A 72089-nucleotide genomic window follows, 5' to 3' on the forward strand; every position below is an offset into this window, starting at 1 on the left:
AAAAAGAATCACAAATTTGGTAACATGAAAAATATTTCATATAGACTAGAATCTCTAAATTCTTTATAAAATTTTTAAAGGATTAATTATTTTCCATGGAATTATTATTTTAGAATTATAAAAATTAAAAAAATAAAATCATGTTTAAGTAAGTCAAGAATTGATTTTATGCAAATTCATTGCATTTAAAATAAAAATCCAATTTGACAATCCAGCAATACATATCATTAGCAAAAATAATTGGCAAGATACTGTGATCCAGTGGAGGCTCTTCATTCCCATTCGAGATTATGCTCCCTCCTGGTGACCCTAGTTTTCCCAGGAGGTCACATAACGGTTTCTAAACTTTCTCATGGCTGCTTTAACATCTTCATTCCTCAGAGAGTAGACGATGGGATTCAACAAAGGTGTAAAAATAGTGTAGAACACAGAAATGAACTTATCCAGAGAAATTCTGCTAAAAGGCCATATATAGAAATAAATGCAAGGCCCAAAGAAAAGAATCACCACTGTGATGTGAGCAGTTAGTGTCGACAGTGCCTTAGATGATCCACTGGAGGACCTGCGCCTGACAGTGATCAGAATGATGACATAGGAAATTACTAAAGCCAGAAAACAGCTTGATGCTATCAGGCCACTGTTAGTTAGGGTTAAAATATCCATCTCATACGTACCCATGCAAGCCAGCTCTATCACCAGGGGAAGGTCACAAAAGAAGCTATTTACCACATTGGGACCACAGAATGGCAGCTGCACTGTAAAAATTATGTGGCTTGCAGAGTGAATAATACCCACAGCCCATGCAGCAATCACAAAAATTTTACAGAGTCTCCGAGTCATAATTGTGCTGTAGTGCAGAGGCTTACAGATGGCTATAAATCTGTCACATGCCATTGATACTAACATCACCATCTCACTCCCAACAAAAGTGTGAAGAAAGAATATCTGGGTCATGCAGCCTGCAAAGGAAATAGTCTTGCGTTCAACAAAAAAGTCTACGAGCATCTTGGGGGTGGCAAAGTTCGATTGGCAGATGTCAATGAAAGAAAGGTTGCTGAGCAGGAAGTACATAGGGGAGTTCAAATGGGAGTCAGAGGAAATGATGATAATAATCATGATGTTACCCAGCACTGATGTCACATACACTATAGAGAAGATGGCAAACAAGAACATCTGAAATTCCCAAGAATTAGAGAGTCCCAGAAGCACAAACTCAGATACCACTGATTCATTTGCGTGAGCCATGCGTCCAGCCCACAGCCACCTGAACATAAGAAAGTCAGGAAAATATCACAATGATTGGCACAGTATCTGCTATATATGCAAAAGAAGTACGATAAACTTTCAATTAAAAGTCAATTTAATTTAATGAATCTACATAAACAATCAATAGACTTATATTTAACAACTCTGACTGCCTGGGAAGTGGCAAAAGTTTGAATAAGAGAGGATTAGTTATGGAACCTATTGTAATTAGGAAGATATACATATTAAAAATAGAAATCTAAGGTAAATATCAAAGACTAGGAAATATAAAGTGCTACATTCATGTATTAAATATTTCCAAGATAACAGAAATTATGATAACCTGTTATGGAATAGGTACTATTTAAAGTAAAATTTTAAATGTTTGGTATTTGCTAGCAAAATTTAATAAAAGGGCTATTTCATGAATACAGCAATAAAGATTTCGATTTCAAAGGCAAAAATATGAAAGTCATATTCAGAAAGGCATGAGTTGCTTGACTTGGTTAGCAGAGAGGGCAAGCTAAAGAGCACTAAAATTAAGTTGGGAATGCAAACACAAGCAACTTGTGCAAGCTATTAGCATTGAGTAGAGGGCTAAGTGGTCTAGATTAATGTTCCTGAAATTGCACAATATAAAGAGCTTCACAGTGTTTTAAGCAGCTCAGTAGAAACTGTTTGCCAAATTATGGATAGAAGAGGCATTAGTGACACTCTCAGTTTCTGTGAAGCTTAAGAACATTTCTTTCATCCTTATAAAAACATTGAGTCGGGCCTCCCCGGTGGCGCAGCGGTAGAGCGCTGGGTTGCGAAGCTGCCCGCGGCCTCTGCGGCGCCGGTTCAATCCCCGGCTGCTCCCCGGCCACCGGAGGAGGGTCCCACATGGTGCGCAGACCTCTCCTGCTGCCCGCTGCTCCCCTCAACAGTGTACTTCGGTCCTTCTGCCTGCTCTGCTCCCCGCTCTGGCTCTGGTGAATTCTCTCACCCTCCCGCGCCTCTGACTGTACCCAGTGCATGGATAAACAAAAACAAAAACAAACAAGCAAAACAAATAAAGAAAAACATGCCTCTATTAAAAAAAAAATCTTTAAAAAAAAAAAATTGAGTCAAAATTGCCTTCTATCACAGAAAGACCATTTATAAATATATTACAAATGTATTCCAGTCTCTTCTGATTCTGCTTTTTTTCCCTCTACCTAAACACCTGATACACCTGGACTTATCAAAATCCACAACACCTTCAGAAATGGCTATATTGGAAATACTCCACATCACTTAAGACAGTGCATTTTGAAGACATATTTCCCTTAAAAAATAAGTAATGTTGAAATTTCCTCTTGAATGATTTTTCACTTATTGCTGAACATATTGGGCACCATATGACTACTTGGTCCCAGAAGAACACACTATACAACCTCCAGTGGTTCAGGAAACATTAGTGCTAGGTACCCAAAAATACATAATAGGTATTAATCTTGTACATCTTTTAATCTTTTACATATTGTGTATCATCTTATCTTTTAAAAAATGATTTTTGAAAAATTTAGTTTCATACAAATTTCATTTTTGCAATATCTAGAAAATAGTAAGGCATGTCAAACTTCATTTTTCAAAATAAAGGAAACAACTTGAAAATCCTCTCCACACTAATTTCCTATGATTTCTTAATTCAAGTAAAACAGACCAAGTTCAATCATATCTCATTTTTTTAATAATGAATTTTAATACTCAATTGTAAATATAATAAAATTTGCCACTTACTAGCTCTGTGTCTGACCTTAGAAGAGAGAACTAGATTATCTCCAGGGATATTTTTATCATTGAAATTCTTAGTGGAGATATAAGACATAAAATTCTTTTGTGTGTGTGTGTGTGGGACCCTCGCCGGCGGCCGGGGAACAAACTGGCGCTGCAGAGGCTGCGGGCAGCCTCGCAGCCCAGCGCTCAACCGCTGTGCCACCAGGGGGGGCCCAAGACATAAAATTCTTAGGTTACAAAGACATAAGAAGTTCATAAACATCACTCAGGATTCCTTGAACTATGCACAGATCATCCAGAAGCTTCTTCATCAATGAATCTTTCCCTTTTTCATTGGCTGTGCACTGCAAAGTTTAAGTGCTTTCAGCTCACATTTTAACTAGAAGAGAATTTCCCTATCTTTTCTGTAAGATCAAGTTTGATGGAGAAAAGTTATGTTACATTAATATCCATCTGAAATATGTCAATAGAACTTCAAAGCCATAAATATGAATAATGTTTTTCATTATTTTGTCATAATAGTTGACTACTTACATTCCTATCAGCAAAAATCAAGAAAGGATAACCTCATTGACCCATGTTCCTTTTATATCTTCACTCCTTCATTGCAGGCAAATTTTGATAGTTGATAATTAATTGTTTAACAAATGACTATTCTCAAATAGAAAACATAAACAGGACAGAGAAGGAAGATGTAGTAGTTATAGCACACATCATTTGTTAATCAAATACTGACCCTGTTATCTCAAGGCTGCTCTCTGTCAATGCAGTGAGAGTCATAAACAGAGAAGTGAAGAACAGGAATCTGCCTCTTCCAGATGGAGCTTCCACTTTGACTTTGATAAGAATGAATTCCCCTCTGCTATCTTCTAGCTGCTGATTTTGTACCTAGAAGATAATTTGCCAATTATATGTCAAGTCCAAGTAATATGTTCAAAGTACTTACCCTTTCAATAATTTCTCTCAATTCCTACACCTTTTTCCAAATTTGGTGTCCCACTGTTTGTTTCTAAGCTTCACACTTTCTGCTGTGAATCTTCATATTAAAAAATATTTATAATCTACTTGAACCATTGCTAACCTGTGCAGTAGCAAGCATTCAGATCCCGCCCTAATGTAGTGAGGGCTCTGTTCTCCTTGCCCTCATCATGAAAATACAAAGTCCTAAGACATAGCAATATAAGGACTCCCATCCTCATTCCTGAAAATTGCTTTAATTGGGGAAGTGAGAAATCTCCCTTTAGAGGTCTGAGGTCACTCTACACTGGGAATAATTATGTTTTACAAAATAATTTTTCCTAGAATGGAAGAGAAAAAAAAATTTTACCAACATGTTGGTATATAAAAAGCAAAAACTATTGATGGTTACTGACTTCCAGTCAGTAAAGTAATTTTTGAACCCTAATTTTCCCTTACTAAAACACACAATCATATAAATGATCATAGCCTCTGGGTAGGTTTTTTTTGTCTTAGAATCACAATGTTCAATAGGTTTAATCATCTATATAATGTGTAATAAACCACATCTGTTCTCACTTCATTATGAAAGTTCTTCACATATTTGAATGCGGTCTCCTTTCTTCTGCATGACTAATGTTCTATTTCTTCCCCAGAATATTTCAACTATTTTTATAAGCTAAAAATCTCCGTAAGTTGTATGGTAGATCTAATTTTAAATAATTATCCTTCAAGAAGGAAATTAAAGAATTCTCTCTCACACACAATTAGTGATAGTTTGCTAATATATGGTTTCCAAAATATAGGAAACAATTAGAAAATCCTTTCCACCAAAATTTCCCATGTTCTTAATCCAGGCAGAATAGACCAAGTTTAATGTTATCTCTTTTATTCTTAATAATTAAGATGGGTACCCATTAATAAAGATAACATTTGCCATTACTTGCTCTGTGACTGACCTTATAAATAGAACTATATTATCACCAAGGGTATTTTTTCCAAAGATTGAAAAATTACTGTGTGTATCTCATTGTAAAATGTTCACATGTCTAAGCATGCATGCATACATGCAACACTGATTGAAAGAGAAAGACACTGGGAAAAAATAAGTATATAAATTTGAGAGAGAAAGAATAAAATTTTTTAGTGTAATAAAGTACCTATAACAATTATGTTACCAAGCAATCAAGGGTTCATTTGCTCAATGTGAATAAATGCCAATAATATGCCCCAGGGGCCTGGGAAAATAAATGGCTTTAAAGCAAAGCTGTTACCAAGGTGGACAAATGGGCTTACAACATATTTTTGGAAGTGAGTCTGGTAAAATTAAGAGTTGAATTCATTTTCTGGGGAATGCTTTTGGCACAGAAATGTGGGTTTGGCAGGAAACCATTGAAGCAGATAGAAGGGCAGATAAATGCAGAGTTGGTCTAAAATCTGGTGATGGTGGGCTCTTGTCCATATTGGTGGTCAGATCCTTCAGCTAGCTCATGGAGAAGGACTAGATGCAGGTTGCTAGATTTTTCTATTCTGGAGAAGCAGCATTGCCTGGGAAAAAAATTATTCCTGATAGTATTTTTAAATTAATTATTGATTGAGGTAATATTTAGATACCCACATCAGTATTTTCACTCTGTGCACCCACCACCAAATTACCCATAGTCCAGCACCATAGTCCATTATGCTTCCCTCCATCTTTGTTCTTTCCTTCCACCCCATCCCCTCCCCACTATGGATATTTCAGTTCTGTAGTCAGGTGTCAAGGGTTAGTTTTTAAGCTAGTCTTTATCTGTCTGATAGTCTAGTTACTTTATATTCCACATATTAGTGACACCATCCAGTATTTATCTTTCTCCTTCAGACTTATTTCACTTAGCAAAATACCTTCTAGCTCCATTTACATTGCTGCTAATGGCATGAGTTTATCTTTTTCCTGATATTATAAGAAAGAGTCACAAGTCATCTAGTTTGACTGGTCTGTCTGAAAAACAAGAAGTGGCTAAAATGATAAATTGCTAAGCCACAGACTGAAAGACTACAGAGCTTGCTTTGAGTGGATTTCAGCTTTCAGGCACCAATGTTGATTACAATTAATAAATTATATTTTATTTCTGAAATATATATTATATATATACATACCCACATATATATAAGATTTGAAGCATAATATCAAAAATCAAAGATTGTAAAATCATTATGTGCATATTTTTATGAACCAAAAATATAAATATACTTATGGGAACAAATTTTAAAATTTCCAGATTAATATGAAATCTAAGTGGTATGAAAAGTAAATGCAAGGGAACTTGTCAATATATGTATTAGAGAATCTTAATCTGAATCAATAATATTGCAAATATTGATAAGATATAAAATATCATTTACTAAGTATAAAATGGAAAATTTAGGAAAGGTTATTTGCAAATGAATTGTGCATACTTTTGTCTCTTGAGTAGTTGGCAGTAAAAGTAACCTTCAAAAAAAATGTGTTAATTAATTCAAGTACTTCTTTACATAGCGATTGAACCAGTCTACATTCCCAGCAACAGTACACTTATAAGAAGGTTCCTTTTTTCTACATGCTCATCAACATATTGTTTCTCATTTTTCATAATAGGGCCCTTTCTCACAGGTGTGAGGTGGTATCTCACTGTTGTTTTGATTTGCATGTCCTTCATGATAAATAATGATGAACATTTTTTCATATGCCTGTTGGCTATCTGTATTTCTTCTTTGGAGAAGTACATAGTTAGCTCTTTTGCCCATTTTTTTATTGGGTTGTTTGAGTTCTTTGTAGGTCTTCAGTATCAGTCCCTTGTGAGATGTATGGTGTGGAAATATTTTCTCCCATTCTGTGGAGTATCTCTTTATTTTGGTTACTGCCTTTTTGGTGTACAGAAGCATCTTGTTTTGATGCGGTCCTAGATGTTTATAGTCTCCTTTGTTTTCCTTGTTGCTAGGGACAAATCTGCAAAGATACTTCTAAAGTTTATGTCATAGAATGTTTTTCTTATGTATTTTATAGTTTCAGGTCTTGCATCCAAGTCTTTTATCCATTTTGAATTTATTTTCTTATATGGTGTAAGACAGTGGATAGTTTCATATTTTTACACATGCCAAAACAATTTTACACCACCATTTGCTGAAGAGGCTTCCCTTGTTCTAGTGTATATTCTTCACTCCTTTCTTGTAGATTAGTTAGTTGTCCATATATATGTAGTTTTATTTTTGATCTCTCAATTTTATTCCATTGGTCTGTATATCTGCTTTTGTTTCAATACCATGCTGTTTTAATTATTGCTGTATTATAGTATAGTTTGAAATCTGAACATGTAATACCACCGTTTTTCTACTTTTTAGTTAGGAGAGCTTTGGCTATTCAGGGTCTTTGTGTTTCCATATGAATTTCAGCAATATTTGTTTCCTTTTTTGTTTTGTTCTATTTTTTGAAGAATGTAATTTGAGATAATTATTTCTTCTTAGGATGAAGAGATAGATATCTTTTATGATTAGAAAGACTCATATTTGAAATTAGCTTAAATTTCTGTAGATGAAATTTTTTTAGTTTTTGTTTTTGTTTTTTGCATAGACTAACTGGAATGTAGACTAGAGGTGCAGGGGGTGAGAGGATTCACCACAGAACAGGGAGCACAACGGTGTAGATAAAATTTTAAATATAAATATAATGCAACTTCATTCAAAAAATAGTATTACTTTTAAAAATTAACAACATTATTCATTGGTGTATATATATCTATAGCTATAGTTATAGATATTTGGTAATATAGATACTTTTTCTATTTGAAGTAGGAATCTCCATTCTCCATTGTGGAGTCTGTGGTGAAATATGTTTTTCCTTTGTTGAAACAAATGTAGCTGAATGTTCCCTATATACCCCTAGCCCTGAATAAGCATGTGAACATATATAGACAACTGGATGGTACTTTGAATCTTAAGGAAATGTACAATGACAAAGAAACAGTTGTGAAACTATCACAGTAGTAACATAATGTTGGATATCAGCAGCAGTGAAAGTAACTTACTCTCAAAGTCTTACTGTTCAAGTAAGACTTACTGTCAATATTAAACTTGCCTCTTCCACACAAACATGATCTTGGATATATTTCAGGCTCCCTGGAATCTAATGTTTTCTTGCTCGCTTTCATAGGCTTCTTTTCCAAATTACCATGAACAATATGTTCAATTCTTCTAATACTTTCTGCTTAAGATGGTTAGAATTAGTACTTTTGCTCGATGAAAAGAATCATTATTAGTCTGTACAGATCATTTGTGGGAGGAATTATGTGAAAATATAAAAGAAATATTTGTAACAGAAAAATAGATGTAGCTCTACCAAACAAAATATATTAGAAAATTGAAAACGGAAATATTTTTATATTAAAAACGTGAAGAGAGAACAATAAATGTAGCAGAATAATATCCAGAAATAGAACCAAACATATATGAGATAAAGTTTGTAGTTATAGAGGTATAATAACAATTAAGGAAATACAGTTTAATAAATTAATGCATTGGTGGGAAAAAATGAATTGTTATCTGTATGCCAGTTCTGATAGTACAATGAATTTCAGATAGATCAAATATTAAAATAAGAGAAGCAGAAAAAAACAAGCATGATATTGGTGCCATTGTGGATAGGACTGAGAGATTTGCTGCATGATTGTTTTTAGAGTTGGTATATGAAAGAAAAACCACAATGAATTCTAAACTCAAAATGGTAACCTGGAAAGTATGTGCAACACATAAGACAAATGAGAGAGTAATTCCTTGCTCTAAGAAATAAAATAAAGAAATAACAATAAACCAAGTAGAAAAGCAAAGGCATAATTAAACAGTTCAAAGGAACTGACATAATCTTCAGTGTCTCAGCAACAGTGATGATAACTCTTTACCATTTAGATTTGAAAAGCTTCAGAATAATTGGACAGGATGTGGAAGACACATTTGTTTATTTATTGTCAATCAAAGACTATTTATAAATATACATATCATATTTTAAAAATAGAAAATAGAAAGACACAATAGTCTTAATTCAAAAAGGAAAACAGATGTAAAATGCTGAAGTTTAAATTTGTGTGTTATTGTTTAAAGAAATGCAAACAAGCATAAAGACATTTTTACAACAAGTTTTTTATTGTAAGTTAAATGGGTAGAGATGGCAAAGAAAAGCAAGTCATGAATTTGAGACATGAACACAATGAAGAGGTTAATAAATATATATTAAGACTCAGAGTAAAAAGAGAGCAAAATTAAAACAATAGTTTAAGGGAATCTGGCTGAGAAATTCCAAAACTGAACTGTATCTCAAGCCACAGAATCAAGAAATTCTGTATGCCACCAATAGAATAAATGTAAGATCGCAGGACAGCCTAGAATTCCTGGGGCAGTGAGCACAAAACTCACAAATGTGCCAATGGGAATTATATAGCAAGGGGCCAGTCTTCTATTCCTTCTCCACTGGATATAGTATTTGTTATTAATAACACAGAATTACAAATTCACTGTTGGTTCAATTGGTATTTTGCATCTTAGAGTTCTCCAACTCAAGCAAGTTGGGTTTAATCCTAATGCTCACTTCTTATCTGAATTATAACTGGTAAAGAGAATTAATTACTAAGAGGAGATAAAAACTAAAACTCTAAATAATACCATAGAACTGATGGAAAGAAGCCAAGAAAGGAATAAACTTGAAAAATGGATTCCCTCCCCAAGTTTCAGACTCTTAGGAGAGAGTATGAATGAGGACCCATGGATGAGAAGTTCTCTAGGTTGCATTGGGTTAGGGGCGGGCCACAAATGGAGGACTGAGAAAGGGGAACAATGAATTTATGCCCAGACTGGCAGTGGACTTGCTGGCAGGTGAGTCCACTGAGTGGCCTCATCAGAACTTCCTGGAAGCTATACTTTCAGAGCAAGAAAAGCACATTGTAAGCAGAAAGAGAAGCCTTTCCTTCTGTAATGTTCATCCAGCATCCTTTCAGGACAAAAGAGAAAAGTTTGAGTCTGGTATCACAAAGCCAGCCAACAAAGGGTAGATCTGATATGAAAAATCAACAAATTAATGACTGATATAGCTTCTTTGTCAAGGGGGGAAATATGATTCTCTTTATTAAAGGAATTACTTTATTTTCTGCAATATCTTCTCTTTCTACTCTTGTGATGAAAGGAAACTCCACAATCATTGTGATCATTGCTCTTTTTTGTGGCGTGCTTTGGTTAGAAATTCTAACAGCTCTGAAACTGTATCTGCTGCTAAGAATGTAAACCAACTTTGTCAGCATTTAAATGTAGAAACTTGAATGCCCAGCTTGTTCAGAGATTATGTATTATTGAGAATAAAGTATGTTTTTCTCTACTAGAAAAACACCTGCTGGCTCTCCAGACCTTCTTTGGATGAATATAATTAAAATATAAATAGCACTTTATCTTTTTCATGAAACCTTGTAAGGATAATTTGTTTGAAAGCTATGTGATATCATGTAAAAAATTCAAAGAATTTGGAGTTCTTTCACCCAAACATTTCTTCTTTTGTAACTATTAACTTAGTTCAGACAGTTATTTCTTATCTTTCATGTATTATAGCGATATAAAAAATTAAGATTAATTCAATATGATAGCATGTATGTTTCCATGTCAAAGATGATTCTAAAATGTCATTGTTTTCAAACTAAAAAACCAGCCACTGTCCTATTAAAATGTACAATGAACAAAATTTCAATTACTTGCACAATGTTTGCTCATATTGTTTTTATGTAAATTTTTAAGTAAAAAGGACAATTTTTAAATTGTGTATATAATTTGATTTATCTGAATGAAATAAATGTCTGTAGTAATCAATATAACAAGATATTCACAAATATTTTCAAAACAAAATGAATCTAAGAATCAAATTATGTAATTTCTGACTTTCTTAGCACATTGATTCTCACTGCTTACTAGATTTAGTGGAATCTTTTTAGAAAGCACCTAGAATGAAGGCTAGATCTCATATTAGAGTAATTAAATCTTACCATTGAAAAAAAGATGAAATTAATAAGCTTTTTAATGAAACCCTACCTGCCTAGTATTTTGGTAATCTAGGCTGACAAGAGAAAATAATGTAGTACAGAGTACTTTAGTCAAGAAGAAAAATCATATGCCCAGACCTCATTCTATGAAGAAGTAGCAGCTTGCATGGTATGAAGTCAGAGGGTGTTGGTAAGATCTCTTCTTCCTAAATATTTGCACACCATACATCTGACAAGGGACTGATACTGAAGATCTACGAATAGTTCATGCAACTCAACAAAAAGAAAACAGCCCAATTAAAAAATGGACAGAAGAGCTTGATAGAGATACTTCTCCAAAGAAGACATGCACATGGCCAACAGGCATATGGAAAAATGTTCATCATCACTTATCATCAGGGACCTGGAAATCAAAACCATGATTAAAAAAATAAAACCAAGTCCTGGCTAGGATGTGGAGAAAAAGGAACTCTTTTACACTGTAGGTAGAAATGTATACTGGTCCAACCCCTATGGAAAGAAGTGGAGGTTCCTCAAAAGACTAAAAATGGACTTACCACGTGACTCAGCAATTCTACTCCTAGGTATCTACCCAAAGAACACAAAAACACTAATTTGAAAGGAAAACTGCACTCCCATGTTTATAGCAGCACTATTCACAATAGCCAACATATGGAAACAACCTAAATGCCCCAGGACAGCTGAGTGAATTAAGATGTGGTGTATATATATATATATATATATATATATATATATATATACATAAACACATACACACACACACACACACACACACACAAAATGGCATACTACCCAGCACATCAAAAAATGATAAACTCATGCTATTTGCAGCAACATAGATGGAACTAGAAGGGATTATGCTAAGTGAAACAGTCAGAGGAGATAGATAAATATCTGATGGTTTCACTTATGTGTAGAATATAGAGAAATCAAACAAAGGATCAGATAAGACACACTTTAAAACCAACCCTTGAAAGCTACCACAGATCTGAAGCATCCAGGATGGGAGGTGGAGGGAGAGGTGGAAGGGAGGAGATAGTAGTGGGGTGAGTATGACAGACTAAGGTTGAGGATTATGGGTGATCTGGTGGTAGGAGAACTATGTGACCACACCTGAGGGAAGAAATTCTTTATTGTGAAAAAAATAGACAAGAATATAAAATAACAGTAATTCAATAAAAAAATATTTTTTTAAAAAAATCTGTTGATGTTCTAGAGCTAGTCTGCTAACACTGCACTCTTGACACTGATGGAATTGTATTCTAAAACCAGAAAAAAATAAACATGCACATTTCTGGAAGAGGTAAATGACAGTTTAGGCTTATACTGAAGTGTAAGCTACTTTTATGCTACCCTTGATAGGAAGGTAGATTTTGAGAGCAGAAAAGAGCCAAAAACATCAGGTTTCAGAAGTACAAAAATGCTATGGAGAGAGCAAAAATTGGTGGGATGAGAGAAAAGAGGAAATTCCCAAGGTTTTTTTTTAAAAAAAAAATCTTTTTATTGATGTTGGCTCTATTCGGATGCATTCAGAAAAGATGGACTAGATAAGAGGGCACATGAAGTGCAAAACTAGTGTTTTCATTCTTGGCCTAGAGGAGAGACTAATGTTTACATTAGCCTCATTTAATACCTCTTATGAATTGAGGGATTTGGGAAAATAAACTTAAAAACTCTAATAAGCATTAATAAATCCCCTAATGGTCCCTGGAGTCTAAGGTAGAGATCCTGGGGTCCTGTGGGGTCCAGGTTGCCAGTTGGGATGTATGTTTAACATTGATTCATTATCCCTAAGAACTCTATGCTTGGTCCAAATGCAAGGAGTAAAATGTCAGTGTTGAAATAGTTCAGTTTAAAAAATTTTCCTCCCTCTTCTACAATTTGTAATTTAAAGGAAACAGCAATTATGTTAACTAATCAGAGAAAATCCATTAAATGAAAGCTCTGAAATGCAAGCTCCTGAGTATATGTAATTTCATATTTTAAAACATTGTTATTGGAAAATAATAGGGGATAGGCAAAAATGGTTTGGGGGGAGGAATTTCAAAATTAGGAATCTTTACTGTACTCAATGCAATTATCTTAAATCAGTAAAGCAGAAAGTTCAAAGTCATATTCCTAAATACTATTCATCTCTTTATATATTTTCAGACATGTAAATTAGGAACTAATAAGATAAAAAAAAAGGTCTAAATTTATTCACCCTAATCAATCGGCACTCCTCTTTTTCCATAATATTTGTATTTACCTGTAGCTAAAACAGTGAATGCATCATTGCTATCCATATACAGTCCTTCCATATTTTATTTTCTGAATCAGTAATAATGATACATTTTTTTCACATCTCCTGTTTAGGCATTATCTGGAGAATAATTTATTAATCTCCCTTAAATACTCTCTATATCATCTTCTTTATTACTTTCACTGCAGTTGAGATGTACCATAAAAACAAAATTTTTATAGACAATTGATTTGAGGAATTTGAAGAAACTGTGTTTTACTAATGGGAATTCCTCATTACTAGTGGCATTTCAGAAATTTTCTTGGGCCGCAGGTAATGGGTCAAAATTTTTCTCATTGCAACTTTCATATCCCTGTTCCTTAGTGTATAGATCATGGGGTTTAGAATAGGGGTGAAAACGGTATAAAATATGGCAAGAACTTTGTCCACAGGGTATGTGGTAAAAGGCCACACATAGATGAAGATGCAAGGTCCAAAGAATAATATCACCACAGCGATATGGGCAGCCAGCGTTGAAAATGCCTTGGCCATTGCAGCAGAGGATTTAAACCAAACGGTGATAAGAATGATGATGTAAGAGGCCACCAAGACAGAGAAAGTGCTTAGAGAAAGAATCCCACTGTTGATGACAATCAGTATTTCAATGATGTAAGAATCCAAGCAAGCAAGTTTGGTTACTCGAGGGAGGTCACAAAAAAAGCTGTCTACGACATTGGGGCCACAAAAAGGTAGATTCACAGTAAATGATAACTGACTTAATGTGTGCACCAAGCCCACAGCCCAGGAGATCAGTACTAGGATAGTGCACGTCCTTCGGCTCATGATGACCACATAGTGCAGGGGTTTGCAGATGGCCACGTATCTGTCGTAGGCCATGGAGACAAGTAGCACCATCTCCCCACCGGTAAAAAGGTGAATGAAAAAAATCTGGGCAATGCAGCCAGTAAAGGAGATTGTTTTATGCTCACTCAGAAAATCTGCAATCATCTTAGGTGTGGCAAAGGAAGCCTGACAGATGTCCACAAAGGAGAGGTTTCCCAGCAGGAAGTACATGGGGGAGTGCAGGCTGTTATCAGAAGACACTGTGATGATAATGAGAAGGTTTCCCAGGACAATGACCACATATAACACAGAGAAGAAAACAAAATAGAAAAGCTGGAGTTCCTGAGAACTAGAGAGTCCCAGCAACACAAACTCAGACACCACTGAAGAATTGACCTTATCCATGGAGCCAGACTGCACTCTTGCTCTGAAACAGTCCTGAGAGAGGGAAAAGAGGAAGGTTCAGAATGATGGACTAAGAACACTTTCATTATTCAGTTAAAATAAATAAATTCTTTGAAAAGAAGGAAAATAGATGTGTGAATCAATCAAAGCAATGAATGCATCAGATAGTTTCACTTATAGGTGGACTATAGGGAAACTGAACAAAGGATCAAATAAAAGACAAAACTTGCAGGCAAATTATAGATCTGAGGCATCCAGCAGGGGAGGGGGGGTGTGAGGGGTCAAAACAGAGGAGGGAAGAGCACATGGATCTGTGGTGATGGTTCACAGGTGCTGAGGTGGTGGGATATTTATGGGGACTACCCCTGAGGGAAGAAATCAAATATTGTACAAAAATGAACAACAATGTAAGAAAATAAAAGTGTTTTTAAAAAGTAATGAATGTCAAAAAAAAGAACACCTTTAGTGTAAAGGATTATTGAGATCCCAGATATAATGTCTATTTGCTAAGAAAAACAAATTTTGAAGAGACCATAGTACTATATCTGGAGAGTAAGAAGTGTACAAGAAAGTCTAATTTATCAGTCTCATTTAAAGCCCTTGAGTTTTGGATAGTCCTAAGAAAAATCTGTTATACAGCATTCAGCAAGCTCACACATGAGTTGAATTGTTATGATCACAAGACTAGCAGACTATCAGGCTCCACAGACTTTGTTGGTTGGCAAAAATATTTTGGATCTCTTGGTCTTGTGTTTATTTTCCATCATTAATTTTAAGAAATCTCTTAAGTACAACATTTTCTCTAACTCCAGATATTTTCATAGCTTGATATTTATCACATGATATAAAGTTACTATTTTTTCTGAGTTTTACAAATTCTATAATAACTATAAGAAAGTGAAAATCAATATCAACAAAAAACTATGAACCAGAGACACTTTTAGGGGGGCCGGAGGGGAGGGATTGGGGTCAGAATGGGGGGGCTGCAATTGTATGGGGAATATAACAATAAAATTTATAAAAAAAAAAAAAACAAATTCTATAGCTCAAAAAAGATAGGTAGTGGTTAAAAAAAACCTACTTTGCAGGAGGTTTTAAAGTTCAAATATGACAATTCATGACATTCTTCCATCAGAGTAATTATAATACAATAAATGTCCTTAATATAGTAAATATTCCCATATTGACAAAGCCTTGTTGCTTTTACAGGAATCATACACAACTTACTCAGTTTCTACCAAGGAGCTACTGTTGAATGTATATTACCCAGACCTGTAGTAGCAGTTTACCAATTATTCATCTGTATAATTATTTTAAATTACATTATAGCTTTATGTTAATTATCTGAAACTCATTTGTGATTATTAAGAGCAGTACCTAAATTTTCCATTTTTATTGACTATCAAAATTAGATTTAGGTCAACTTTTGTTTTCCCAGTTTAATGTTCTCCATGAACTTATATAATAAGCTAATAATAACATCTTAATAATCATTCAAAGAATAGAAGAGTTAATTGTCAGAAATAACAAGATTTCCTAAAATAGTACTTTCTGAAACTTTTTCTAGTTGTGTGGAATTAGATTTATATACTAGAGCTGTATCTTTGCAAGAAAAAAATGAGATCATAAGGAACCTGTGTTCTAATCCCACATAAGAGCATAAACATCTTCCACTGTCTATTTCATACAATAAGCCAGATTTCTATGTCCCTAAGATATAACCCTACCCTCTCATTTCCTTCCTCAGCTTTTTTGAGGTATAATTGTCTAGTAAAAAATGTACATATTTAAGGCGAGCAATGTAACATTTTGATATATAAATATTGCGAAATGATTGCCACAGTTAATATATCCATCACTGCTAATGGTTACCTTTTTTTTTTAGTGAAAACAATTACAATCTACTCTCTCAACAAATTCCAAGTATACATTATTATTAAGAGTAGTCACCAAGCTGTCCATGAGATCTCCAGAACTTATTCATCCTGCAAATGGGAAACTTTATATCCTTTAGCCAACACAACCTCTCCTTTAGATGGATGCAATTGCAATCAACACAGGGAAGCCCTCAGCAGAGCACTGTTTTGTGCACTCTTGCAGGGAGGCATTTTACTGGCTCACACTTTGAACATACATTATTGTTGTCTTTGAAGCTAGAGCAAAAAATTAAGACGATCCATAACAAAGAAGTGAATGCCTTAGCAATATGAATCAATGAGTGAATCACCAATGAATATATAGTATATGTAACAAAATGAACAGCACAATAATTGAGAGGATTCTGAAATATTCCGTAAATTATTTTATTACCTTGTCCAGTAGGTGGTTCACTTTTTTTGAGTGTCCCCATTTCTAAAATCATTATCCTTGCTCAAGTTTAGGAATTTATTATGTAACCAGATGAACACTACTTAATGAAAATGTTTGTAGCACGAATAATGTATATAAGCTAAAAGAATGAGGTAAATTTCTAATAAATACTGAATAATAATTTAAAATCTGAAAAAGTATGGAAAAGAAAGCGTGTATTGTTAAGACACTGCAAGTTAGTTTCCATTGAGTTAACTGTTTGTGTATGCATTGTAGCAGTGATCCTTACAGGAAATTTATGGGAAAGTGTTATTATTCCTGACCTGCAGAAAAGTCAGAATCAGACAAGTTTAGTAATCTCCAGATAAACAGCTATTAAGGGTAAGGAAATCTTTGTAGAGGTTTAAAATCAGATAATAAAAATAATACTTTTTATTAGGGACCAGCAAAGTTCCAAACACCATTTAAACTCTATATATAATAATTTTTATCTTCCCAAAATACTGTGTGACAAACACTTATTAATTCTATTTCACAAGAAAAAATCAGAGTTACAGAGACGATAAGTAACTTCCCAAGTAGCTAGAATCAATGAGCTAGAATATGAACTGAGACCTTACACTCCAGGGGAAGCTGTCTCAAGCTACATGATACTGCCTTTTAAAAATTAAAGTAACATTGCTTTATACAAGGTTATGTAATATAAAATTCAGTTTGCATCATTCAAAAATCAACATGCATAGATATTACATCATACTTTTTAGATCTGAATAATATGAAACCCAAAACCCATGTAGATCTTCCACATGGTCAGTAGTTGGGGGCAAAATTACCTCAATCCTTAGAAGGCATCTTTGGCTTACATGTAAGTCTCTCCTTCTTTCATGTAGCATTTTCACTTATTGACTAAGTGGTTTCATTTACTGACAAAGTGATGGGGTCTGGCTCATCCAAGCAAAAGGCAAAAACAATAAAAAGTCCTAAATTCTTCTACCCTCTTTTCTTTCCTCAATTTCTCCTCCTTTATTACAAGAAATTTCCTGAAGGATATCTACATTTTCCCCTCTATTACTTTTCCACCTACTAAGACCTTCACACCACACTCAATTATGCCTTTTGCTGCCACTGTCAGAGAAGCTTGTTATCAAATATCTTCAAAGTCCTCTTATGAAAACTAATATAGTAATACTCTTAAGAAGCAAATCTATGCACTGGCCCTTACAAGTAGGTTTTCGTTAAGGACCTGGTCTTTAGGTTTTTTCTTCCTTCTCCATATCCACATTTTGTATCTTTCTTTTATCTCGTACTTCATATCCTATTAATCTCTCTTCCTCTCCCGCCATGTTCCCTTTCTTCCTTGGGCATTCCATTCATCTCTGTGGTATCCATTACCACTTGAGAGATGACCTCTAATTTCTCACGACACTCCAGTATTGCAAACATGTTTCTAATCATTTTAGGGATGTGCATATTATAAAGTCACTTCAGATCTCAGTTTATAATTTCTTACCTCAATTCAGTCCTTTTTCCTTTAAATGTTTATTTTTAGCTGTGACTATTATTCTTCTAGGCTGTAGACCTCACTTTTTCCTGGACGTTACCCTCCCACTTGCAAAATCTCATGTTTACTTTAACTCAAAGTAAAATAAATTTAAGTTCTCAGCATGACCACCAAGCACATATGATCTGGTTTTACCCACACCATATACAACTCCTTAGAAGAAAGCAGACTATTTAGCATGTATTAAGCAGTGAAACACTTCCAATTCATTTTCTTCTGGCCTGCACAGAGAAGGCACTACAAGTGCCTTCTCTAAGAGCTTTCTTCCCAAAGGCATAAATTGAAATTTCTCTTTTTCATAGTTTTCTGTACCACTTTGCTTGCACATATACTCTCCCAAGGCAAACTTTGTGTAGTTGTCGTTTCCCTCCCACACTGAAAGATCCTTAAATTCTCATGCTTCTTATGTGTCATCAACGGATTTGGCATAAAGATGTACATCAAATAGATTCTCCATAAATACACTTCAGTGCAAGTTGAAATATAGTTCAACTTATAGCTGTCATTTACTCAGCATTTCTACCTTCCAAACTTTCTGTGCATTTCCAGTGAATGACCTTAAATTTTGTGACTATGAATCACCTCATACATTTCATAAACTTCATCTCACATGGAACAAAATGTTTCATTTCATTGGTAATACAATATTATACTAAATTAATTAAAACTAGTGCCAATAATAAAACCAGTAAAAGGACATACAATAATCCTTCTGAATTTCAACAGAAAATTATTTTGTTTACCTAATTTTTAAAAAGTGGTATTTTGTTGACCAAGTTTTTAAAAAGTGACAGAAATAATGAGATTCTTAATACAGAAGAAATTTTCACTCTTCTCTAGCATTAAGTAAGTCCTGTCTGATCCGCTTAAAGTGAAAGCAAGTAAAATAGATCATTAATGCAAAGATACTACAGTTAAAAACTTACAACCTAAGTATGGTTTTTAATAGTCCCATGATTTCTGAAAAATAGCTTTACTAAATAGGACTGTATCTATAAAGAAAGATATAGCCTTAAGGCCTATGTTTATTTAATTTCTTTAGGTGGTAGATGAAAGTGTCATATGGAATTTTCTAACTATGATTAGAGGTTTTTTATAATCTCCCTATGAATACTTTGCCCTCCCAATCATTCTAAGACACACAAACATCTTCAACTTAACATTGTCTCTTCTAATATGGCTTGCTTTCATTTATGGGTCCTCTGTAATGTACAATGTAATAATTGAATATGTAACTGGAAATAATCATTTTTAATGTATATCTTTGTCAGATATTACCTACCTGATACAATGCATAGCAGATGTAAATTGAATTATTCAGTTTTTCTATCGTGGAATTAATCTCATCCATGTAGTGATATTTATAGATGCATTTTTCCTCTTGTCAACTTGGAGTAATATCACGGTTTTATGTATGTGACCAATTGAAACTTAGAGATTTAGAATAGCTAGCCAAGGTTCATCTTCCAAAGGGGATTATTAATACCCTCCACTACACATTCCCATTAGAACAAAGTAAATGTCATCCCATATTGCTGACGATTACAATGAGGACCTTTGGACTCATAGGAGAAAAAGGGAGGGTCATTCAACCCTTGGACAGTATGTGGAGTAAACTATCTGTTGTGAATTCTACACAGTTGAGCCTACCACTCTAGGGAAAAGTTGTGGAGAAGTTCATTCTTTTTTCCTAAAAGAGAAATGCTTTGACTTAGGAATGGAAGGACATGCAGTGTCCTTGCTACTGGAGCACATTGTGGTATAGAGGAAAAGGTAACTAATTATAGCTTAAAAGGCATGGGTTATCTTTCTCAATTCTACCAACAACTAAGAAAATACTACTGAACAAATGATTCATCTCTCTAGGCATCAGTTTACCCTTGTGTAAAATGATTTTAATACTTCAAGTACCCTAAAAATAAAAACAATTACATAAATATCTTTGCATACAAGGTTTAACTTAATAAATGTTAATGTTTGCCATATTTCCTTTATTAGAAATACAACATGAAATGTAGCAGATACAAAAAAAAAAAAAACAAAAAACAAAACCCTCTGCCCTCCCTCCATTTGCTTAAAAGTAGAACAAAATTTTGTAAATATGTTCCTGGTCCCTCTGTACCAGGAAGAAAAAAAGTTAATCACCTAAGGCTATTCTAAATCCTTATCAGCCCAGCAAGGGCAACAAAAGAATATATGCAATAAACTGCTTAAAAGACTAGTATCTTTATCTTTCATTAGTTTCCTTGAATAATTGCATTTGCATAATTTGCTGCCCTGGAAACACAAAATCCTAATCCATTGTTTTATCACTCATTTAAGATGCTACATAAGCCCAAGTCCTAACCATCCCTTTGAATTACATATTTCTGAGTGCCCCCATCCATGTGTACATGCAATGTACATGTTAATAAATTTCTGTTTGTTTTTCTCTTGTTATTCTGTCTTGTTAGTTGTATTTAATTTAATTAATTAAATTAAATTAATAAAATAATTTACAGGGACCTGTCAAAAAACCTCAGATGGATTGAGGGCAAAAAGATTTTTTTTTCCTTGCCCATAATATTATAGTTGTAAGATCTTATTTAATAGAACAAACTACCCACTGATAAAGGATTGGATCAAGAAGATGTGGTATATCTATAGTATGGAATACTATTCAGTCATAAAGAAAGACAAAATATTGCCACATGCAGAAAATGGAAGGAGCTTAGGGAATTATGTGTACTAAGCCAAATCAGAAGGGCAAAGACAGATATTAGGATGACTCAAGAAAGCAAAATAATTATAAATGAAGTGTTATTTCTGAGGTTAAGAGGAATGTCAAGGAAAAAAGTGTCAAGGTAGTATAAGAAATGGTGGTGGGGGAAATACAAAAGGAAAAATATGCAGAATGGCAAATAGGGTCATAAATCACTACATTAAGAACGCTGCCAAATATAATTTTAAATAGTATTAACCAAAAAAAGCCAGCAAAAACCAGTTTTCTGGAATTAACTTATAACCTGCATTTGTATTTAACATTTTCATGATTTTCAATATAGTTGTATGACAATGGGGTATATCCACAAAAAATGTGTAGTTTGCACCTGCGTTTTCATACTTATATTAATTCCTTTACAACTTGCTATTTTTTGTACTGAATAATTTGGTTGGGACAGTTATTAATAGTGATGCACATAGCGGCTTCACTGACCTCCACCTTGGGTCCGTGAAGAACCCCCCGGCAGCAATAAATTTTCCCATCCTTTGAAAAAAAAGAAATAGCGATGTACATACTTTTTGTTCATTTATTTTAATGCAATACTTTTTCCATTATATAAATTGCTCATTTGCCCAATTTTCATGAAAGACACCTAAAAGTTTGTTTCCAACCCTTCATACTGTGAGCAGCATTAGAATAAACATCTATGAATAAATATGTGCTAGAGATTCTAGCAGATAGTCTGAGGAAATGTATATCTAGGAGAGTAATTGCTAAGATGTAAACAATACAAATCTTCAACACACCAGGTATATCCAAATTATCCAACAAAATGGTTTAATACATTTGCACTCATTTTCAGTTTTCAATTTGCTTCTCAGTGCTGATCGTACCCTTTTATATGCTTTGCATGATTAACAAAGTATTTTTCCTTTAAATATTTCTGGTTGAAATGAGAATGTTACTAAGCTATCTCAGAGGAAGGAACTGCAGATATATTGCAGAAAGAAGAGGCTCTCACAAGTTCAGGCATGGCTTGGGGTCAACTGTATATGTGTGAGGACATCCAGGGGCACCTGCCCCAGATATATTAAATATTATTTAATAATATATTGTAAAAATTATTTTAATATAAAATAAATTATATAGAAAACATTATATAATTTAATAATCATTAAGTATTGAATAATATGTTATTAATATATAATTTAATATATTATTAAATATTAAATAATACATTGTTAATATAATTTAACGCATTATTATAATTTAATATTATATTTATATAATAAATATATCATGATATTATATATTATATAACATTATAATTTATAATATATTACATAACATTACAATATATAATTATTATATTATATTTAGTACATTATTATTAATTTAAAATATTATTAAATAGTATTTCATATATTAAATATTAAATATATCTGCGCAGGTACCCCTGGAAGTCCTCACACACATACAGTTGACCCCAAACCATGCTTCAACTTGTGAGAGCCTCTTCTTTCTGCAATATGCCTGCAGTTCCTTACTCTGATATAGGTTAGCAACATTTTCATTTCAAAGGAGAAATATTTAAAGGAAAAATACTTTGTTCATCATGCAAAGCACATAAAATAACCCCAAGAAACAGTGCCTCTGAGATCTTTCAGTCACAGTTTAGTGATACCCTGTCCACACAGTCCTTTCCAAACAGAAACCTGGGTATCCTCTCTGAAAGATCCCTGCCCTTGACAGCATCTAGATTCCCTCTGAACACACACCCACCAGTTGTTCATCACTGACTCCCCTACCGGCACAATTGGTGGTTTACTGCTTATCAACTAAGTACATTGTCAAAGGTATACAATTATGGTTATTATTGGTCTTTCCCTGGCTATTAGGGAAATCTAATTCATCTCAAAAGTTTATTATACATTTATGTTTCTTCTGTGAAATGCCTGTTTTTAGCAGTGGCAAAAAAAACTATTGATAGTTTTTCTAGTACATAAAACTCAGATTAACTGTTTAATCAGAAGTATACCCATTTATGGGAATTAAACTGTAAAATATCTAAGATAATTATGCAACAGCTTTCCCCACATGTTCATTAGATCCAGCTTATTGTATCTGATTCCATAAAATTAGCAAATTTTACTGTGTGATACTTTATTGAAACTTCTGATATGGTTGTGGGATTTCCCAATTTCTTCCCTTATAAATTCTTCACTTTATACATTTCGAATATGCTATTAGGTTTATACAAGTTTCATTATAGGGCATTACTTTTTACAAGGGAGAAGTGGGTGATCATCAGGAACTCACTTGTCGACTCCTTAGTTTTTGCATCGCTGATATTACCTCCTTATTTCTCAAGGTGTAGATCATGGGGTTTAACAGAGGGGTGAATACAGTATAAAATATTGAGAGAACTTTATCCGCTGGGAAGTCACTAAATGGCCAGGCATAAATGAAGATGCAAGGTCCAAAGAACAGGGTCACCACAGTGATGTGGGCTGTCAGCGTGGCCCTGGCCTTGGCCATGCCCGCGGAGGACTGCCGTCGCACAGTGACTAGGATGACTGTGTAGGAAATCAGCAGGAGCACAAAGGAGCTCATGGCCATTAGACCACTGTCTGAAAGCATCATTACCTCAAGAGTGAAGGTATCCGTGCAGGCGAGCTTGATAACCAGGGGAAGGTCGCAGAAAAAACTATCCACTTTATTAGGGCCACAGAATGGAAGGTTTACTGTGAATGCCAATTGGCTGACTGAGTGCAGAATTCCAATGACCCAGGAGCCAAGTACCAGGCTTGCACACTTGCGCACATTCATGATGGCTGCATAGTGCAAGGGTCGGCATATGGCTACATATCTATCATAGGCCATGGCCACAAGGAGCATCATTTCACCACCAGCAAAGACATGCAGAAAGAATATCTGGGCCATGCATCCCTCAAAAGAGATGGTCTTGTGTTCCATAAGGAAATCAACAATCATTTTAGGAGTGGCAAATGTGGATAAACAAACATCAATGAAGGAGAGGTTACTGAGTAGGAAGTACATGGGCGTGTGTAATGCAGGTTCAAAGATGACTGTGAGCACAATGAGGAGGTTCCCCAGCACAATGGACATATAGAAAATCGTAAAAAAGACAAAATAGAAAAGCTGTAGCTCTCGAGGACCCGAAAGACTGTGCAAAACAAATTCAGTCACTCGTGATGTGTTGCCTCGGTCCATGATTTCAAGTTTCTGACATTAGGCCAGAAATATTGCTGTAAAGGGAAATGGAAATTACATCATCAGGCTGTGAGAATCAATGAGCAAAGTCAAGCCTGGTATGAAATTCCACTCAATAGAGTCATGTATGTTAGTTGCTCATCGGCGCACAAAATGCATGTATTACACCAAGTCACTTAGTTTGTAATGACTGTATAACCTTGACTTTCATTCCTGCATCTCAGTGTGATGGAAGGAAACAAGTTTATGTCCTAAAGAAACAAGTTTACATTCACCTCCACAATTTATAAATTCATGATAAAAACAAAAGTTAAACCATCGAAACATGCTGGCAGGTTTCAAATGCTATCTCTTAACTCTGAGTTAATATGACCAGTGTTTCAGTTTTTGCATCTGCATATTGGGGGAAATAATAGGACATGGCTCACAGAATTTTTGTTAGGATTAAAAGAGTAAGATCAGATGAAATACTTAGAATAGAACCTGGTCCATAGTATTCAGTAGATGTTAGCTACTATGTCTTTGTTCCACTTATGATAGAAATATTTGAATGTATAAATTAACATACACATAAAATATCAAATTGTACATCCATCCTACTTAAGACATGTACTTTTTTGGTATCTACATTTAAGCATGTAAATATTTATCACATTGAAGTTAGTTCCTAATTTAGACTTTTTATAAATGTATGATAAGTCTTCTTCACCCAGTGACTCTGAATTTATGTGAATTTACTATGTGATCATCAATCAAAATATAAAAAGGACACCATATTTGCACATAATGTCAATTTATGAGACACTTTATGAATCTGAAGAAAGAATTCATATTCTATTCTTTGATTTTTTTCACAATACAGTGTTCATAGAGAGTGTTCAACAATATTTGTTGATACAAATATATAAAATTATAATTTTTGTTGTAGATCAGCTAAAAAAGAACTGCCTTTCAGTGATAGTGAAGGCAAAGATAAACAGCTGGGACTACATCAAATTAAAGAGCTTCTGCACAGCAAAAGAGACAATAACAAAAACAAAGAGAAACCCCACCGACTGGGAGAACATTTTTGTACACAACACTAATGATAAAGGACTGATCACAAAAATCTGCAAAGAGCTGATGAGACTCAACAAAAACAAAGAAAATAATCCAGTCAAAAAATGGGCAGAAGAGCTAAAAAGAAACTTCTCTGAAGAGGAAATGCAAATGGCCAACAGGCATATGAAAAAAGGTTCAACATCACTTGTAATCAGGGAAATGTAAATCAAAACTACCATGAGATACCATCTTACACCAGTGAGAATGGCACATATTAAAAAAACTAGCAGCAACAAATGCTGGCTAGGGTGTGGAGAAAAAGGAACTCTTCTGCACTGTTGGTGGGAGTGCAAACTGGTCCAACCACTATGGAGAGCTGTGTGGAGATTTCTTGACCTACTAAACATAGAGTTTCCATATGATCCAGCAATTCCACTCCTAGGTATTTACCCAAAGGACACAGAAACATCAATTCCAAAGAGCACCTGCACCCCTGTTTATAGCAGCACTATTTACAATAGCTAAGCTTTGGAAACAGCCCAGATGCCCAAAAGTAGATGACTGGATCAAGAAGATGTGGTACATATATACCATGGAATATTACTCAGCATTCAAAAAAGATAAACACATGCAATTTGCAGCAACATGGATGGCGCTGGAAGGGATCATGCTCAGCGAAATAAGCCAAAAAAAAAGAAAAATACCGATGGTCTCACTCATAGCAGGAATCTAGAAAACTTAAATAAGGGACCAGGAAAATGAATAACTATAAGAAAGTGAAAATCAAAATCAACAAAAAACTATGAACCAGAGACACTTTTAGGGGGGCGGGGGCAGGAGGGGAGGGATTGGGGTCAGAATGGGGGGGCTGCAATTGTATGGGGAATATAAAAATAAAATTTATTATTAATTAAAAAAAATAAAAAAGAACTGCTTTTATTTGATAGGCTAATTATCCTTGTATATTTTGGAGAAAACTCCAAAAAAATTCTTACCTCTTAAGAAGCACTCATTTTCTGACTATTTTACAGTTTTTGAAGAATTCTAAAGTTTAAAGTCAGTATGAAGATTTATTTATTGTAGACAGTTGTGAAGAAACTAAACAAGATGCATAATAAAGAATACCTGACTTTAGCAACATAAGAAACCTTACCTTTAGAAAAGTGGTGTCCAAATTGTTTTCATCATATTCCTCTAACAGCAGAAAGATTATGACTTTCTGTATATATATTATACATTAATTGTATATTAATTTACCTGTGAATTACATACATCTACTGCTACTCTAACATATTACATGCAATAGAAAATACACTTGACAATCAAGAAGTTATATTTCATAAATGTAAAGAACACACACACACAAGCATATTTTTCTCACATTCAAGCAGCTTACCTCCTTGGGTATGCGTGTCCTACTTTGGATTCTATTACCAAGAATAATAGGTGGTTCTTTTCCTGGGGTAGTATTTCCAAAAAGCCTGTCTTGGATAGGTATACATAGTTATCTAATTGCACATAGTACTCCATTTCTGTAAGATAAGAGCCTTTGCAGTGTACAAAGATGCTTTCCCACATCTTGAGCATATTAAGATGGAAAATCTGTCTTTAGTTTCTCTATCTCTACTTTATTCACCAATTCAGTGGCTTTCTCCCCTTAAACTTCTTCCCTTTAGGGTCATCATGTCCCTTTCTCTAGACAATTAATGAAGTCAGATAAAGTAGTATTAAGTGTTCAAGCCTGCTTCTTTACCTGGAATTAAAGTAAAACTAAGATATGGGTCCTAAATCACCTGTGTGGTAATCTCGTGTTACTGCTATATGATCTCCTGTGTTCATGGTAGCACTATTTACAATAACCAAGCAATAGAAACAACTTAAGTGCCCAGAAGCAGATGAGTGGATCAAGATATATACATTGTGCGTATGTGTGTGTGTGTATGTACACATCATGTTGTATGTGCATCGTGGTATACATACATTGTGGACAACTACTCAGCTAAAAAAAAAAATATTGCCATTTGCAACAACATGAATGGAACTGGAGAGGATTATGTTAAGTGAAATAATTTAGAAGAAGGACAAATACAGGATGGTGTCACACATGTAGACTATAGAGAAACAAAAAAAGGGTCAAATAAATTCAAACCCTAAAAATAAGATTGTAGAACTGAGCTACAAGAGGGGAGAGGAAAGGACAAAGTGGGAGGTGGCACAATGGACTCTGGGTATTTTGGTGGTTGGTGTTAATGTTATTGTACATCTAAAGGGAGAGATCCTGTACCTCTAAAACACAAACAACATTGCACACCAATGTTGCCTCAATAAAAGTTAATTAAATTATATGAGATTAAAAATTCAAAAGAGCAATATGATAAAATATTTAAGAATAAAAGCTGTTTATTGTTGTATACACATATGTGTATACATCAGTGTTTATACATATATATTATTTTCTAATGTACTACTCAACAATATATACTAATCTTCATGCCAAAACAGTAACTGCATACCAACTTTATATATTGTAGTATTTTATTTAATGGATGTTTTCAATTTTCTCTATTATTAGCATTTAATAATCTTGCTTTTATTGAGCTAAAATTTTATGGTTTAAATAATTATTTAGAATACACTATTATAATTACATATTTCAGAAATTTTAAATAATCAAAGCAAAACTTACCTCACTAAAATGATGCATGAGAATGCCCATTTTTTGCCTCACCTTTTCATGACAAAAGGTGCATTACAGTTTTTATCTTCACTTACTTGCTTATTTACTTATTTACATGAAATTGCATCTTCTTGATGCTTCAATTCATTTCACAATCATTAAATTATGGCCACTTATTCATGAATTGGAAATGTGTACTTTTTGCTCCAATACTGCTTGTCTATGTCTTTTGCCCATACTTGAAACAAGCAAACAAGAGACAAAACTGAACTTTTTATTGTAGAAACTATATGCCAAGCATTTTAAAATAGAATGTTGGCATAATTATTTGCTTGGAGATCATTACAAGATGCCTATATGAATTTGAGGAAATATATTGGCTATCCACTGTGGCACCACATTATGTACAATATAACTGTAGGAATAAGCTTTGAGACAATAGTGGATGAGTCTGCAGAAAAGCGCCTGAAGTTCACTAACATACAGAAAATGAACTCATCTCAGGACATTGAGAGTTCAAACAAGGAGAGACAAATTCAATCTCATTTGTGGAAATTAAAGTAATAAAAGAAAAATGATATTAAAATAGTTAATCTACAGAGAACTATTTGAAGTGGCAGAAGTATTAAAACTTACATGAGTCATTACTCAGTTGCAGTGTTGACACATGGGAGTTGGAAATTATCCCGTTTTTTTTTTACTTCAGAAGTTCTACATGAATAACTTGAGGTTATACCAAGATGCTGTGAGGAATATACTCTTCTACAGTTTGCAATACTTCTTGTACTTTTGCCACTTTATTTAAAAGGAGGTAAAGGTGAATATGTATTTCTCATTGATGTAATATTGTCCCAATGGGGCCACTGCTAACAAGACCTCCTATAATATAGACTAGCAAATATTATTTCTGTCTAGGGACTCACACTTCTAGAACACATGTTCTAAGTCTATCCATTAGTTATTGTAATGCCCTATTATAACTAACATAGAATTCTTTTTTTTCTTAAAAGTTATGCACAGGTAAGATTTCTGAGTGTTTTCTAGAATTATCATTGGACCCTCATAAAGTGTATTACATTAGTCTGCAGGTTCAATTCAGTCCTAATCATTAACATTCTTTGTGTAATACATATTGTTTCAAGCCATACTCTAATTACTACAGTGATAAACTTGGCAAAATATAGTATTTCAATTATAAATCACTTAGGCAAAACATAATGTCTATTTTTTCTGCATTCCCCAGTTAATTTACTTCAGATATTTGTAAATTTGACTGTCTTCTACATGCAAAACCACAGAGTAAAAATTCAAAAATGAGCAAGATGAAATGTTTATCTGTAAATAGCTCGCAATTTTCAAGGGCAACTAAAGAAAACAATAATGTAACATAATATGCAAATATAAGAGCATACATATTAGAAATGCAAACAAAATTACTAGGTGTTCAATATTGGAAGAGATTTTTTTTTTAAATGATCAGGAAAGGGAAAAGTATGCAGAAAAGGAGGGTGTAGGAGAACAACGCAACAAAATGTGTTATACCTTGTTGGTGAACAACCTTAAATAAGACTTAGGGTTTTGAAAGTCAGAGATAATGAGAGAAGGAAAATAACACAGCCATAGAGTCTAAAATAAAGGCAGGGGTGAAGAAAATTAGAAGTGATCCCTAAACAAATGCTCCAGTTTGGTTAGAGTATAGCACAAGTCAGAGGGTTTTACTAGACCATGTTTAAAGGGATCTTAAATACATGCCTCAAGATTCTAGGATGAATATATCAGAAAATGGAATAAAAGATTTCAGTACAGGGGAAGCTGCTTTAGCAACAAGCATCTGACAGTGAGTGTGGAATTGACTAGAGGTAAAAGACTAGAAGAGAGCGGTTATAAGTGGAGGCTGCTAAGAAATCCCTCACATGCCTGCTGATATTGTGATGGGTGTAGACAGAATGATAAAGAGAATAAACAGGTCAGTTTTGGGATATTCAGACTTAGTCAAGTGAGAGCTGGCAAGGACCAAGAGAGCGGAAGAAAAATAATAATGACAAGGAAAAACATCAGAAAATAAAGAGGTTTATTTTTACATGAATAAAGAGCCAGAAGAATTTTCTAGGGTCCTCCCAGGTAGCCTAGGGGGTTAAGTCTCAGCACTATCACCTCTGTGACCCCGGCCACGTAGCTAGCCCACATATAACACAGCAGACCGCTCCTGTCTTGCCGGCTGACCCCCTTAGCTATGTATTTCAGTAAATCTCCCTGTTCTGCTCCCCACTGTCTCTATTGAATCCTCTCACCTCCCACACCCTCCCAAACCTCTGGCAAAACCCCGGATCTCCTATGCAAAAATTTAAAAAAAGAAGAATTTTCTAGTTGAGGTCATTTCAAATTTTGATTCACAAAACCCTTGAGGTGTTGTGAAGGTCTCCCACATAACCTTAAAGTAGTTGACACTCCAGATCTTACCTTCTCTATTCTGTTTTTATCAGACCAGATTTACATTTTTCTATGTACATAGTATTTCCTATAATTGCTATTTTAACAAAAAACGTGTTTCAATGCTTGTACTTATTTGGGTTGAGAAAAAATTATATAGTTAGGTTTCCTTCCGCACATGAGGAAATGGAGTTTAAGGAAGTTGAACTATGAAACAGATTTGAGGCTAAAAACTATGACTCTTGACTGAAATTCCACTTTTTCCTGCATGGTGGATAGACTTGTTCAGCCAGTGACACTAACAGTAAAAGGGTGTGCCCATGGGAGAAATATTTCTTAGCCTTCTCAGGAACTTAGTAGCTGCTTATATCTCAGGATGCGGAGTCTTTTGCCTTAGAACTTTCCCAAGGATTTGGGAACTAAATGTGGAAGTAGTGACTTTTATTTCCACTATATTAATGCAGAGTAGTTTTTTGGCTTTAAATACCAATAAACCTTATTTATTCAACAATTTTTGTATGTCTACCATGTGCCAGGCATTATTCCAAGCTTAGTGGATACAGCAGTGAATGAAACAAAGAAAATTCCTGCTTTTGTGAAGTTTTTATTCAGTAGTTGGGGAGAAGCAGTCAATAAACAAAATAAGTAAGTACAGGTTAAAGATTAGATGGGAATGAGTGCTAGGGAAGAAAATATAAAGAAGAAAAGAGTAATAAATATTCTTGAACATATTGAAGTTTTAGATATAGTTGTCAAAGAAGTCTTTACTATGATTACTTTAAGAAAAGACTTGAAATAGGTAAAAAGTCAGAATATGAAAGGGAAGAAAATTTCTTCCAGGTACAGGAGATAACAAATGCCAAGAGCCTGGTGTAGTCAACTGCAATTTTCTGGAACCAAACACTTGACCTAAGCAGTATGAACAAGGAACAGAAATACTCAAGTTAATATCAGAGAGGTAACAATTGGCAGAAGTTTGGGGATTTACCGATCACTGCAACAACTTTAATTTCAGTGTGCATGTGAAGGATAAAGCTTTGGAAGATTTGAGGCAGAGAAGTGACATAATATATTTTATTAAGAATACTTTCACTTTCCTATTAGAATGGACTAAAGGGTAAGAGTGGAAGCAGGGAAACTTACTGGGAGGTTATAGCAATAATCCAAGCAAATGATGAAAATGACTCAGGTCAAGTGGAAGAGGTGGTAAGAAGTGCCAGATTCTGAGAATATTTTGCAAATTGACTCAGTAGGCTTTGCTGACAGATTTAACAAGAGGTGTAAGGAAAAGTATGAAGGTGATTCCAAGGTTTTTGGACCATTGACTAAAAAGAAAAGGATTCCATAACTAGATGAACAGGTGTTTGAAAGGTGAACAGAAATTCAATTTCAGACATGCTAAGTGTGATACAGAGATAAATATCCAAGTGATGGTGGACATTGAGGGAGATCACCAATTAAAAATATATATTTGTGTCTCATTACCCTACAGTTTATAAAGCCTTGTTATTAAATGAGATCACTAAACCAGTAAGGCAGATGGTAAAGAGTCTAAATCCCTGGATTTATCGAACACCAAGAGGTCAGAGAAACGAGAAGGAACCGCTAAGAGGTTCAGACAGCATCTCTAAAAATACATGAAGGAACCAGAATAGCATGGCACTCAAAAAACAAACGAGGAGTGTCTCAAGAAGTTGTATCATAGTTTTATTCTAAACAAAGCTTAGATTTACTTTAAACAATGTCTGAACGTTTCTTGATAGGTTTTGAAACTAGGTTCCAACCTCCTCTAACCAGTTTGAGCAGTCATTAACCCAAGAAGGACCCAGAGAATAACCCAAATTGAGTGACCTAATGTAGTCAAAAACCTCACTAGTTACTCAATCTCTGCCCAGGAAGGAGCTAAGTGAACATTCTCTTAACATGCAACCTGTGACCTCCATGCCTATTACAGATGCCACAGGGCCACCCAGTACTCCAGCATCCAGTTACCCCAGACTTCTTTGTTCTTTTGCTTTTCCCCTTTAAAACTTGTTTTTAATTAATTTACTCTTAATGAGGTAACATTGGGGTAGCCCCATCAGGTATTACAACCATAGGGCATCCACCACCAACTCACCCACAGTCTACCACCACAGCCCATTATTCCTCCCTCCCTGTTCATTCCACCCGCCTCTGCCACCTTGGTGTCTAAGTTCTGTAGTCACCTATCAAGGGTTAGTTTTTCAACTTGTCTTTTTGTGACTATTAATTTAATTACTTTATATAAATCCCCTGTTCAGTAGTCTTTGGGGACCTATCTCCCTGCCTCTATTACTTGTTGCAAGTACTAAATGGTCCTTTCTTGTCAAACTTGGGCTTGCTCTACTTGCTGCTCTATTTGCTGACCCCTTTGCATTCAGTAACAGATCCACTGAATATATTTGAAAATTAATAAATGTCAAATGAAATAAAGAATAACTAAGGGTTTTGCATTATTGTTAAACACTCATTCCTTTCAGTTTATTTCTCATAATTGAATGCATGAGTAATTGGACAAAAGAAAGCATATTGTAAAAACAAATCTGCAGAGATTAAATATTTTTATGTAAAGAAAAAAAGACCTTAATAAATAGATAATTCCTGTATTTCAGGGTAGAGAAACTGAGTATTATATTAAGTCAAAATTCAGAAATCATTTCAGGTAATCCAAACAGAGCCATACTAAGTTTAGCAAGGTATATTGACAATTTTTTAAATTTCATATAGACACATAGATCAATTTACAAAGACAAAATACAATAATTATAGCAAGTAATCCTATCACATGTCAAGAACGTGATGACTATAATTAAAACAGTGTAGAATTAGCATAAGGGTAGACTGATCAACTAGTTAAACACATTAAATAACCCAGAAGTCTAGAATATGTAAGATTTTAACATAAAATGAGCTCTCACAAATCAATGAAAAGAAAGAGCACTCAACATATGATTAACAGAAGTCCAAATGAAGTATTTAAAAACTTTAAAGAATTTGGAGGGAAAAAAATATGGAAGCCTATAAATTCCAAATAAACTGAAGTCAATACAAAGAAAAAATTTGAACACATGAAGCTTGAGGAGTATTACATGAAATTTATTTTGTTTCCAGGTAGGAGGATATCAATATATAAACAAAATGACTCATATAGTAATAAAAGATTCATATATCAAATTGATGACATACCAAATTTAAACAACTGCATTTCTAAAACTACATTAAAATTTAAAAAAAAAAAACTGGAGAGAAAATAGCAAACTAAATTCAAAGCAAAAAAAAATTATAAAGATAAAAGCATTAATCAAGCCAAAAGCTGAGTCTTTGAACTATGTCAACAATATGATAAATCTTTACCTCTCTCAACAACAATAAAAGAAGGAACTAATTGTCAATGACAAGAGCAAATGACCCAATGAAATAAAGGAGATAATAAGTGAACATAGTAAATACCTTTATGCCAATAAACTACAACTTAAAGGACATTTCTGTTCCTAGAAAGACACAAAGTCCTAAATTCACTCAAGGACAACTACTGATAGGTACTTGAATAGTCCGTAATCTAAGAAAGAAATTGAATTTGTATTTAAAAAATCTTTAAAACTGGAAACTCGGGCCCCCCTGGTGGCGCAGGGGGTTAACACACAATCTCTGAAGCTGTTCACAGCCACTGCAGCACGAGTTCAATCCCGGGCCAGGGAGAAACCCACATGGCACAACAGACCTCTCCTGACTTGCCTGCCTCTCCCCTCAGCAGTTTACTTTGGTCAGTCTGCCTGTTCTGTTCCCCACTCTGTCTCTGGTGAATCCTATCACCCCCCACACCTCTGGCTTGTACCACAGCTCTCGTATGCATGAATAAATAAATCTTAAAAAAACAAAATGGAAACTCTGTCCAAGATTATGTCATTAATGAATTCTACCAAAACATTTAAGGAATAATATCAATTATACAAAAACTTTCAGAAAATAAAAGATAAGAAACTTAAAGGCTTTAACTTCTATACATGAGGAGGGAAAAAATGAATATGTATTTGAAAACCATTGACTTAAATTTTTGTAAAATAATTTTTTGCATGCCAAATGAGTATATGGGTCTTTTTTGATGAATAGCACAAACTTTTCAATATGAAATATGTGAAAAAAATAAAAGAATACTTACAGTGGAATTGTCTTTGGTACTGGTACTAAATCATAGATTACTGAAATGGTTTTAGATTATGAAAGAAGCATAATATTTTGTTTATCATAATAAGTATGCACTTAAACTTCATGAAATTAATTTCATGAAATTTAAATTGCATAAAATAGTTTGTTAAACAACTTATAATTGGTTTTAGACAGCAAATATAGCCAAGTGAACTGCAAGGCATAAACTACAAGTTTAAGTATAGTCAAAAAATGCATCATAATGTGAGACTCCTTTCTTAAATATTTAACAAAACACATGTATTTCATTTATCAGTTTAAAGAAATTAGTAGTTTTTTGAAATAATGGTGACACCAAGAAATAGGTAAATCTGTGTTTCCTCAAGTTCCTTCCTGTCAATTCAACAAGTCCACTCTTGTGCGAGACTTTTGCGAAAGCACCCTGGAACTTCCATACCGGGTCTTCAGTTTATGCACTGCTGACTTCACTTCTTTGTTTCTCAAAGTGTAGATAATGGGGTTCAATATAGGTGTGAAAACCGTAGAGAACACAGAAAGAAGTTTATCAGTTGGGAAGTTGCTGAAAGGCCAGACATAGATGAAGATACAGGGCCCAAAAAAGAGGGTCACCACAGTGATGTGGGCAGTCAGGGTACTGCGGGCCTTGGCCATGCCCACCGAGGAATGGCGCCGCACTGTCACTAGGATGGCTGTGTAGGAGATCAGTAAGAACAAGAATGAAGTGACCCCCATGAGGCCACTGTCCAAAAGCATCAATACTTCAGGGACATATGTGTCCGTGCAGGCAAGTTTGATGACCAAAGTAAGGTCACAGTAGTAATTATCCACGATGTTTGGGCCACAGAAGGGCAAGTTTACAGTGAAAGCTAATTGACTCAAGGAATGTATGACCCCAATGACCCATGAGCCTACCACCATGCCTGTACACTTGCACAAGTTCATGATGGTTGTATAATGGAGGGGTTTGCATATGGCTACATACCTGTCATAGGCCATGGCTACAAGGAGCACCATCTCACCACCAGCAAAGACGTGGAGCAAAAATATCTGGGTCATGCAGCCCTCAAATGAGATGGTCTTGGGTTCATGAAGGAAGTCATGAATCATCTTAGGGGTTGCAAATGTGGCAAGAAACACATCAAGAACTGAAAGGTTACTGAGCATGATGTACATGGGTGTGTGCAGGGCAGGTTCAGAAATCACCGTGAGGACAATGAGGAGGTTGCCCAGCACAATGGTGATGTATAAGAAGTTAAACAACACAAAGAAGAAGTACTGGAGCTCCCAGGAAGTGGAGAGTCCCACCAACACAAACTGAGTCACCCTGGAATAATTTCCATGGTCCATGGTCTCAGGCTATGAGATAAGTACCTACAGAGAAGAAACATTCATGTATTATTATCAAGAGGGAAAAAAAGGTAGACCACAATCTTGAAAGGTTCTTCTCAACACTAACTTGAAATGCTCTGGAAACTATTTTTATTAAGAAATATTTTATCCACAGGCCTCCCTCGTAGTGCTTGAGTTAAGGCGCAACCTATGAAGCCAGCTTCAGCCACTGCAGCACAAGTTCAATTCCTAGTGGGTGCAACCCACATAGCGCAGCAGACCTCTTCTACCTCGCCTGCTGCTCCCCTCAGCAGTGTATTTCCATCCATCTGTCTATTCTGTTCCCCAGTCTGTCTCTGGTGAATCCTCTTGCCCCCTCGCACCTCTGGCCTATACCCCAGTTCTTGTATGCATAAGTAAATAAGTCTTTAAAAAAAAAAGAAATGTTTTATCTGTAATTTTGATATATAGATTCTTTTCTCAATTACCCTTAATAATTAAGGATAACTATGAGGTATAAATGTTAATCAACATCTCCATTTTATACATCTGTAAGTTAAATATCATGTTAAACAATAACACATCTACACTACAAAAACCACAATGAAGAGAAGATGCTAAGGCAGCCAGATTAGGTACTACCTTGTGTGTCCTGCTGATTTTCATTATCCACTTGGGATTATCTACAAAGTGCTTTTGTTCTTAAAGAATTATCAAGAGGCCACATTTGCAAGGAAAAAGCTTAGGGATATGTTTTTATCTTTTCCCTATGCTTTTCACTGTGATTCTCTCTCATCTTCCCTGTCTTTATTACTTAACCTCTTCACCACACCATTGACACTGTGTAATCCATATTGTCACTAAAATAATGGTAGCTGTTTTGATTTTAAGTAAAGTACCTTAAATAGGTAAACTGGCATGACCAACACATGAGTACAGAATGTCATTATTTATAATAAAATGATAATAGCCGTGAAAGGCAAAGGTCTGATTGAGTTAAGGTAGTCAAAAACCAGGTCAACTGTAACATTTCAATTTATCAACTGCAGAAACCTTCCAAAAGAAGTAATTGTATCTAGATATAGAATTTGCAGACTTTGACTAGGATTTCTCTTACCTAATAAGGTACATTCTTTGAAAAATATCCAGAAACACAATCCTTTCTCATTAGGCAAAAATTGAGATCACAAATAATAATAGAAAATAAACAATAATAAAAAAGATAATACACAACTGAGACAATGGAAAATTTGCCAGTGAATTGTAAAATATTGCTGCCTATCTCTCTCTGCAATTTCCGTGGGAGGATGCAGAAAAAAATTCAAAGGATAAAGATAACGATTTGAGAAATAATTTTTGAACAATTGTGTTTAAAGCATAAGAATCTCTACTTGCAAAGAAGGCAGTAATTTTTTTAAGAAAGAAAGCTATCACTTTTCATTTTCCATGTTATAAAGTACTGTCAGTCTCTAAAAATAGCTGAAAAAGAGTGATGTCATTGGGCAAATCTGTTCAATTTGAAAGAGTTTTTATATGCAATGTTTGAACATTAAACACTTTGCAACACCCTAGTGAGAAGAAAAGTACCATCTCGTTTTAACAAAAGGAAACTGAGACACAGGTGTCTCTGAGAGATCTTTACCTATGGTCTGGTCTTTATGTGTGAGCTATGAAAACATAACCAATATGTTGAATATTGTACAATCATCAAATAATAAATCCAGTTCTTCATCACAGCCCTTCAAAGCTCTATCCACAAGCTTTGATAGTAGAGCTTTTAATGGAATCTAAAAGGCATGATTTCATAGTATGCAACAAATCTAATAACCTGGATTGTAAAATGAGACATTAGTTTAAGTGGTTAATGAAATTCTCTTAATTATTACTAAATGCACCATAAATGAACTTGCTAATAATCACCCTTTCTAGTTTAAAAAAATAATAAAAGTGAGGAGGTGATATATATTTTGTTTTCCAAAATGGTTAATGCCTTTTGCTTAGTGGAAATATTGTAGTTTAAAATTCATTAGCAGCCTCCCCGGTGGCGCAGCGGTTGAGCGCTGGGTTGCGAAGCTGCCCGCGGCCTCTGCGGCCCCGGTTCGATCCCCGGCAGCCACCGGAGGAGGGTCCCACATGGCGCGCAGACCTCTCCTGCCGCCCACTGCTCCCCTCAGCAGTGTACTTCGGTCCTTCTGCCTGCTCTGCTCCCCGCTCTGGCTCTGGTGAATTCTCTCACCCTCCAGCGCTTCTGACTGTACCCAGTGCATGTATAAACAAAAAACAAACAAACAAATAAAATAAATAAATAAAACATGCCTCTATAAAAAAAAATAATAAAATAAATAAATAAAATTCATTAGCATGGAAAATTTTAGTTCCTGGTAATATTTGCTAAATGGGTTGCTGTTATAGTTTACAAAGATTCTCAGGGGTAAAAAGTGAATTAAAATAATCAAGAGAATAAACAGTGAAACTGTGAGAAAATAAAAAGGAGCCATTCAGAAAATATTAAATCAATACTAGCATTTGGAGTGAGAAGGGGCATCTCTCTATAGTATTCTCTTGTAGGGAAGGGAATTTGTATCCAAAATGAAAAGTATGAGTTTAGGAAAACACAGGGCATAAAACCATTCTTAAATATGTCTTTTAATTTGGTCAGTCACCTATGGAATGCAAACTTTAGGGAACACAAATGAGAAATTAATGGGTGTGGAAAGAGGGAAGAAAAAAATTCCCAAAATTTTCACAGAGAGTAGCATTATATCCCTCTATTGTGTGTCATTTCATCTAAATTTTATTTATTATTGTAATAAATATAAAATATTTATTAGTATGCTTCTGTGGTGCCTCCTTTCCTCAGTATTTCAGAAGAAAACTTTAGGACCAAGAGACTCACCTCAAATATTACAGAAATTGATTTTTAATCCATTTCCTATCATACCCCAAATCAAATTTTATATACCAGACTAAGATGGATATAAATATCGCATGGCTGAGGCAAAAGAATTTGAACAAAACTCTAAGTCCAAATATCACAAGCTATTGCTTCAGGTTTCCTTCTCTAATTAAAATTCTCATTAACATTTTGTAAAGAGAAAATCCCAAGCAAATGCATCTAGAGAATGATTAATATAAAATTAACACACCTGATTCAATTATCTGCAGCTTTCAAGAAAACTGAGACAAGTTTTTTGCTTCTTTCAAGTAAAATCCTCCTAGGAAAAAACTGCATTAGACGTATATATAATTTTTCAACTGAGATATCGTAACTCTAATAAATATTGATGTAAGCAAATCTCTTCTCAGCTTTCTATTTCACTCTTCCCATGTTATCATTTTTCCATTTTATTCTAGAGCAGGGATTGGACTGGGACTATGGGAGGACAATCCCTCGAGGATTTGTTTGTCATTACATGTTGCTTGGCTTATTGGATAGGGAACATGGCTTAAGTCCAGACTGCCAAACCACTCTCACTCCCAGAGCATTTCCCTTGTGTCTTACCTGCTACCAGTTGCTTGTACCATGTTTCTGCTAAATTTAGGGAAATTCTGACTTGTAGGGATTTCTGAACTACTTCATGAAAAAGTGACTTCAATTGAACCATTGTTGATATCCCCTGCCTTAGAAACTGGGAAAACTCAGCAGAAAACATTTGATCCCCCACAGTGAGACTGTATAATGAATTTCTTTTTCATTCTTAACTACTATCATTAATAGAGCATCTATTATAAATATATTTGCATTCTTAGCATGAATCCCACTTAAATGTGAAGTATTATGTGAGAATATGATAACATGGATTTTACATGCTGATTTTGTGAAGAAATTGTGCATACTTTGTGCATACAGATTTGTAAATGAAATTGCTATCCACATCCAATTTTGCTATGAGATATTAGGGTCATGAAACAAGTTGGAGTATTCAGAGAAGTACTTTTATATGCTAGTATTATCTTTTCTTTGCAGGCTTAAAGACATTGTATACCACCAATGTGCCAAAAAATAAAATTTTTTTGTTTTTTTATTTATATATATTTTACATCATTGTTCATTTTTTTTTTTACAAATGTTTGCTTTCTTTTCTCAGGTATAGTCCCCATAGAGTTTCTACCACCAGTTCACCCGTGCACCATCACCATAGTGCCTTGTGATCTCCCCTCCCTCATTTTGATTCCTCTCCCTCCCCCCTCCCATTCAGAATGTCTCTGATTTGTAGTTGTCTAATTATTTGGGGGTTTTTTTATGTTTTTTATTGTTATTATTTTTGTCCCTAATGCCTTCTTTGGTTCCCCTATATTCCTCCTATAAGTGAAACCATCTGATACTTTTCTTTTTCATTCCGATTTATTTCACTGAGCATAATCCCTTCTAGCTCCATCCATGTTGCTGTGAATGGCATTAATTTATCTTCTTTGATTGCCGAATACTGTTCTATTACGTATATATACCATATCTTCTTGATCCAGTCATCTATTTTTGTGTATTTGGGTCGTTTCCAAGTCTTACCTAGTATAAATGGTGCCACAATAAATATAGGGGTACAGGTATTCTTTTGAATTAGTGTTTTTGTGTCCTTGTATCCCTAGTAGTAGAACTGCTGGATTACATGGTGGCTCCATTTTAAGTAGTCTGAGGAACCTCCACAGAGCTTTCCATAGTAGTTTGACCAGTTTGCATTCCAACCAGCAGTGTAGAAGAGTTCCTTTTTCAACACATCCTCACCAACATTTGTTGTTGCTAGTTTTTTTAATATGTGCCATTCTCACTAGTGTAAGGTGATATCTTGTGGTTTTGATTTACATTTCCCTGATTATGAGGTATGTTGAACATTTTTTCATATGCCTGTTGGCCATTTGCATTTCCTCTTTGGAGAAGTATCTTTTAAGTTCTTCTGCCCATTTTTGACTGGATTGTTTACTCTTTTTTTTTTTTTTTTGAGTTGTTTGAGTTCTTTGGATATCTTTGCGATCAGTTCCTTATCAGTTGTATGCAGTGCACAATTCTCTCAGTCAGTAGGGTGTCTCTGTCTCTGTTTTCGTTAATGTCTCTTTTGCTGTACAGAAGCTTTTTAGTTTGATGTAATCCCAGATGTTTATCTTTTCCTTCACTTTCTTTGCTTTAGGGGAGGAGCCTTTAAAGATGTTACTGAGAAATGTTTGTCTTATATATAGTATTTTACCTATATTTTCTTCTACACATTTTATGGTTTCAGGTCTATGTTCAAGTCTTCTATCCATAAAAAAAATACTTTTAAAAGACATTGTACATGTACATAAATTTGAATTGTCTAATGACTTCTGTAAAGTTTTATCTTTAACTTCTTTTCCATTGCATTTCCATTGTTACTGGTGACTTCAACTTTCTTCCTCTCCATAAGCAAGGATGACAACTTATTCCCTTAGGTAATTAACAAATTCACCTGGATGACTCTCTTGTCTTATGCATATTGCTATGTAAAGGACTATATGTCACTAGGAACTTACTAAAATATTTGTTTTTATCTCAAGACACCGTTTTAAAAGCAGAACTACACTAAAATATCATCCTTCAAATATCCTATTTGTAAAAATTGAAATTTTCAATGTACTTTCTTTTTCACATGTTTTAATTGCAGCAACACTGGTTTACAACATTCTATATAATTCAGAGGTATAGGATCACACCCTTCAGGTGTATGTCATCACACCACACCCACTAACACAGTACCTATAGCCCTCAACCATAGTCTTTGACAAGGCTACAAGATACTCCTATAAATACAAATTGCAGCAAATCATAGAAATTCATTTGGCAATATCTAGAAAATTAGATATACAATTGGCCCTTGACTTAGTAATTTTACTTAGAAAAGAAAAATAATCCACAATAAATCATATGTTGGTAACTGTTGAAGATATTAATAAATGCATGGAGAGAAGCAAGTAAGCACTTCATCTTTGGATATTTTTTAAATATACAAATTAAGAAGTTAAAATAGATAACATGTTATGACTATATTTATAAACTTATTCTCTCTGATATGGGACAATGGTGAGCACTATCCGTTTTATTTCTTCCAGCTTGGAGTCTAGAGTCTGTCCTCCTACTCCAGCGATCTGAATATTTCCAAAGTCTGGGCAGAGAACTGCTTTCCTGGTGATGCCAAAACTTTTCCATATTCTTGAGATGAATCCATACTTAGCTTTTTTCCTCAGCCATCAGTCCTACTAACACAGCATCTGGAAACTTACCATCAGATTCAGAAGTGACAACCTCCCATTGTATTCTCCACTAATTCTCATTATTGTATAGTCTAATCTTTCTAAACATTCCCTTAGACCATGTCAGGCTTGCTCGTTCAGTTTCCCCTACCAAATACTAACATTGTGTCCAGTTCCTGCTCCCCCGGGCGGGCCTAAGCCGCCCCAGAAGAGGGACGGACTTCCTGGCGAATGGGACCGCTCTTCTCGCTTATCCCTTGGGGCCCCTAGTCTCCCTCCCCGCCTACTTGGGCGGCGCGTGGAAGCCGGGGCGGTGGGTGCGGAATCCGGCCAGCTGATCCCCCGCCCGGGGGTGGGGCGTGTGTCCTGGGGCGGCCCTCCCCCGCCGCGGTGCTGGGGCCGTCCCTCCGCCATGGCGCGCGTCCCCTTGGTGGTGTCCCACCGTGGCCGTCTCGCGGTGCTCCTGGAGCGCTCCCTCCGGTCGTCCTTATCAGGTGCCTGAGGCCGAGTGGCGACATCGGTCCAGCTCCGGGCGTTGCGCCTCTCCCCTCGGCTCACCCTTTCTTGGTGCGTCAGAGGCGACTTTTTACACTGGGGGCTCGACCTCGGTTTAGAAGAGGGACCAGCACGACCGCCTCTGGCGCACTGTCAGCGGGCCCGACCCGATTGGCTTGGCGAGCGCTAGTCCTGTGCTTCCCTGGCCTTTGTGGGGCTGCACGTGGGCATGTAAGCGATCATGGCTGGCCACTGTGCGAACCGTGCGCCTCCTCCTACCTTGGAGAGGCCTAGGCGGTGCTAGGGTTTTGGGGGCTTCTTGTGAACCTCCTTCCCGGGACTGGCCAAGGACCCGGGCGCGAACACTCAGGTTGCTCTTTTGCCTTGGCCATACCCATACCGCAGACCCCCGCGCGCGCGCCACCCCCGCGCCCCCCTCCCCGCGCCTTCCCCACCCCGTGCATCCCTAGCGGTTGTGTGGTGTGTGTCCTCTGGGAGGCTTCTGCGGCCCCGAGGAAGAGAAAGGGCCATATGACCACTGCATTGCCTTGTCAGTGGAGAAAATCTAAAAAAAAAAAAAAAAACTTTGTATGCCATGTTCAAAGACAAAGTTGTCCCAAAGCTCCCCTTCTTCTAGCATCCTTATTAGGTTTGGGTTTTAAGCTTAAGATAGATTTTGGAGAAAGTCAATAAAAATGTCATTTTTTTTCTGCTCTGATCTTTATAATTTTTATCTTTATAATCTATCATTCCTCTTTAGTACTCCTCTAATTTCTTTTTGGTATTTCTACTTTTTTTATTATTCTTTTTTTTTTTATTCCCTCCACCAATCCACCCATGCCCATACCCCCTTTTGCTTCTCTCTACTACCCCCTCCATCCTTTTCCCTATTCTCTCTGGTAACTATTATCTTCTTTTTGCCAAGTTCAAATTTTTATTTTTTCTGTTGTTTTTATGTGATGGTTTTGTGGGTGTTTATATTCCATAGATGAGTGAAACCATCTGATATCTGTCACTTTTTGACTGACCTCACCCAGCATAATCACTTCAAGAACCATCCATTTTACTCCAAATGCCACCAGTTGCTCTTTCATCATAGCTGTGTAATATTCCATTAAATATATGCTCCACAGTTTCTCTGTCCATTCATTTTTGAAGGGCACTTGGGTTGGGTTCATGATTTGACAGTGTTATACGCCGTGCTGCTAGGTAAATAGGTATACATAGATGTTTTCATATTAAATTTTTCATGTGGTTTGAATAAATATCTAACACCTATATTTCTGGGTCAAACGGAATTTCCATTTTTTATTTTCTTGAGAATTTGCCACACTATTTTCCACAGGGACTGTACCAGCTTGCATTACCAGCAACAGTGAATGAGAGTTCCTTTTCCCCTAATTTTTTTCATATAAAACACCAAGCTTATCATTTTTTCCTGTATTTTAACATAATGTTTATGACAAGAAATATACTTAAGTTTTGATATGTGATCTATTTGTGTCAATACTAATTAAATGTTTTTGTCTTGTCATTATGATTTTTTTACTCATGACTAACTTATAAAACTCTTTTTCTTATATCCATAGGTGCAGAGTTCTATTCTTTGAAAGAGAAAGGTAGGTAAATAAGACCTATCATTTCAATTCATTGAATTGTAATTAGATAAAACTATAATTATTGAATTTCTAGTATTTATTGAGACTATGACCTACATGTTAACCATTTTTTTTTAATAAATGGTATATGTGTTCCTGGAAAAAAATACACCCTCTTTAATTTGGGGGTTCAATGCTCTTCAAATGAATCTTTGCAAAGCTTTGTCCACAATGATTTTTGGAAGACAGGTTGACCTGTAATTGAGAAATTGTGTTAGCTGTTTGTGCTGAGTGGATCTACATAGTCATTGGAAATTTTGCAAAAGGCAAAAAGGCATTTTTATTAATGTTTTTTGTTACCTTGGTTGTATCATGGTTGTTGAGGAATGTTATTATGAATGGATTTATAGAAAAGATGGAATCATTATTGGGTGAATTGAAGTGTTGATTCGTGGCCATATTCAAAGAAAGAAGGTAACCTTTTCCCTCTTAAGTAGGCATTTTTAGGACTGGGAATGTGATCAGGTTAACATCAATCTGAACCAATATTTGAAAATTTATTTCATTGCAAAACATTTTTACTGCAAAGAAAGTGATATATGTGTGATGCAAGCAGTTTGCTTTATCTAATTAGCCAGAACTAGCTGCCTCCTGGACTACAGCCATAGGTACAAAGATCTGGTTCAAGAAATCCCCGCTTTTGTATAAATGATTTCCCTCCTTCCTTCCTTCCTTCCCTCCCTCCCTCCAGCCCTCCCTCCCTCCCTCCTTCTGCTTTGCAAATGATATTTAGGTAAAAACAGACACATGAATGTTAGCTTCTATCTGCCTTATTTGGGGTAGTTAGTCTATTCATCTATTTCCTTTCTTTTCCTTTAAAGTAAGGAAAATCCATGATTTTTTTTCTGCACCATAATTATTTTTGTTGTTTGGGTTCAGACTTATTTTCATCATGTTTGCAAGCCTGTATAAAGTGAGACAGGGGAGAAGGTCCAAAAGCACCCCAGAGCTCTGATAGGAAGTCTATCTGATGAGTTAGTACAGCTAAAAGAACTGTATCTTTCTTGAAAAAAATTTAATATATAAATAACTATATTGATGATAATTTAGTTATGTGTTACTGTTGAAGTACATTTTTATTTAGATTTATGATTTTTAGATTTATGATTTTTAGTCTACGGCCATACCACCCTGAACGCGCCCGATCTCGTCAGATTTATGATTTTTAAAGAAATCAAATGCCTCAAAAATCCCTCAGATTCAATGGAATTATGTTTAATCAGTTCAGGGGGACCATTAATATCAATACAAGGTGGGGTATTAATCCCTCTCTTTAAAAATTAAAGAGTATTTACTCCAAAACTCCAAATTATCAACGTTCTTGTGAATAGGGAAAAGTACAGATTTTTCAAGCTGCAGACAGAGTGCTTACAGGCAGTCAAATTTTATTTTAAGATACAAAGAAATACATGCATGGATAGCCAAGGAATTCACAGCAAAACTGACGTTTTAATTTAAAGAACCAGAGAAACTGTTGTCAACATGCCAGAATGCCAGAACTCAGGGAATATGGTCCAAGAAGCTCTCCTGAGGAATATAGTAAAAAACAAGGTTCACACAACAAAAATGTCCAAAGAAATTGACTAAACTGTGGTAACAACAGTAACTGCTATCATTCCCAAAAGAGAGAGAGCAAGATATCGATTCTTCCAGATGAAAGAAAAAACAGCTTCATCTACAGTCTGTTTTGTACATGGCCATTGAGTCTCTGGATTTGGAATTTGCAGAAAATGTAGAGAATGGTTGTTAAACCATCTATTTGCTGGCATTCAGCATATTCCAGACTTAGGAGACCCTGCAGGGGAAATAGTTCAGGTTCTCCAAAAGATAAATTGGACAGAAATGGAACAAATGGTGGTAGAAAGGCTAGTAGGTCAAAAGATAAGAAACAAAGTGTACAGGAGGAAACTGGAGCACCTCAATATGTGTACTGGGTGTACATGTAACACAAGAGACTATAAAAATGAAAAAAAAAAACAGTGAAATTTAGGGCAGCACTTCATTTTGGAAGGAGATAGTCATGACTCAGGTGGGCAAAGGTAAGAGCTTCGGGGCTGACTGACTGGCAAAGTTCTATCTTGTGACCCAAGATGTAGTTAAATGCTATTTGCCTTATAGTTCATTAAGCTATGCATTTTTGTGCATTTTCCTTTACTCTAATTTTACTAAAATAAAAGTTAAATGTTGAATGTGTATATTATTACAGTCACTTAGGGTATTTTCCATTGCATAAAAGCTTGAAATCAATTAACTGCTTTTTCTTTAACCAAGGTTCCCTATACAGATTAGATTCCAGCAATTAGATGCATTAATAAGAGATTTAGAAGGTAGGGATGAGGCAGAGGTGATGTACTCATGTTAGAAAGCAAGATGATAAGGTATGAGGGAGCAGGGGCTGTGGCAGCAAGTTGAGGACAACCCACAACTTGGTTCTATTCCAGAATGCATCAATTCCAGTAGCAGACCAACTTCTCACAAGCTCCTCCAAGGACTTTGCAAGCAACTAATGTGCTGTGTTAAATCTGCCTGATATGCCCCCTGGTTCGGTTTTCTTCAATGAAGGCCAACAAATATAATCATACTCTGACAAGGAAAAAGTTAGTAGAAATAGATATGTAGTTATGTAAAAACTAAGTGTCTCTTTTTAGTCTCAGTCTAAAGCTTTCTTCTTTAAATTTCCTTTGGTAAGTGGTGTTTGAGGTAAAAGAGGAAATCTAGTTTTGGAAATGGTCCCACTGTCCAAACAGATGCAATAGGCAAAAAACAAAGTTACCAATTTAACACTGGTTTGTAACAGATGGTGATAAAAAGGTTAGTAGAGAAAACCTCCAGACCTGAACGTTTTCTTTAATATAAAAGAAAAATTTAAAGAGATAGCTGAATGTGAATAGATATATATTGTCTCCTTATATTGGCAATGCCAATCACCACAGGAAGAAAAATGCAAACATGATATTTTAATATATGCGAGAGATTAGAACTCATTTAACAAAAAAAATATGAAAGAGAAAGATAAAATGTTAAGTTATACCAGCAACCATATGGACAGACTATATCAACCGATGATTTAAGTCACAGTTCTTGTCTTTGGATATTTGTCCTTTTAACTCTAGCATAACATGTGTATTTACTTTACAAGCATAACCAATAGCATTAAAAATAAGTCACAACAAAAAAATACTCTGATACTATAAAATTAACCATCACAACGTAAGCATATAAACTGAAAGACTGACAAATTGCTTAGTGGATTTCATTATCTGAGAGTTCATACAAGACCATGATTAGGTTTCTTGGCTGTTTTTCTCCCTAGATCTGTCTAGATTCATGCATCCAAATATCACCATTCAAAATTGTAATGGGAAAAAACAGGAAGAGAAAGAAGTTGTTCTGATTTTCTCTTGTCAACTTTGCTTTAATCTTTTTCACCAAAAACTCTTTGAAAAGCAGAGTTTCATTGGTCATATTTTAAATTTTAAAACATTTCTATAAAGATTATCAGTATATTCAAATAACAGAATCTACAAAGACCTTGTTCTATTTGATAGCAAAGTCTGTGATCACATTATTCCAGACCCATTACAGTGTTGAAAAATACTTCATGTCATACAAAAAATTTTGTATTTATCTAAGCAACCATTTAAATCTATGACTCTATGTCTCCATCTTAATAATATGGATGGCTAAACATCATCATTCTAATTCTGATGAAAAGAGTGTAAATCCACTTTAAAATAATAAACTGACTTAATGATAACTCATTGAAAGGAAGCAGTAACATACTGAGTAAACAACCATTTAGAATTTCTCGATTCAAAAAAATTTAAGCAGTGAGTAAAGCAAATTCTCATAAGTTTGAACTAGTATTAGAACCAATATAATTTTCTAGCAGAAGTTACATTTTTTAAGATAGTCCTTATACACATTGATCTTATGCACACATACACAGACACAAATATTTCAATTTCTAAGCCAAAAAATTACCTTTGAAATTAAACGTCAATTGTTAGTTCAAGAGAAAACTAAGTTCATTAAACAAAGATGTCCACAGATGATCACAATATGACAATAACTAAGATTTATTTAACATGTATAGAACATAGATTATGTATTCTATCAAGACTCCTTTTATTCCTCAAACAACTCTGGTTGAGGTACCATTATTATCACCTTTAACAGATGTAGAAACTGAGGTTAACAGAAACATTAAAAATCTTACTCAAATTTCTATCACTAATTAACAGTAGAACTGGCATTAAACACTAGCAAAACAATACTTGAATCCAAAACTTTCACCCCTATGCACAGTGGTTAGTCCAAGTTCTGTAGATTCTAATATTTATAGAATCTGAGGGAACTTAAGAAAAAAGTCAAAACTATGAATAAAATGCTGTTACACTGCATTCCAGGAACTTGGAAGAAATCCATGCAAATGAGTGGGTACATAATTTAAGCTTCAATATAAACCCACTGTGATTACAGTATATATAGTGTTCTGAAATTTTCCCCAAACATTTTTTGAAGTGTAAATTTTTTACAGTTTCTATTGACATGACACAGATCCAACTACTTCATATTTTATCTTTTTCTATTTAGATTTTATTTTTATCTTTTTCCCCACCTGCATTCAATTATTCTGCTTAATTTTACAAGGCAACTTTTTTGGATTTTTAAAAGCTTTATGGCTCCCCCAAACACCTAAAGGAAGATTGTCATGCTTGTCAACATGGTCTTGTAAATTCTCCTTATCTCAATATTCCCTCGATTGTGTTACTGAAAATTAAGACTATTTAAAACTATCCTGGACCTATTAGGTGGTTTTTGGTTGTCTAGCATGTTTTGCAAACATTATTTCTGCCTTTGAATGTCCTAGTAGCAAACAGTACCATCTTTACTACCGCTTAAGGAGCCTGTAGCTTGTCGCTCACTTACCCTTAGTAAAAGAGCAACATGTGGAGGAGACAAAGTGATAAAATCATCCACCTATAGTCCCTAATTAAGATTTAAGTGTTTATGGTAATAAGTAGAACAATCTTGACTCCTCGTGCTGAGCTCCAAGAAAGGTGTTGGGTATTGCTCTTTATATAAAGGATGACAGTCCTTTAAAATGTCCCCCGAGGCGGTCTGAGGTTCTTTCCAATCTTAGCTACAGAATCCTACTATCAATCCAGCTACTCAATCTCTTTACCTACTTGCCTTGCAGAATTGTCTGCTGATCAGATACACCTTTGAGGTTTTGGCAAATGTTCTTGAGTTTTAGAATTCTCCATAAAAGTATTGAAGATTGATGACATTCTTTTAAAAAGACTCCACAGTTTTGGTGAACTTAATGTAATTATATACAAATGTTGATTTTCAGTGATTCACGCCTGAACCTTACATAATGTTATAATGCAATGTTACTTATAATTAATTAACTAAAATACTCCATAGTTCTATATTTAAAAAAAAGGCATTCATTTTAAAAAATTTTCTTGTTCAAATAAATACATTATTTGAAAGAGCCAGTTGGAACATTTATAAAACGCCAACTAAAAAGTTTCTACATAAATGAGTTCCTTGATCCAAAACATATTTGCACATGTAATTGAAACCAAGAGAAACTTCATAAACACAACCGAAATTGATCCACTTCCACCCTATTTCAAATAGAATTCTGTGACTATTTTGGAGCTATAGACATGTTTATATCATGTTAATACTGTTGACATTTTTATCTAGCAATTTCAACCTACCCAGGTTTGAAACACAATATCAAAAACTGTTAAACAGTGAAGTTGGTCTCCTTTTGTTTAATACATTAATGAAGAAAAAGGCACACACACCATTGAAGAAAAACCATTCCTCTTATCATTTGGCTTAAAATTAAAAGACAGGAATTTCCTTTTCTTAAATTTTCTCTCTTCAATGATAACTAATGCAAGAATTAATTCTTGGTTTTCTCTGATACTCAGTAATTCTAGAAAAGAATAACAATTTGATATTTATCAAATACTGCAGTTATAACATATCTTTACATATGTAATTTAAATAATATACTGGATGCTATATTTCATAAATGTGGTAAATTCCAAATAACAGCTAGTTGTTTAATATTTGCATCATTTAAAGATGACTTACAAAGCAAGGAAATCCAAGGGAAATATTTCTCATGATTTTCAATGCTTGCAATTCCAGTACCTACCAGCAGGTGGTAGTGAAACCTTGAATACCTTAAAATAAATATAGAGCCTAGTACTTTTATTTAAAATAATAAAATAGGTGCGCAGACCTTTCCTGCCGCCCACTGCTCCCTTCAGCAGTGTTCTTCGGTCCTTCTTCCTGCTCTGCTCCCCGCTCTGGCTCTGGTGAATTCTCTCACCTTCCCAGCGCTTCTGACTATACCCAGTGCTTGTATAAATAAATAAAAGAAATCTTTAAAAAAAGGGTTAAAATAGTAAAATAAAAACCTATTTATATACAGAAATCTGTTGTTACCTTGACTGTAATACTAAACAAAAAATTCTTATTTTTTCATCAAGTTATTAAAATGAAAAGGTAACTTAACCAAAATGTAAAACAATATACTTTTAAATGAAAGCATAGGCACTCTATGAATTCATTCATTATCACAAACTGTATCGCTTAATTGAATCTAGTTTTAACTGCCAACGCATTAAACTGATCTAATGACCATATGAAACAAAGTGCATTGATTTGAAACTCAGTTTATTTCCTGCTTCACAGAATTCTAAAGCCTCTTTCTTTCTGCATTATCAGGAGTTATCATGGCTATATTTCTTTGCTTATTAGTTAAAAGTGAGTGGTGGAGACTCCTTATGCCCAACCTTTTCTTTCTAACTCATCAACATTTGTAATGAAATATATCCAGAATTTTCTTAAATAGAGGAGAAACTGGCCTAAATATTAAGTAGAAATGATTCAGGGATATATGTAGAAAATCATTGCCTGTTTCCTATAGCTGTGTGGCCTTTCCAAATGTTATATAATAGATAATATACTAATTTGTTAGACTTTAGGGACAACTCTGAGTAATTTAATTGTTATCTGTATGTATAAGTCATCATCTCATAGTTCTCTTAATTTCCAGTTTCTCTTATTTTTGTTCCTCTTTTCAATAAATGGATTATTAATATTGAATTTACTAACCAAAACTATCACATTTGGCATTTTTTTCCTCAAAATTTATTTATTGATTTTCCATTCTTTTACATAACTATATAATTTTGGGAGTATAACCTCACACCTCAACATGTACACATAATTCACTCTTAGCATTTTTATATTCTTTGCTTTTGGAAGAAAATGTTTCTGCCAACCTCTTTTCTGAAATTTCAAATGCATTTTAGCAATTATGTTTTGATAAGAAATACAGAAATAAGATCTAGCACAGCATTTTAACCCATACTTTCACGCAAAAGCTGTGCCACTGAGAGCCTCCCTGGTGGTGCAGAGGTTAAAGTCTTAGTGCTATCAAGCTATCACCAGCCACTATAGCATGAGTTCAATCCCCGGCCAGGGAGCTAACCCACATGGCACTGCAGACCTCTCCTGTCTCGTCCACTGCTCCCCTTACCAGTGTATTTCAGTAGATCTGCCTGTTCTGCTCCCCACTCTGTCTCTGGTGAATCCTCTCACCCCCCACACCTCCGGCCTATACCCCATAAATCAATAAAAATATATCCTTAATAATAAAAATAAATAAAAGTTGTGCCACTGAATCCTTAGTAGAAATTAACTTGAATTAGGAAGCCAAAACTAAAAATAATGTAAAGGAGTTGCCTTATTGGAATTTAGAAGCCTATTTTTCAGTCTCCTTATGGCCATTTTCACATCTTGATTCCTCAAGGTATAGATGACTGGATTCAGAATGGGAGTAAAAATGGTATAAAACACAGACAGGGTCTTGTCTATCAGAAAATTGCTTAGCGGCCACATATAGATGAAGATGCAGGGCCCAAAGAACATGAAGACAACAATGAAATGAGCAGTGCAGGTGGAAAGGGCCTTAGATGATCCTCCTGAAGAATGATGCTTGATAGTAATCAGGACAATAACATAGGAATTAAACAAAAGGATAAAGCAGCTGAAAGCAATTATGCCACTTGTTGAGATCATGAAGAGGCCCAGGACATATGTATTTACACAAGCCAGCTGAAACACCACAGGAAGGTCACAGAAAAAGCTGTCTACCTCATTGGGACCACAGAATGGTAACGTGAGAGCAAATATGACCTGACTCATTGAGTGCATGATGCCCACAACCCAGGAAGTCACTACAAGTGCAAGAGACACACGGGGACTCATGATGGAAGCATAGCGGAGGGGCTTACATATTGCTATATACCTATCAAAGGACATAGCCATAAGTAAAATGATCTCAGTACCAGTAAAAAGGTGTAGAAAAAATATCTGGGTGATGCATCCATCAAAGGAGATGGTTCTATGTCCAGTCAGGTAGTCTATAATCATCTTAGGGGTAGCAAAGGAAGCAAGAGACATATCAATGATGGAAAGGTTGGTAAGCAAGAAATACATAGGAGAGTGTAGATGAGAATCAGCTATAACTGTGATGACTATGAGGCTATTGCCCACCACTGTTGCCACATAAAACAGTGAAAACACTGTGAAGAAAAACGTCTGTACTTCCCAGGAATTTGAGAGTCCCAGCAAAACAAATTCAGAAACAGTGGACTTATTGACCACATCCATTGTTCTGATTGATAGGTAGAAGCCTGTGTAGGGAAAAAAAAGTATCAAGACAAAGTATAATCCTAATGAAATAAAAGATTCACTTCCAAAAGTCCACTTTTATCTATTTTGTTTCCTCTATGAAAACTTACCTGTACTGTTCTTTTTATCATTATTTGTTATAGGCACTAGAAAGATAACTACAGGATATTACCAATGATAGTGAAATATCACTTAAATGTTATAGAGGTTAAAAGAACACTTTCCTTTCTGATACTAAATAGCAATAAATTTGAGCTTATAGCATACTAAACAGATCTACTTATTTACATATTTGTTCATCTATTCATTTATAGCTAACATTAAGCACTTACTCAAGATAATGTGCTAAACACACACACACACACACACACACATTACATTCATACACACACATATTTAGTCATTTGAATTTACCCATTAGGATATCCTTACGGAAATGTCACTAAAAATTAAATTATATATAAGATGAGCTCTTAAGCTTCATTATAGAGAGGCTGCAATAAAACATTGAAGAACTTTTAAATCCCCACAGAAGATTGTTTTACATGTTCAGACATAAAAATCATCTCATTGAAACCCATCAAAACACAGAGAAAATTAGTTTTGCTGATATTTATCCAGTGGAAGACTAATTTATTATCATTTTTATTACAATATAGTCATACCCAGAGAAAGACACTTAACTTCTTTTATCCTTTGTTAAAATATGACTCTGTTCCTCTCACAAATATATATCACTTAAAATTTTACCTTTCTCTCCTAATGTATATGTCACATCGCTTTAAGGGAAAGAGGAAAGATCAGTCTCTTTAATCCCATCTCTGTTTGAATTTTCCTTTCATATATACCAGTATACATAAACTACTGATTCCAGCTCCATGGAAATAAGGATTAGGAGATGAAAGTAAAATCAACAGATAGGTCAAATATTTCAGTAGAAATCATTTGCTTACCAGATCCACAGGAGAATCAGGTATCAGGTTATTCAGAGTGTTAAGTAGGCTCTAACAGAGAATGCATGAAGCAATTTTAAATATAAATAAGTGACCTAGTAGAATCATTTGTTATTTAGCAGCTGTAGATAAAATGGATATTGTGGGGACTTGGGAATTGACCAGAAGTCGTCTTCCAGTGGGATTTATTAAACAACAAAGATGGCATTATTTGGTTCACAACAGGAAAATATTTCAAGAGTCTTATGAGAATTTACAATGATTGTTTCACCTGGACCTGAATGATTCAGGGAATAGATGTTTGGAAAATCATCATTTAACAAGTAGCAGGAAATCACAAGTCAGTGAATTTTAGGAAGCACTCTTGGTCACCTAAACCTGTTCCAGAGGCAGAGGCTAATAAACTACAAAAACATTCACTTCTGCTTCAAGTGATTTAAGTTTCTTTGGAGATATTGAACACTTAAAAAATAAATAAATAACACCCATAATAAAAGTTGGTGAAAAAACTTCAGCCAAATAAGTTAATACTCAACCACTACTCATAGAGCATGAATAAACTGGATAAAGAATAATTTATGTTATACTTAATAAATAAAGAAAGAGCTCATGCATGAGAAATGTTATGAACATGACCTAGTGAAAACTAAAATTCTGATTGGTGGGAAAAAATTGCATGTGAGGAATAAAACAGTGCAACTTATTTGCAGTTAGTGGGTTGGAAGAGCAATAATGCTAACCTAAAATGTAATTTAATGTCAAAGACAATAAAAAGCATTGTAGTAATGAAAGGTTATGATGATTGAAAATTGCATTTTATAAGAATTTATCCATATATTTGGCAAAGGGAGAAATATAAAGCAAGGGACTACTAACTAAAATAGGTATAAGGAGATCTCTTTGAGCAAGGTACCAGCAATGTGGTTGTCATCACTAAAATAAGAATTCCAAGTAACTCCTGTGAAATAGTTATTTATTGAATAATAACAACATAATTATTATCTAATGTAAGTTTCTATGGTATATTACATTTTGCAATCAAAATTGGCTATCTTTTCTACTTGGTCCATCCCTTCAGGATGGACCTCAGAGGTACAGATTCTTGCATCAGATGAAAGATGAATTTCAGACCATGTCCAACCAGATCATTGGAAGAAGTGATGATATTAGTAGTCACATTGATGACCCAGAGAAAAACATTGCAGACATTATGTCACAGATTGGAGTGGAAGAGCTAGAAAGTAGAAGGAAGACACCTACCACACAGAAGCATTGAAGGTTAATAATTTACACTGAAATCTGGAACACCATTTTTATAAACCAACAGAACAATTTATGGCTTTTTCCAACTAATTGCTATGTGTAGACAGGTTTTATATTATAACCAATGTGCTGTTCTTATCACATACTGTATAGTTATAGAATGTTTTTCCCTTTCAGTTTAAACTGTTCAAAGATAATATAAAGGTAATAATATTCAAAGATATTATTCCCTATTCATGGGTTGGAAAAATTAACATTGTTAAAAATGGTCATCTTACCCAAAACAACATACAGATTCAATGTAATTCCTCTCAAGACTTCAATGGACTTCTTCAAATAAATTTACAAACATTACTGAAATTTCTGTGGCACTACTACAAAAGATTCTAAATAACCAAAGCATTCCTGACAAAAAAGAAGAGTGGTGGAATCACACCCCAGTCTTCAAACTATCATATAAAACTATAGTTATTAAAACAGTATGGTACTGGGACAAAAAGAGACACAGACCAATGAAATAGAATGAGAATCCAGACATAAATTCACATCAACATGGACAGTAAATCTGTGACAAAGGAGCCAACAGTATACATAGGAGAAAGTCTGTTCAAAAAACAGTGCTAGAACAAATAGACATCCACATGCAAAAGAATGAAATGAGACCACATTCTCACCCAATATGAAAAATTAACATGAAATGGATTAAAGACTTGCATGTAATATCTGAAATCATAAATACATAGAAGAAAATATAGGCAAACATTCCCCAAAACTGTCTTCAATTATGTCTTTGTGGATTCATCTATAACAGCAAGAATAACAAGAGAATGTAAACAATTGAGTCTACATCAAACTAAAAAGCTTCTTCACAGTGAAAGAAACTATAAAAATGAAAAGACATCCTAATCCTACTGAATGGTAGAAAATATTCGCACACCACATATCTGAGAAGGGGCTGATATCCATGATCTATAAGAAATTCACTCAACTCAACAAAAAGAAAAGAACAACCCAATCAAAAAAATTGCAGTAGAACTAAATAGACACTTTTCCAAAGGACACATACAGAGGGAAACAGGCACATGAAAAAATATTCATCATCATTTATCATCAGGGAAATGCAATTAGATATTATCTCATACCTGTGAAGATAGTCCATATCAAAAGGTCTAGAAACAAGTATTGGCAAGGAGATAGAGAAAAAGTAACCATTGTACACTATTGGTGGGAATGCACACTGGTACAGCCTTTATGGAATGTGGTATATATACATAATGGAACATTACTCAGCAATTAAAAAAAAGAAATTCTTGCCATTTGCAACAACATGGAAATGCAAGGGCTAATGCTAAATGAAGTCAGAAGGAAAAAGACAAATAGCCGATGATTTCATTGATATGTGGCTTGTAAAGTAACAAAACAAAGGGTCAATCAAAACTAATCCGATAACACTAGAAGTCTGTAGAATTCAGGTTACCAGAGGGATAGAAGGAGGATGGAGATCAAAGTGTGGAAGAGAACCAGTGGACTAAGGTGGAGGACTATGGGTGCCTTGGTGGTATGTATGGTGTGGTGAAGTGCGTCTAGGAAATGTGATCTGGTACCTCTGGATCACAGTGTGTAAATCAATGTTACTTCAATAAAAAAAGTTTCAATAGGAAAAATTCTGGCCACAGACACTCAGGGAATTCCTAGAAAAAAAATAATACCCAACAGCCAAAAAAACTAGGTAAAATATTTAACTTCGTAATGGCCAGGAAAGTGCATATTATAATAAAAATCTATGCCATTTCCCCCATCAGATTGATCAAAATTTAAAAGAATAAAAATGGTATTATTGATGAATGAAAACCATTACTTGGTTAAAAACAAACATATTCTCTGACAAGGGGAAGAAACATATAACTTATAAGGGAAAACTAATCAAGTTAACTTCAGACTTCTCCAAAGAAACATTACAAGCAAGAAGAGAATGGAGTAACATATTCAGCAAACTTCAACACAGCAAATGCCAACCAAGAATATTTTATGCTGCAAAGCTCTCCATCTTCTACGAAGAAAAAACAGGGACCTTCTCAGACAAACAGAAACTCCAGAAATTCATTACTAAACCCCCACCCAAAAAAATTCTACAAGAAGTCCTAAAGCCAAAACCAACAGAGGAATGAACAAGAAGAACAGAATAGGGACTCCCCGGTGGTGCAGTGGTTAAGCGTTGGGTTGCAAAACTGCCCGCAGCCTCTGCAGCACTGGCTCGATCCCTGGCTGCTGGCGAGGGTCCCACATTGCATGCAGACCTCTCCTGCTGCCCGCTGCTCCCCTTAGCACTGTGCTTTGTCAGTCAGCCTGCTCTGTTCTCCTCTGGCTCTGGTGAATTCGCTCACCCTCCTGTGCTTCTGACTGTACCCCAATGCTTGTATAAATAAATAAATAAATAAATAAATAAATAAATAAATCTTAAAAAAAAAAAAAACAGAATAAAGCAAGGACTAAAATCACAAAAAAGACAAAATGGCAAATACAGAAGCCAACATATCAATATTAACTCTAAATGTAAATGGATTGAACTCATCAATAAAAAGACAGAGTAGCAGGCTGGATTAAAAAACAAAATCTAACCTTCTGCTATCTCCAGGAAACTCATTTAACCACAAAAGATAAACATGGACTGAAAGTAAAAGGTTGGTGCTGGGGACCAGCCTCTGGCAAAATGTCGTGTCAGGGGTTCCTGAAAGGATCAGATGGCCTAGGCAACCTGTAAGGGGCTGAAACTTAAGGGCTGAGGGGAAGGGGATGAGATAGAATGAGGAGACACTGACACTTGGTGAGGTGCTAGTATCTTCTGCCGAGAGACTCAGCAGGTCTTTATTTATTCATTTTTAGTAATCAGGAAAAAAAATGCATTATCATGTGTAAAGCAGAGACAATCAGTGTATTTTATTCCCATGGAATACTGGCTTCTACAGGTTTTAGCTAGATGGTAGCCATCAAGGTTAATAGATAAAAAACCAAACCTGACACTAAAACTTATTATTTCAGCTAGACAATTACCTAAGACAGTGGATAGCCGCCAGTACATCCCTATCAGCTAAAGCCTAAGCATCAAAAGACGATTCTATTCATATGGCCTTCAGCCGGAGACCAGCTGCTACTCAGCTATCAGAACTTTTTCTTTTTTTTTTTAAGTTACTTTTTTTTTTAATTTAATTTTATTTTTTTTTAGAGGAGAACTCTTGGTTTTTTGTTTATTTATTTATTTATACAAGCACTGGGTATAGTCAGAAGCACGGGAGGGTGAGAGAATTCACCAGAGCCAGAGCGGGGAGCAGAGCAGGCAGAAGGACCGAAGTACACTGCTCAGGGGAGCAGCGGGCAGCAGGAGAGGTCTGCGCGCCTTGTGGGACCCTCTCGCCTGGCGGCCGGGGATTGAACTGGCGCTGCAGAGGCTGCGGGCAGCTTCGCAACCCAGCACTCAACCGCTGCGCCACCGGGGAGGCCCTATCAGAACTTTTTCTACCTAGAAACTTCTTAACACAGTTAACTTCATATAAAAACTTTCCTAGGAAACTTCTAAGTAAAAAGTAACTTCTAAAAAAGTAACGAAGGAGGGCCTCCCCTGTGGCGCAGCGGTTGAGTGCTGGGCTGCGAAGCTGCCCGCAGCCTCAGCAGCACTGGTTCGATCCCCGGCTGCTCCCCGGCCACCAGAGGAGGGTCCCACATGGCGCGCAGACCTCTCCTGCCGCCCGCTGCTCCCCTCAGCAGTGTACTTTGGTCCTTCTGCCTGCTCTGCTCCCCGCTCTGGCTCTGGTGAATTCTCTCACGCTCCCGCGCTTCTGACTGTACCCAGTGCTTGTATGAATAAATAAATAAATCTTTAAGGAAAAAAAAAAAGTAACGAAGGACTTACTATAATAGTTGTGCTGGATTGCTTGTCAGGCATGCACAACAAACCATCTCCCATTGTCAAGTGGGCCAAATTGTTTAATAACTAATTTCTTTTTTTTAAATTTAATAACTAATTTCTATATAGATAATTTTCCGTGCCATCCACCCGGAGTCTGCTGACATGTACAATCCACTGCCCAATATACTCTCTAATAAATTTTTCTCTCTCTATGACCAAAAACAGAAAGCAAAGGGATGCCAGATCTTCAGCCCCATGGTGTGAGGCCCTTTTTCTTCTCTGCTTGTCAGTATCCTATCTGGCTGGGGCAACAAGACCCCCTGCAGCAGGTTGGAAAACAATTCTACAAGCAAATGGACCAAAAAAGAAGGCAGGAACAGCCATAATTACATCAGATGAAATAGACTTCAAATTAAAAAAGGTAAAAAGAGACATAGACTGACACTACGCTATGATCAAGGGAACAATACATCAGGAAGATATAACACTCATCAACACATACTCATCAAATGAAGGGGCACCAAAATATATTAGACAATTATTATCAGCTCTGAAAACAGACATTAAAGAAAATACATATATAGTGGGAGACTTCAACACCCCACTCACACCAATGGATAGAATCAAGTAGACAAAAAATAAACAAAGACACTAGAACCCTAAATAAAGACATAGATGCCAGGAGGCCCCCCGCATCGCCCAAGTGTCCCGAGGCCTCCTTCTGCCGCTGGTGTGTGCTGGGGGCGCGGAGCAGCCAGGAGGGGCTGTCCCGGAGGTGAGGGGCAGTCACGAGGACACCCAGGCCCCCCGCGCTCCTCCCAGCCTGAAACTTGCAGGGGGGCATCAGGGGAGGGCGGGGCGGAGCACCGCCAGCCGCCTGGTCACTCACGGCCTCTCTCTGTGCCCCCAGACCTGCCTGCTCTGGACGCCGCGTTCCCCCAGGCCCGGAGTTCCGTGGAGAAAGGCGCCAGGCCCGGTCCCGAGGACTCCCAGGTAAGGGGACTCCCCTCTCCACAGACGCCCGCCCTGGGAACCCCACCCCGTCTGCCCAGGGCTGGCCCCGGAGGCCACGGCATAGTAGCGGCCCCCCGCCCCGTAGCCCCTCATCTCTGCACCCGGCCATCCCTCGCCGAACACCGCCACCCGGCCGTCCACTCCCCCGCCCCCCTCACCCCAACCTCGTGCTCCCGCGTGCCCCCCCAAGTGTGGATCCAGTTTGTTCTTCATCAGCCGCCCACTCAAGGGCTCTCAGCCCGCCCACTGCCCGCTCACCCACTCACCCGGGCACCCTTGCTGACTGGTGAGGCGCCGCCAAGCACGTCCTCAAGACTGTCTTGGGGCCACAAGCCCTGGGCGTGAGGCGGGGACGGGCTGCCCTCAGGCGCGTGTCCACCCCCTGCCCCGGAGGCCACGGCCGCTTGCCCAGTGCAGGCGTCCCCCGCCTCTTGCTCGACCCGACTCTGATGGTTCAAGTCAGAAAGGGACTTGGGGGCGAGGAAAGGCCGGCCCCGGGGGTGCGGACGGAGATGACTCCAGGGGGCAGCTCCAGGCCATAGGCTTGTTCTGGGGCCTCCTGGAGAGGCCAGAGCAGGTGGGGGGCAGGGTGGGGAAGTACAAGCGGAAGTGTGGGTGCCATGGGCTGGAGGAAGGAGGGGGTGGGGGGGCTGATGGGTGTGGGTCTCCTTGGCGCTGAAACGATGGCCTTTGCTGCAGGAGGGCCGCAGGGGTCCAGGTGACGGGGGTTGTCCTGGCTGCTGCTTGCACGGCCCCTCGATGCCTCCTGTGCACGTCGGGGGGAGGGACACAGGGGAGATGGGGACCGAGGTGGCTCTGCGAGGAGCGAGGAGCGAGGGCTGGATGAGGTGGAGGGAGAGGGCCAGGGCCATTACCTCTGAGCTCTGAGGGATGAGCGGCCCCAGCGCACCCCACCCCGCACAGGAGGGTGCGGCAGAGTCAGTGCCGGCCCCCAGTGAGGTTTGGTCACAGGCTCCGTCCACCGGCCCATGGCACAGCCACCCCCTGTGGGTGGCCCCCTTCCAAGAAATGGGGTGGGGATCTGTGGCTGTCCCAGGTGGGGTGGGTTCTTCGTGGGTTCAGGCAGCTGGAAAGAGAATCTCGGAGCCTGATGTCACTTCACCTGTCACCCAGTCGCGTCCTCTTACAGCTGAAATCGCAACAGCTCAGCACGTGCCAGGCCGAGCTATCCCCGGGCCTAAAGCCCTCCTCCTGCAAGTGCCCCCCCCAGCCGTTGTCACACCCCCTTTTGTCTCAAGGTTTCCTGGAGTGGCCCAGAGTGTCCCAGCAGATGACCATCATCCTGGTGGTCTGTGTGCTCTTCCTGTTCCTGGTGTTGACCAGCATGCCCATGGTGCTTTTCCTCTGACCACCGCACCGCCGCCGAGGGTTCTGCATGTCTGCGAGGAAGTGACTGGGCTAGCAGCAGGAGAGGCCACTGAGGCTGACCGAGTGCCCTCCCAACATCCATCGGAACATTTGCTGCATTTAACCTTTTGGTGAGGCCTTGCACCCATGTCCCTGAACGAAGTCATCGTCAATGCAAATGTTTTCTATCCCACTGGAAGTGGGGTAGGGATTCGCTGGTGCCCCTGGCTGGAGGTGCGGCCTGACCTCGCAGAAGGTGGACAGAGATAGCTTGGGGAGTGGACAGTGCTAGTAGCTTCCTGACCTGTGATACGTCTCCAGATACTGAACCCCCGTCTTGAGAGTTTCTGGAGGAGTCTCGTGTCTGTTGAGTTTGCTGTCACAGCGGAGGACTAACTCACCCTTTTATCTGCTTGTTAAGAACCTGTACATTGACATTGCAAAGAGGCTGCTGTTGAGGGATCATGTCCTGGAGAGAGGGAGGGCTAACTCTTGGCTCCCATGTATCCGCTGCAGTTTTTTATTCATCCTTATGGTGGATTTTGTTGCTAAAAAATCCTCCCACTCAGCCGTTCCCATTATTGCCTTAATTTTACCATTACCCTTCCCCTTTTGGTTCATTTGTAAGCATTTTTGACCTGTTTATTCTTGCTTTTTCCAAAGAAACAGCATCAGGATTGATTTATATCCATTTCCCTCCAGCTTTGCAATTTGTTTCCCATTATTAGGTCTTGTTTTTGTAAAAATTTTCTACTCCTTGTGTCAATATTTAGGTCGAATCCTTTGTGTTCTCTTACTACAAATTATACAGTAGTTGAACCAGCCTTGGTAGCTCCTTTAAGTTGGATGCTGGGTGTTTGTCACACCATCCTGTTTCTAACTTGCAATGACTAGACTTAAAAAGTCATTTTCTTGATTCCCAGCTCTGTGAAGGGACTGTGGCCTCTCAGCTGCTTTCCCAAGCTTTCTGGAAGTCATGGCTGCGGCCTGCCTGCATCACGACCAGTGTGTGTGTGTCTCGTGGACATTTTAGGCCGATTTTCCGTTTGTAGAATTCCAGGTTCGCCTTATATACACCGTGTACCCCTTATTTTGGCCTGCCCCTGTCCTGACTCCACGAAGGTTATGGGAAAACCTGTGAGAATGAGTATTTTTCTAATCACACCAGAAAACCCCAAATAAATGGTGAAACGGAGTCCCTTCATGTCGCTTGACCAGGATTCCAAGGCCTTTTCCTGGTTTGCCAGAGAAATGAGGACATGCAAGTCTGAAATGGGGGGGTTCTCTCCCCGTGGCGCTTCTGGGGAGTGCACCCCAACAAGAAGAGGCATCTTCAGGGAAAGGACACAAATCTGAATGGGGGCGCTGTATTCCCATCACCCTCCGACCCACGCCCTGTCCCCATCCCATCCCGTCCCGTCCCGTCCCGTTCCGTCCCAATCATTCCGCAGCGCCATCTGGTGGCAGGCGAGAATGGGCCATCTGGTCGACCCAGCTGTAGGGCTTGGGCCGGCCAACTGGTCGACCTCAACAGGGTGTAGCAAGCAGGAGGCCCTTCCTCCCCCCCCCCCCCCGCTGGATTCCAGCGGGGGTAGGAGGGACCCACGACCCAGGCGGCCCCATCTGGATCCCAGACCGAGCACACCCCGCCCCTGAAGGGCGTTGTAGGACATCCTGGTACTAAAGCCCGGCCCAGAAGCTGCACCACCCCTGGACTTGCAGCAGGACAGGGATGAGGCCACCTCTAACCAGAAGGCCCGTAGAGCTGTGGGGATGGGACTTCAGGCAAGCAACCACCAAAATAAGGGGGGGTGATTAGGAGCTACATCTGACCCCTATTATAACAAGCTTGTGCTACACTTGGACTCCTTCACTGAGCATAGTCACACACCCCTGGCTTGAGAGTCTCCCAGGGGGTGATCAAACCAAACCGTTCATGAGTGAAGCAAGAAGGCACACGGGGGGGCAGATGGAAGGAACACACTTCCCTGGACTCACCATCGGTATGGGAAAGAGATGCAGGAGCACTGCGGGGGCCCTCTTTGCCCTGGGCAGAGCACCCACCATTTTAACTGAGGTGAAGCCCAAACCACAGCCTCAAGCACAAAAGGTACACAGCTCCAAAGGGCAAGGAGCACTGACAGCAAACAGGGACAGCTGAGGGCCGACATCTACACTGCCCCCAAGGGTCTCCTGCAGCCCAGAGGCACACAGACCCTCAAACTGGCCCCCAACAGCCTGAAGAACAGAGTCCCCACACACAGAAGCATCTGACAGCAGACAGGACAGGGAGCACCCAAGGCTGCCACAGAGGAAGCAGAGCCCACCAGCACCCATGGTGACAAAACCGCACATTACAAGGCCAGAAAACCACAGCACCCAGGGCTGGGACAAAGCTGTAGGCACCAACCCTGCCACCCATTGACCAACACCCCAAGCCACTGTGGGAAAGAACCTAATGTGGGGGCATTATTTAGGGAGGGGAGCAGCCATGTAGGACAAAGCCCACTTCTGGCAGCAGTGACCACTGCAGCAAGGTGAGCCAGCTGCACCTACTGCCCCTCCCCACTCAAGTGCTACTACAACCCCGTGGTGGGGCCCTACACTCAGCCAACATGAGCCAGGTACCCACCAGGTATGTCAGAGGGACTGACCTGCTTCAGCCCACAAAGCTCCATACATTGTAGAGCCCAACCCACAGGGCTCCACTCCAGAACCAGCCCCACAGAGTTGCAAAGGCACCAAGCTACAAGCCCCATCATGGGGAAAGCACTGCCAACAACTACTCAAGTCAGCCACACATCAGCCTGATGCCCAGAGGCCACACACACCATAGGCCCCCCACACGCCTCTGGTTACCATCTCTGCCACACACCCTGCTGGTACCACCAATAAGGGCCAGGGCAGCCAGAGCTCAGTGACAAGACACTGCCCCAGGGCCTCCTAGCTCTTCATGCCCCACAGGGCCTACAATACAAGAGCACCCATCTCTTGTATTACCCCTCACACCACCACATAAAGGCCTCCAAAGGTGGCACTTTCATTCCAAAAGCTAGAGAACCAGTCCTGTGTGCTGGAGCACCAGTTCCAATTCAAAGTGACTTACACAGCATTCAGGGAACACTCCCCAAGACCCAACTCTGGGCTCTCCCAAACTATAACCAGGGGTATCCAATGCCCCAGGGGTAGTAAGTACTGGGCACAAGCCCAACTCACCTAGGACCCCCACACCAATGGGGGTAGACCATAAAGAGCCACACAAGTCCTTCACCTCCTTTGGCAAGCAGGTCAGTGACCACCTAACTGTCCAGCCTCTGCTCCAGACAAGCATTTTTGGGATGCACTCGAGGGGCTCCACAGGCTCTGTATTCCCAGAAGACAAACATGTTAGAGTCAAGGAGCAGGTACTGGGATGAATCGGACCTTCAAGGGCAAGGCGCATGGTGAGAAAAAGGCCAGGAAGCAGCCAGGCCTGCTGTACTTAGGAAGATGGTCCCATAAAGTTTGCACCGTCCCACACACAAGGCTTAGGCAGCACCTAAACCCCGACGCTTCCGTAGCCGCCACACTCCTTAAAGGGGGCGCGAGCAACCCCAGGAAGCCCGCATATTACCGCGGGATTGTCAATTCCAGGAGCAGTGGGCGTGCAGGAACACACCGGGAGCACCACCGACAAAAGGCGCACAGAATTTTGCGAACAAGGGCACTGCACCCCAAAACGCGTAAAAGCATTTCTCGGAAAAGCGCGAACATCACACCACCAACATGGGGGACGGGATACAGGCCCTCCGGACACGCCTGCTTCCTCGCGACCACACAGCCCCCAGGTTCGGGGCCAAGGGAGCACAACCTCGCGCACAGCGCCCCACCGGCTCCAGAGAGCCAACTGCCCACACTTGGTGCGCTGTTGCGGGAAACACGACTCTACACCCGCTGGCGCATCTTTTGGGGTTTGGGCACGAGACACAAGCTCAGACCTTAGTGGGGCCCCGCCCGCCCGCCCCGCCCCGCCCGCCCCGCCCCGCCCCGTGAGTGGGCGACGCGCCACGGCCAACAGGAATCAGGTTGCGCAGCTCTTTGAAAAGTCGATAGAGTGGAGCCTAAACGTGACTAAAAGCCTTTCAATAGGGGACGACGAACCCCTTTTTTCTGGCATTTGGGTGTGAAAGCATGTCATGAGCGACGTGTCCGGCAGCCCGAACTACACAAGTACACCCCGTAGCCAAGAACTGCGTTCTGAGAAGCCTCAAGGAGACTTTTACCTCCCCCGCCCGGCCGCGCGGCCAGTGAGCCGAGACGAGCACAACTTTGTTACAGCTTCTCGAAATCGTTTCTCCCACAGAGAACGCTTTTTTTCTGCGGCGCGATCTCTTAGGTAAAGACAACCTCACCCCATGAGACAGCGAAAACACGCCCGCGTGGAGCCCAAAGGTCAGCAAACTTGCTCGCGCGCTCACGAGGCACTCGAGACCCCGGCACACAGACCTCGGGAGCGCAGACGCGGACTAGAGGATGCGCGAGCACCGCGCGGAGAGAGGAACCACCTATAACCTGGCGGTAAAAAGCGCAGATTTCGGGCCAGAAAAATCCAGGCGCCCAGGAGCGGGGCTGAGCCGCAGGCCCCCGCGGGCCTCTGGAGCAGCGACCAGGCCTCCGGACCGCCGCGCGACCCCTTTCCCACCGCCCCGAGGCGCACCGGGGCCTCTGGTCGACCTCGGGCGCGCGGGGGGGGGGGGGGGGGGGGGGGGTGTTGCGGAAAAGGGTGGGACCCGGCTGGGGGCCGTCCAGCCTCGGCCGTCCGACGGGGGATCTCTCCGCGCCTTGGGCGCTGCTGGTCCGGTTCTCCGCCGCGGCCATCCCCGAGAGCGGCTCCGGCCGGATCCCGCCGGAAACCCGCGTCATGCGGCTCCTGGATCCCGGGATCCGGCCCCAGGCTCGCGGCTCCGCCCCAGTCGTCCAGCTTCAACACGCGGCGCCGACCCCAATTCGCGGCTCCCGGCCATGGCCTTTCTGGGGGTTCCTCGCACCAGGTTCTCGGCCCGGCTCAGCCTTCCCCGCCCAGCCGGCGGCTCCAGGTTCGCGACTCGGCCCTCTCGGCCTCCTCACCCGCGGCTGCTAGCCCGGTTCCATGTCCAGGGCCCCCAGGCTCGCGGACACCGACCCTGACCCGGACCCCGCGACTTGGGCCAACAGCGGCGGCACCTCCGGCCTTCGGGCACGGCAGGGGCAGGAGCGGGGCTGGATCCTGGTCGTTCATACCACACTGGGCACCACCATGGCCCTCCCTCCCTCCCTCCCTACCCCCCCCCCCGGAGCGGGACGTGAGCTCCGGGCAGCCGCTGCCTCCCCTGGGGTACCCGGCCCAGCAGATGTGCGCTCCGCACTGGGCAGCGTCCCGCGGGCTGCGCGCGTCCCCGGGCAGGTCAGGGTCCAGGCGGGCTGGTGGTCCCGGGCGGGCTGGGCGCCCCAGGCTCCGGGTGGGCTGCGGGACTAACGGGTGAGCTCAGCGTTCCGGGCGAGCTGGAAGACCTGGGTGGGCTGAGGGTCCCGGTGGGCTGCGGGAGGAGGCGCGGACCCCGCGGAGAGCTGGTCGACCGGTGGAGCGCATAGCCCCAACCTATGTTGGCGAGCGCGCTGACCGCCTCCCCCATAAGCCTGCGCTCACAATCTCCTGGCGTCGGACGCTGCGCGCACAGCCCGTCCCACCGGCTCATCCTGACCACGCACTCCGGCCTCCCGGAACCGCGCGCCAGGTGCCATAGCCAAATCCGCTCCCTTCGCGGGTGGGCGTTCGGGCGGCAGGGCCTTCTACGCCCGGCCGCCTGCCTGGCTCCGCCTCGCGCGCGGCTCTAGCGAGTCCGGGCGGCCGCGCTCCCGGGGAGACGCCGAGATGGGGCGGCCGAAGCGAGGAGGTGGGGTCGGTGAGCGCGCACCGGCTTGAGCCGCCCTCTGCGCCCTCCGGTCCCGCCGGCGTCCGCTGGACTCTGCTTGGCTGGGGGATGCCAGGACCCTCCTCCGACGCTGAACCTCGTAGCTGCGCCTAAGGTCCAGGGGCGGCTCCGCGGCGGGGTGGCTCCTCCGGGCCCTCCCAGCTGGCTCAGGAGCGGCAGGCAAGGCGCGCGCGCCGCCCGGCCCAGCACACTGGGTCGGAGCGCTCAGGAGCCTGCGGAAGGCCCAGGAAGTTCTGCGTCACCGAGGGCGGTGACAGACTGGAAGGGGGAGAAAGGGCGACTGTGGGCCGCAACGTGCCCGTCTGTGTTTGCGTTTGTCCGTCGGGTTGACCGGCGCAGACCCGCCGGTGCCGATGTGAGAAAAACACCCCGGTAAGGAGCTTCATGTGGAAGCTGAAGTGAGGGGCAGCCGGAGAGAAGAAAAGCCCCTTCACTTATCGGGAGATGGCGCGGACTTCCTGTGGGGAAGGCCTGGCTCTCGCCTGAGTGAAATCTGCCCCTGGAAACTGGGGTCTCATTTCACTCATTCAACCACCCAGCTGGCATTTCCTGAGCACCCACTGTGTGCAGAGGGAGGGGCGGGGAAATGTGTGCCAGAGGGAAGAGCTGGACTGCGTGGTTATGACCCTGAGCTCCGGGGCTGGGTGCCTTCAGCTGAATAGTCCAGCACAGCATTTCTAAAGGACCTAGTGTGTGCTGAGACCTAGATGGTGTCTGCGGCCCTAGGAGAAAACTGTGCATTGTCTCTTACCTTCGACGACTCTAGGGTGGATGCTGGGTGAACTTGCATTCAGCTGCGGGGGATAGGGGGGCTTCGTGAGAACCTACTGTGTGCCAATGGCCGTGCACAGGAAAGAACCAGGACGCTTGGTTTCTGACTTGGAGGGCCCCCCAGGGCTAGTGCTGTAGATGCTCACCGTTCATCCGTTCACTCCAGGACTCATTCTTCCTGAGGACCAACTGTGTGCTGAAGCCCAGGTGACATCCAGAATACAGGGGAGATTCAGACCCCACAATTCCTGACCTGCTGGGCACCAGGGCCAGGCCAGGGCTTTCCCCACTTACTCATTTCCCCAGATGTTTTCTGAGGACCTACTGTGTGCCAGGGCCAGTGCAGGTGATGCCAGGCCAGAAGCAAAAAGTCCAACAGTGCCTGAGCTGAGCTGAGCTGAGAGGCCTCCCAGGTCTGGGCTCTCCTCCTCCAGTTATACACCTGCAGATCACTTGTGCTTATTTTCAAATAAATCATGTTTTTCAAACTTTTGGGGGGTGGAACAAGGAAACCTGAGTATGGACTGGACAAGGATATGAAGAGATTCACTCTGTTGGGATGACGCTGCGGCTGTTTAAGAACTGATTTTGCTTACACACGCAAGCGAAGGTATTTACTGGTGAAGCGAGGTAATTTATTTCCAGATAAATTTGGAAACATATATTTTCATGACCTATTTCACAAGCAGTTATCTATTATAAAGCCTAGTAAACTCTTGTTTTTCTTGGTGTTGTTTAAAGTGTCAAAGGTATTGGATTAGGGAATGCACCATGCTTTATACTTTTCGGTATAATTGGAAAATCTCATTGTTTTTTTTTTAAAACGTGGGATTTTTGTGTGGACCTGTTATCCTAGACACAGGGCAGTCCGTCCGTTGACATTGTGCCCAAACTGTGGGCACCTCGGGTATGCCGTTTGTAGGGTGTAAGAGAATGAACGTGGCCGCCTGTGTGGGGGCACATTCAGGGAAATGAGCGAATATTCAGACGAACCCTCACTTACCGGGACTTACCCGGAAATAGGGCAGAGGCAGCCAGGGGACCACAGACAGTGGTGCCTGGGGGGGCCCCTGGGAGGATTCTGGGGGGCTCGGTATTTCTGGGGGTACTTAGTACCTGGTGGGGACTCGGTCCCTGGGGGAGGGGTGGCTGGTTATTTTTTTGACTTCACAAGTTGCCCACCACGTGGACGTGACTGGTGAGATGATGTTGGGGGTCCTGCTGCGATTATGGCGCCAAGGGAGGCCGCGGCAGACCTGCGCCCAGTGGGCCACGCGGTGCTGCGGCAGCGGGGCGCCCCGAAAGCGGTGGCTTCTGGAGGACCCGGGTCCGCATCCCCACACCCCCACCCCCGACCCCGCGCTGTCTCCGCCCTCCAGCTCCCGGGGCTGGGGGTGCCGGCGCGGCCAGTCTCTCCGCTGCAGAGTCCAGCGGGGCCGCAGCCCGTGCGTCCTGCTCCCGGCGGCTCCGCCGCAGTCTCGGTTCCGGACCTGCAGGACAGAAAAGGGAAACCCGAGCCGGTGCCCTTTGCCCCGGAAGCAGCGGCTCCGTGGGGCGGCCTCCACCGGACGCGGCGAGTTCGGGCCGCTTCTCCTCGGCCCCGAGACCCCCGTCCCGCCGTGGCGCGGTTGGGCGACACGTCCGGGAGGCGTCCTCAGCCTGGAACTACAACTCCCAGAAGGCGCCGCGCCCGCCGGCGTCGCCGAGACTACAACTCCCAGAAGCCCGAGGAGGGCTGGGGGCGGGGCGTGCCCGCGGGGGCGGGGCCGGCGCGAGCGCCAGAGAGGCTGAGTCGCTGACCCCAGGTCACACAGCGGCCCGCGGCGCCCTCAGCCCGACGGTCCCGGCTGCTCCGTCCAGCCCTCGCCGGTCACCTCGCGGGCTCGGCCGATCCCCCACCGCCGTGACGAACGTTTCCCCGCAAACGTCTGGGGCGCCCCAGTTCGAAAACGGGTAACGGTGACAGACCCCGTGCCGCGCCCCTGACGTCCGCAGCCCCGCAAGCTCGTCTCGCCGCCAGCGCGGCCCCGAGGAGGGCAGAACTGGGGCGCCGCCGGGTCTCCGGAGGGAGAGGGGCCCCGGGGCGGCAGGGAGGGAGCCATCTCGGTGCGCAGCGCCCTCTCGCCCCCGCCCCGCCTCCCCACTCCCCGCGTGGGGTGTGTCCGCGGGGCCGGGGCGGCGCCTTCGGGAACCGGCCCCACGCGGGGGAGGCGGCTGCGCCCCGGCGGGCGGGGCGGGCGCCGCGCCGAGAAGCGTCTTCCCTGGGGAGCCCCGGTGTCGCTCGCGGGGCGTCCGCTGTGGCCGAGGCCCACCGCCATGGCGGGGTCGCCCTCAGAGACGGGCTGAGGAGACACGGCGCGGCCGCCGGCGCCCGCCCAGACCGAGTCCACTCGGGGGCCGGAGCCCGAGCAAGTACGCGGGACCCCCCGCCCCGTCCCAGGAGGGCGGGCAGGAGGGGAGCGAGGAGGGCCGGGAAGGGCAGCGGGGGGCGCGGGCTCCCGGCACAGTCACCAAGGCATGTTGGAGGGCGGAGAGGCGCGGGGGGGCCCTGATGAACCGCGGCAGCTCGCGCCCCAGACGCGCCAAGGGCGGGCGGGTCAGGCTCCCGGGCCGGGCGGGCGCTGCGTCGGGGACAAGGAGCAGCCGCGCCCTCAGCTGAGCTTTCCGGGGCCAAAGCAGGGGGGCGGGGGCGGGGGCGGGTGAGGGGTCTGGGAGGCTCGTGGCCTCCTGAGCCCGGAAGGCAGGGGAGCCCCTCCCCGAGACCCGCCCTGGCGCAGGGGCCCTGGACGCCGAGGACCGCGCTGGGCAGGACTCGCTCCCCTGGCTCCGTGGGCGGCTCCGTGGGCGTGAACGGGACGCGATCCCCTGAGACCCGCGACCCGCGGGCTCCCCGGGGGCCAGGGCCGCGGCTGTCATGGAGACGCGGCGTCGGGGCGTCGGGGCGCGAGCGGGGCCTCGGGTGACGCGTGCGAGCCGGCGCCGCCCGGTCCGGAGCCCGAGGGCTGGGTCCAGGCGGCGCCGGCGGCGTTTTCGGGAACGGAGGCGGCCGCGGGGATCCCGGTCGGAGCAGCCGCGTCTAGGGCCGCGCGAGAGCGAGTCCGCGGCTTCCCCGTCCGCGCCCGCCCCCTCCGCGGCCTCCGCTCTGCCGGACCCTTCCCCGCGCCGCTGGGCTCCGCCGCCTCGGCCTCCCGGCTCCGTCTGCGCGGGGACAGGACAGCAGCGGCCGGGACAGGACGGGGGCACGGCGGGGGGCGCCCGCCAAGCTTCCCTTCCGTCCTTCCACTGCCGAGCCGCTGGCCCGCAGCCGCCCAGCCCGGCCTCCTGCCGACGAGGTCGGTCCCCAGGGCGCCCGGAGCTCGAGAGGCCGCGGGGGGCCCAGGTATTGCGGCTCCGCGCCCCCCCCCCTCGCGTCTCTCCCGCGGGCTCCCGGGCGCCGAGGCTGAAGCGGAGGCGGAGACGCGGGAAGGCAGGGCCGCCCCAGGGACCCCTTGGACTCACTTCCTGCTGGGGGGGTGGTGAGCGCCTGAACCCCGCCTCTGTGGGGCCCCCACACGGAAGGAACCTGCGCCGGGTGTGTGGCTGGGAGCAGGGGACGGGGAGACTGCGGGGTGTGCTCCCCAGGACACCACGCCCCCCCCCCAGCCACGACGTCCCCCCCCAGCCACCCACCCACCACGTCCCCCCTTCTCCCCATCCTCTTCCCTCGCCGGTGGCTTCCCCCAGGCCGACAGGGCCGCTCCCCCCTTGAGAAGCGCGTCGCCCCCCGGGACCCCGAAGGACCCGGGAGACTCGGCGGGAGCCCGCGGGCGGCGGGGCCGGGCGGCAG

General features: G+C 40.1%; 5 protein-coding genes across 5 annotated transcripts; all 5 read right to left on the reverse strand.

Moving 5' to 3' along the window:
- Positions 1-309: 309 nt before the first annotated feature.
- On the reverse strand, positions 310-1245 carry LOC311175562 (olfactory receptor 4K1-like; the record flags this gene model as incomplete). Its single annotated transcript, XM_084240491.1, has 1 exon — positions 310-1245. The coding sequence occupies one exon, from the start codon at positions 1243-1245 to the stop codon at positions 310-312; it is 936 nt and encodes a 311-aa protein (XP_084096617.1).
- A 12213-nt stretch (positions 1246-13458) lies between these two features.
- On the reverse strand, positions 13459-14478 carry LOC311175534 (olfactory receptor 4K5; the record flags this gene model as incomplete). Its single annotated transcript, XM_084240463.1, has 1 exon — positions 13459-14478. One exon carries the CDS (start codon positions 14476-14478, stop codon positions 13510-13512), a length of 969 nt encoding a protein of 322 aa, XP_084096589.1. The 3' UTR covers positions 13459-13509.
- Positions 14479-23360: 8882 nt separating this feature from the next.
- Positions 23361-24287, reverse strand: LOC311175565 (olfactory receptor 4K15-like; the record flags this gene model as incomplete). The annotated part of the gene is made up of 1 exon (XM_084240494.1): positions 23361-24287. The coding sequence occupies one exon, from the start codon at positions 24285-24287 to the stop codon at positions 23361-23363; it is 927 nt and encodes a 308-aa protein (XP_084096620.1).
- Positions 24288-34998: 10711 nt separating this feature from the next.
- LOC311175305 (olfactory receptor 4K15-like) lies at positions 34999-35970 on the reverse strand (the record flags this gene model as incomplete). Its single annotated transcript, XM_084240202.1, has 1 exon — positions 34999-35970. One exon carries the CDS (start codon positions 35968-35970, stop codon positions 34999-35001), a length of 972 nt encoding a protein of 323 aa, XP_084096328.1.
- Positions 35971-52064: 16094 nt separating this feature from the next.
- Positions 52065-53018, reverse strand: LOC311175537 (olfactory receptor 4K2; the record flags this gene model as incomplete). The annotated part of the gene is made up of 1 exon (XM_084240466.1): positions 52065-53018. One exon carries the CDS (start codon positions 53016-53018, stop codon positions 52065-52067), a length of 954 nt encoding a protein of 317 aa, XP_084096592.1.
- Between the last annotated feature and the right edge of the window lie 19071 nt (positions 53019-72089).

The sequence above is a fragment of the Talpa europaea genome (assembly GCF_964194135.1).
Source record: "Talpa europaea genome assembly, chromosome: 8".
In the NCBI taxonomy this organism is placed as follows: Eukaryota; Metazoa; Chordata; class Mammalia; order Eulipotyphla; family Talpidae; genus Talpa; species Talpa europaea.